This window comes from Sminthopsis crassicaudata, chromosome 2 (assembly GCF_048593235.1).
Source record: "Sminthopsis crassicaudata isolate SCR6 chromosome 2, ASM4859323v1, whole genome shotgun sequence".
Classification (NCBI taxonomy): domain Eukaryota; kingdom Metazoa; phylum Chordata; class Mammalia; order Dasyuromorphia; family Dasyuridae; genus Sminthopsis; species Sminthopsis crassicaudata.
The window spans coordinates 567,545,439-567,617,527 of NC_133618.1; the positions used below are offsets into that span (position 1 = coordinate 567,545,439).

The following is a 72,089-nucleotide window of genomic DNA, read 5'->3' on the forward strand; positions in this document are numbered from 1 at the left end:
TTATTTTCAAAACAGATGCATAGATAATTTTCAACATTTACCCTTGCAAAACTTTGTGGTCCAATTTATTTTCCCTCTCTTTACCCCAGCTTCTTCTCTAGATGGAAAGTAATCTAATATATGTTAAACATGTGCAATTCTTCTATAAATATTTTCACAGTCATTATGCTACACTAAAAAAAAAAAATCACATCAAAAAAGAAAAACTGGGGCAGCTAGGTGGCACAGGATAGAGTACCAGCCTTGAATTCAGGAGGACCGGAGTTCAAATCTGGTCTCAGACACTTAACAGTTCCTAGCTGTGTGACCCTGGGCAAGTCACTTAATCCCAACCTCAAAAAAAAAAAAAAAAAAAAAAAAAAAAGGAAAAACTGAGAAAGAGAATACAATGCATTCAAATAACTGTTCTTCATAGTTCTCTGGGTGCAGATGGCTCCCCTCATAACAAGATCATTGGAACTGGTCTGAATCATTTCCTTGTTGAAGAGAGCCACATCCATCAGAATTGATCATTATATAATCTTCTTGTTGCTGTGTATGATGATCTTCTGGTTCTGCTCACTTCACTTAGCATCAGCTCATATAAGTCTCTCTAGGCTTCTAGATCATCCCGCTGATCGTTTCTTATAGAACAATAATATCCCATAATATTCACATATCATAGCTTATTCAGCCATTCTCCGACTGATGGGCATCCACTCACTTTCCAGTTTCTTGCTACTACAAAAGGGCTGCCACAAACATTTTTGCACTTTTTTTTATGATCTCTATGGGATACAGGCCCAGTAGAGAAACTGCTGGATCCAAGGGTATACACAGTTTGATAGATCTTTGGGCATAGTTCCAAATTGTTCTACAGAATAGTTAAATCATTTCACAATTCCACTGACAATGCATTGATGTCCCAGTTTTCCCACATCCCCTCCAACAGTTGTCATTTTTTCCTGTCTTTTTTTTTTTTTTTTTTTTTTTTTTTTTTTTTTTTTTGGTGATGCAGTTGGGGTTAAGTGACTTGCTCAGGGTCACCCAGTTAGGAAGTGTTAAGTGTCTGAAATCAGATTTGAACTCAGGTCCTCCTGACTTCAGGGCTGGTGCTTTATTCACTGTGCCACCTACTTGCCCCCTTTTTCTGTCATCTTAGCCAATCTGAGAGGTGTAGTGGTAGTTCAGAGTTATTTTAATTTGTATTTTTCTGATCAATGACAACTTGTTTGCTCATTTATTTGAAGTGCTTATTTGTTGAAAGTGTTTTTCTTTTTTTGAAAGTAAGGAGGAAAGAAAATTAATGCTTGTTAGTTGAAAAAAAAAGTTGGGAAAAAAGAAGAAGGGATCTGCTTTTAATATAAAGAACCATACAGACCAAGCAATAAGAGGAGATGGAGAAGAGGAAACCTAAGCAGAACCATGAGCACTAAGGATCCAATATCAAACAGAAACATTGAAAGGATGATGATTATGAAGAGAAGACTCAAGAGACTATTGTAGCAGAGAACCTTATGCATGGAAGAGTAGCATGACCTTCCCTTCTCTCCAACTGTGAGGGTTGAGAAATACGTAGGTTCAAGAATGGAACTTAGCAGAGGGGAATGTTGCTTGGCACTTGGGAAAGAGAAAGAGTTTTCCTGATAGTGGAGTAACTTAGGTATGAGTAGTTTTTTTTCCTTTGTATTAATGAAAACTTGCTTTATAATTGATTAACCTGAATGCTTATATAACAGAGGAAATCCTATTTTGGGAGAGCAAAATAAGCCCAACACTGATATTCTCAGAGTTTCTCAAGGTTTTGAGAGAAACATAAACCAGATATTGATTGAGGTCCTTTGGGTTTCTGTAGCTAGGGATACAAGCCTGAGCAAATTTAGAAGGCTCAACTTCCACTCCAAATTATGCCAGGTCAGGTAAGAGTCCAGTGCTTAATTGACACATAGATTACAAATATGATAACAAATAGAGTATAATTATATGGGATAGACCTAAGAAAAATGTTCCCAAAGAAGAGAATAAGCACTTATAAAGCATCTGCTATATGCCAGGTATTATGTTACGCACTTTACAAATATTCTTATAGCAAAACCTGTGAGATAGATGTGATTATTATCTTCATTTTACAATTGAAAAAATTAAGGCACATAGATATTAAGTGATTTGCCAGGGTCTCACCGATATTAAGTATCTGAAATAAAAATTTGAACTCAGGTCATCCTGCCTCCTGGGCTGGGACACTGTCCACTTTACCACCTTGCTGCTTAAGAAATGATGTCTAGGACCAGGAAATTGTTGTATACTTCAACAACAAGACTATATGAGGATCAATTCTGATGGATGTGGCCATTTTCAATAATGAGATGAACCAAATCAGTTCCAATAGAGCAGTAATGAAACTGAACCAGCTACACCCAGCAAAAGAACTCTAGCAGATGATTATGAACCACTACATAGAATTCCCAATCCCTCTAATTTTGTCCGCCTGCATTTTGGATTTCCTTCACAGGCTAATTGTACACTATTTCAAAGTCTGATTCTTTTTGTACAGCAAAACAACCGTTTGGTATGTATACATATATTGTATTTAATTTATACTCTATCATATTTAACATGTAATGGTTAACCTGCCATGGGAGGGGGGGAAGGAGGGAAAAAATTAGAACAAAAGGTTTGGCAATTGTCAAAGTTGTAAAATTTACCCATGCATATATCTGGTAAATAAAAACTATTAAAATTAAAAAAAGAAATGATGTCTATTTATGGATAAGAGTTTCATAGGCTTCAATGAGGATTTGTATCCTGAAAAACAGTCAGGATTTTAGTCAGTGGAGTTGTGGTGAAATTCCAGACTTGCAGAACTATAATGAGCAAAAGTGGGAAAATTTAGAATACATTTGTTGGCTACCTAGCAACTTAGTTTGATTGAAGTGGAAAGTATGTGAATGGGCAATAATGTGTAAAGTTGCAAAGCCACTTTGAAGCTAGATTTGAGAGGGCTAAGGAGTTTGAACTTTATTCAGCATTAATGAAAATTTCTTATGAGAGTAAATTTTTTTTTTTTTTTTTTTTTGAGGCTGGGGTTAAGTGACTTGCCCAGGATCACACAGCTAGGAAGTGTTAAGTGTCTGAGATCAGATTTGAACTCGGATCCTCCTGAATTCAAAGCTGGTGCTCTATCCACTGTGCCACCTAGCTGCCCCTTTATGAAAGTAAATTTAAAAAAGCAGCTGGCAGGAAAAATAGGAAGCTGGTTTTGGAGCAAAAATCCTGTTTCTGTTAGATATTAGCTATGCCACCTTAGCCAAAATCAATTGTTTTTTCATTGCCCAGACAATTAAAACTAGAAGTCGTAGAACAGATGCTGATCTATATCGTAGCTTGTTGCTGGGAACTTTCTATATTGAAGAAAATTTAAATCTAGTTTAAAAAGAAAACAAACAGACAAGGGAAAGTCAGTAAAGATTTTTTTAAGTAGTGGAGTGATGTATTAAGAGCTTTTAAGAAAAATTATTGTGGTATATAATTAGATCTACGTTCCTAAAAAAATTCAAAAATAAGAAAATGACCCAAATGTAAGAAAATATTTATAATGCCTCTTTATTTAATAGCAAATAAATGGAAATGAAGAAGGTACCCATTGATGGGGAAGGGACTGAAAAAAGTCTTCCTTTTTTAGGGAAATTTCACAGTTTAACAATCACATGTTTTTCTTAATGTTTTAAAAGGCAAAACTTGGAACAATCTTTGTAGATTGTAGCTAGTCAATTAATAAACATTTATTAATCACCTACTCTATGTCAGGAACTGTGCTAAATGCTGGGGATACAGAGAAAGGTTAAAAGGCAGTCCCTGCTCTGAAGGAGTCTCAGAGTCATGTAAGCAACCTTGTACAATCTATATCTAGGATAAACAAGAAATAATCAACAGAGGGATGGCATTAATATTATTAAGGAAGATTTAGAAAGGATTCTTGCAAAAAGTGGAATAATAACTGAGACTTGAAGGAAACCAAGGAAGTCAGGAGGCAGAGATAGGGAAAGAGAACATTCTAAATATGGGGGACAGCCAATGAAAATGCCCAGAGTTTAAAGATGAGATTTTTGTTTAAGGAACTACAAGTAAGAAGCCAGTGTTACTAAATAGCTGAGTATTTGGTATGTATATGCATGTTAGTAAGGTATAAGAAAATTGGAAAGGTATGTTAGGGGGACTTAGTAGAGGGTGACATATAAATTAATATTATATAATTAATATATTTTATTAATATATTAACATATATTATTAATATAAATTAATAAAAAATTTGAATGTCGAGAATTTCATACTTGATACTTTAGGAGTTAGGGAACTCCTGGAATTTATTGAGTAAGAGATGACATGGTCAGACTTGAGCTTTAGTAAGTCACTTTATAGCTGATTGGAGGATGAAGATTTAGAAAATAGAGACAAATCATCAGCTTATTGCAATAGTCTGGTTGTGAAGTAAAGAGGGTAGTGATAGTGTCAGAAGATAAGAGGGCATATATGAGAAATACTTCAAAGGTAAAATGAACAAACTTTGGTGATACATTGGGTGGGGGTGGAGTTAAAGTGAAGGGAGATGAAGGATGACACTTAGATTGTGAACTTGAGTGACTGGAAGGATGTGGTGCCATCAACAACAATAAGAAAGATAGGAGGAAGCAAATTTTAGAAGGCAGTAAAAGGATAGGGTAGAGAGAAGTGAGAAAAATAAGTTCCATTTTGAACATTTTGAATTTCAGATGTCTACAGCCCATTGTATAGTTGGAGACATGAGTCTGGAGTTCAACCCAGGGGTTAGGGCTGAATAAGTAGATTTTAGTATCATCAGCATAGAGATGATAATTGAAATATTGGGAGCTGTTGATATTATCATATAAAAGGAGAAGAAAAATAGGCCCAGGACAGAGCCCTCTGGAATAATTTAGTGAATATGACTTAGATGAAGATCTAGCAGAGATCAAGAAGGAGTGATCAGATAAATAGGAGAGAATCATGCAAAACCAGAGTGAATCAAGGAGAATCAGTGTCAAAGGCTGCAGAAAGGTTAAGAAAAATGAGGTTTGAGAAAAGGCCTTGGATTTGATAATGGAGACATAATTTTGGAGAGAGAAGCTTTGGAAAAATGATGAAGTAAGAGAGTTAAGAGAGCAAGAAGAAAAGAAATGGAGAAAACATATTCTATTTGGCCTTAGGAGTTTTGACAACAAAAAAGAAGAGAGATACAGAATGCTTGCTAGCAGGGATCAATTGAGTTTTTTAAGGATGTAGGTATTTGAATATTTTGTAGGCAGTAGGGAATTATTCAGTAGACAAATAGAAATCTATGATTATTAAAAGTAAGGATAATAGAAGGAGCTACTGGAGAAAATAGGATGGAATGGGCTCACTTGTGCCTGTAAAGGAGTTTGCCTTAGAAAGAAAGAACATCTCATCATCTGAGACTGAGAATGAAGGAAGATATAGTGGCATATCTGAATGATATGAGATGAAGAGAGAAGAGAAACTTACAGTGCATATATATATATATATATATTTATTTATTTATTTTTTTCAGGAAACTGTGGAAGCAAGGTTCTCAGCTGAGAACATGGAGTGGAAGGGAAGTCATAGGCTTGAAGAATGAAAAGGCTTGGAAGAGCTAGTTATGGTAAGTGGGATAGTAAATTAATTAGGGAAGTGTAAAAAGGTTGTCTTTCAGGAAGACCCAAGTGATGTAATGTAACTTAAATTTATAGTGGGCCTAGTCAGCATGATTACATTATTTTCTCCAGCTTTGTTCAGCACTAAGTGTATAAGAAGACAGGTGGCACAGTGGATAGAACATCAGGCCTAGGAAGACCTGAGTTCAATTCTGCCCTCCGATATTAGCTGGGTGAACTTGGGCAAGTCACTTAACCATGTTTGCTTTAATTTCTTTATCTACAATATGAGCTATAGAGAAAGAAATGGCAAATTACCCTAGAATCTTTGCCAGGAAAACTCTAAACAGAATCATGAGTTGGACACAACTGAAATAACTCAATAAAAAATGTTCAAGAAACATAATAATGGCGGGACTCACCCAAGACTAATGTTTGGTAGGGAATGATTAAGTATTGTTTTGAATTGGTTCACCAAGGGTTAAAATGGGAAAAAGAGGGGAATGTGGCTATTAGAGGGGTAATAACCTGGGAAAGAACTGAAATGTTGAAGAATTGGAAGTCAATGTGTAGATGAAGAATAGGGTTTGAATCTTCAAGGAAGAGGGAGAGATGGAACGACAAGAAACTGTGATTAGTCAAGGAAATTTCATAGTTCATGAATATGGAAGTGGTCAATTTGTGGGTGATGGAAAGACCAAGAATATGACCATCTTTATGTGTGACTAAAATATGATAGAAGAATAGGTCATGTCAAATCAGCAAGCTGAAGAACTATGAGAATAGTGTTTGAGGAAACATTGACATATTTAAGAACCCTAGAATGACCACAGGAGTTGAGGAGGAGAGAAAAACTGGGTATCCATGACTGAAAGTCAAACTAGGAGACTAAAGGAAAAAAGCAGGAAGTACATTCTTGTAGCTTCCTTCTTTGCTCAATACCCATGGAACCCATATCCAGCTTAGTGCTTTATCAGCATACAGGAGAGGGAGGCTCTAATAGATTAAAAAATAATGTAATACAGTTAAGTTGTATTCATGTTTGGATCTTTTAAAAAATTTCTCCTTCCATCTCTGATGTTACATAGTCAGGAACTGTCAAAGTTCCAAGGAAATAGGGTGGTAGGGCCTCTGTAATGTTTTAGGATTGGTTTGGGATCAGGCCCTTTGCCTAGTGATTTACAGAACATTTTGGATTTTGGGGGGAAAATGGAAGCAATAGCAGCCGAAATCAGAGCTAGGAATGGTAATAATCAAAACCATCTCTTCTCCATTCCTAAACCCCATCATTAGTGATATTACAGAAGATGTTGCCAAGATCTGGATGCTGGTGTCATGGAAATTGGCAGTGCATAATGGGTAGGGGATTTCTAATGCTTTTTACCCAACCTCTTTTTGCTGTAGCTTCTCAGTAAATACTGTGCTTAGCCTTGTAGACCAAAAATCCAAGTTACTATCTCATTAAGACTGTTTTTATCCAAACTGTAACCTCATGATTTATTTCAGTAATGTTTAGAAATCTTTCAGGGCACAAAACATCTGTTCCAAATTACATAAAGAGTTTTTGATGATAGTTATTTCAAATACTGGTATATAAAGTATTTTTAACAAATATAACTTATAGAAAAAGATCAGAATGAATGAAACAAATTGTGAAACAAGTATCTTTATTCAGTTTATTTGTGTGCAATAGAATCTCAGACCCAATAAAATGACATTTTGGCTATGAATTCCTTGGTGTCATTGCTGTGATGCTTAGTAAGGCAAATGAAAATTATATGGGAAGAGTTCTGAAGAACTCTCTATAATGTTTCATTTTATCACATGCATCACCCTAATTTATAAATGAGGAAGTAAACAGCAAGAAGTTCTGAGGCCTGCTCAAAGGCAAGATGAATCAGTGGTCAGGTTTCCTCAATTTCATTTGAGTCAGATTTTACCTTTGATTCAAATTGACTCTAAACCAAAATGATTTAAAATCTAATGAGTATCTGTTGATCAAATGGATTTATATCAAAATATTTTTTTTAAAAATAGCAACTAGTATATGGCAAAAATAGATTTAAAAAATCATATATTGCTTTAAAATACATTTGATTTTTAAAAAGAGAAACTTGCTGTCAAAAGAATAAAAATTACCTGAGATTGAAATGGTCACCACAGTTTTGTGTGGTTTTCCATGTAAAAAAAGTGGTGCTTTTATTACCTCTTGACACACTTAAATGCTTGTGTGTCAAAATCCCTGGGGGCAGTTTGCTACCCAGTGACTATTTTATTGAAAGCTTTAATAGGCAAGGTAAGAAAAAGGATGAATTACTACTTGACTGCAGTGCTTAGATAGACATTACATGGATAGAAATGAGTTGAAAAACTTCCTATTCCACAAAGTTGACTTCCCTAAGAGTCTTTTCTCAGAAGGTCAAGAGACTTCACAGTCAACTTAAAACTCAGGGTTCATTCACTTAGGATATGTTCATTCATTTTCAAAATATGTTGTATTTCAGAACACACTTTTTTTTCCAATTTTGTCCATTCCTATATATTTGTAGGTCACATTTGTGGGATAGGATAAGATGCACAGTCGGCAAGACCACACATGTTCTTTCCACGCTCAATAAGGAAATACCTGGAATAATCAGAAGAGAAATGAGAATTAGAGAAGCTTCATATAATTAGGAGATCACAAGACTTAATTGTATTAAAAGCAATCATTTGACTCTCAAAAGAGGGATGTGTCCTAAAAATCAAAAAATCATGGAAAAGGAGATAACTGAGCATAAAACATCTGTCTGGGACAAGCAATGATTCCTGTAGATATTGGTGATGACTAATGAAAAGCAAAGGGGACCATAAAGTACTGGGTCCCTGGAATGTAGTGCTAGATTAAGGATTCCTAATCTTTGTGGAAATTTTTACTTTTCTTAAAAAAAGGGTCACAAAATTTTCAGAACAAAATATATTTTAACAGCCCTTCCTCCTGTTCTTGACTAAATCATGTAAAAGTTAAGAGAAATGGGAGATGTACTAAAATGATGTATATAATGTCACAAGTCTATATATTCTCAGGCTCCAATATTCATGTGTAAGTAAAATTTATTTTGAGTTTCCTATGTGACTAGAAAACTGTTGAACCTTAAGTTCTAGTGTGGCCTATCTACCAGAGAGCTTAGTTTAAATCTTTCTGCTTTTTTAAAATGAGGAACTCTTTGACTGCAAATCACAGATCTTTGGTTTTAGGAAAGTTCTTTAAATAAATATTCTTCAACCCAAGTCACTTGGGTAGATATATGACAGTTTCTTTCAGAGATAGGTTGAATGCTCTTGCCAACAAGGGATGGAATTTGCTAGAATTCATAAACACATAGAATCAAATGTACATATGCTGCACAAGGGAAGACTATGGTATCTTAAAACTATGGTGGAGAGGGTGGGCAAGAAGGAGAGGGGATGTCAAAACAGGGAAACTATCCCATTCTCTCTTCCTCTTACAAACTGTTCTTCATAGATATTTAACTTGTGGCTTTCTACTGGGAAACACTGGTATTTATGGGAATGGGAAGAGAAAATAACATTTTGGTGCATTATTGATCTCCTAACCATCACATTTTGCTATATTCCAAAAGTCATATATTTCCATCTTTCTCAAGGGCTTTTGTCTTTCAATTTTATTCATTAAAAGTACTAGGCTTTGAATATTGTAGTATCTAGGAAATCCCCTGTGCAAAGTACAGATGAGTCATTTTAATACGTTTAAGTTCTCTTCTGTTCCTTAACAGTGAAAGTTACTTTTCCTGATGAACCCATCCATAATCCCTTTTCTTATTTTTCCCAATAAGGAGTTATGAAGATACTAAATCATTAAATAATCTATTTTAGTTTTTTGGTATAATTTGTTTTGTGACTAAAACTAATCAACCAAGGACTGGAAGGAATAAAGGTGCTATATCCCTATAAATAACAATAAATTGGGTTATGTGTTTTGAGTTAAAACTGGACACTATTACTCAGATACAAGATCAGATACAAGAACTTTTATACTAAGCGGGCTTCTAAACACCATAATAATAAATACTGATGAAAATACTTAAATTTATTACTTAATAATTCATTGTAACTTTAGTTATATATATCATCTATGCTGCCCTTCTTTAGAAGAATGTAGCTAACTTTGGTGAATAGGTGTCTGAAAAAGGCTTTGAGTTCCTTATAAAAATAAATTTAAATTTAGTTCTGAAATGGAAAGTTATTCGAGAAAAATTTTTCAGAAATTTAGCGGCACAGTGGATAGACTCGTCCTGGAGTCAGCAGAACCTGACACTTATTAGCTCTGTGATCATGGGTAATCTGATTGCCTGGCAAAAAACAAACAAACAAACAAACAAACAAACAAAAAAACTTCCCCAAATACCAGAAAGTTACATCTTGACTAGGAAACAAAATCATATACTTCCCTATGTATATTTAGAAAATTATAAATTTATAGCAGTTTAATAAAAAAGGAAAAAGCTTCCTATTATGATCCTATTAAATAATTAGCTAAATTAGCAGTGCCACAGGAGGCAATTCTCAGTGAAAAAAGGATTAGGACTCAGAAAATGTTTCTGAGTTTCATTTCCACAGCCATAAAACAGCCATAGTACTATCTACTTTGCTACTCCCAAATGTTATTATAAAATTACGGATGGGTAACTTCTGTGAAAAGTTAAAGGTATTATATGCACATCACCAATAATACTCATTTTTTGGTTTGTTTGAGACCTGTAACTGAGAACCTTTATGATATACACTGTTTTCCTTCCTGCTTTTAATATTTTTATTTTATTTTCCAAAATAATTCACTTTTAAAAAATGACACTTTCTTTCCTTATTGGTTGTCCTTCATGGATGTTATGTCACGCAAAAACTAAAAGGCTTATTTGGGAATTGAATCTGTGATGACGGCCCTTCTTGTCCTAAGTACTAAAAGAGCTAACTTTACATAGGCACCAGGAACTGTCAGGAGCCTGAAAAATTTTAATTAATTATAGATAATTTAGTTAAATGATCTGGAGTTCCTTACCCATTATTCCCCCAGGATGTGCCCCAAGAATTTTTCACAATCCAGTAAGGTATTCCATTTTCTTTTCCATATCCAACTGCAAGTACTGCATGATTGACTTTATCTGGACTTTTAGAACACTTGGGGCTGAAAAATAAATCAAAGATAAAAAATATATAAAAGTTAGAGCTATTCATTTTTACTATTACTATCATATTAAAAGTCTTCAAGAATCTTTGGGAGTTTGCTATTCAAAAGGAACCTTGAGTTGAAGCGAATTCAATGCAATAAACTTTCATTTAGTGCTTTCCATATATCATACACTGTTAAACATTGGGGACATAAAAAAAAAATAATGCTTGTCCTCAAGGAATTTATATTCTGCCATCAAGAATCCTGCTTAAGGGATTCACGTTATCTTAATTACACAACTTATGAATCATATTTATTCTTAAAGATGGCTACAAGTATAGTGAAATTCCTAGAATTTAGAACTTGTTCACTGGTTTCCTTTTCTATCCTTAGGTTCCTTTTATGAGAGTATAGAGTTTGCCAAGTGAACTGGTAATGTGGTCACAGAATTCTCATTGCGATTTTTGGAGTTCTAAGTTTTATTTTTGCCTCAGGTCCTGCAAAAAAAAAAAAAAAAAAAAAAGTAGTATTTGTGGCTTTCTTTTAGGGATTCATAACAAAATATGACTTGAAAATGATTACTGAAAACTACTATTAGGTAATTTTTTTCTTTGTTCTTTTTTGTGAGGAAAAACTCACTTGGAATATATGCCTTTATGGTAGCTCAGAAAGTCATCAGTCACTTCAAAAGCAAAACTGACAGGGTTATGATGGGCCACGGCTTCAGTCATAGCTTCTTCATCATACTGAAGGGAAAAAATACTCTGAATTATACATTTTATTTTGGGCTTTCTCATTCCTTTTCCCCTTTGTTTATTGCTTAAAAATAATAGACCATCATTAGATGTACATCCCTGGTGAAAACACAACTCAAAATGAAAACTCCCAAAGGAAAAGATTAGCCTCTCCCTCATCTTAAAACAAGAGAAAAGAAACACACTAGACACTAGAGGGCATGTGTCTTTTTGCTTTGTTTCCAAGTACTAGTAGTTGAGTTATATCAGCTAAATATGCATCTGCTTTGTTAATTATATACTTTCCCCCCCCAGTGATGGGAAAATGTTATTCAATAGAAGTGTGACACTTATACAAAATCTGTCTTTAGATTACTGGATGTCATAGCTCAATCTAAAGAGAGTGACCATAAAGAGAGTGACGTGAGAAATGATATTTTGGATCTTCTCTGATACTAATTGATCATTGTAACTTGCAGCCATGTTGAAGTTAACTAGAAAAGAGGTGTGATGGAGTTAGAATAAAGATGCTACTTATTATTTCTTTTAATTGAAGAAAAAGTCAGAGCTCTGTCTTCCTGTTTCTTTAAAGCTTGTATGAGGTTCACAGGCTTAAACATAATATTTCTGACATTAGATATTACCTACTCCATAGGTTCTTAACCTTTTTTGTAGTATGGATCTCTTTGACAATGTGATCAAGTCTATGCACTGTTTCTCTGAATATTTGTTTTTAAATGCGTAAAAGAAAATATATAGGATTACAAAAGAAATAAAGTCATTAATTAAAGGAAATTTTAAAAAATATTAATATTTTTAAAAAAGTTCACAGACACTCTGACACATTATGGACCCCATACTATTGCAACATCTTCATTTACAGATAAGGAAACTGAGGAGCAGAAAGATGAAATGAATTCTTTAAGGTCACATGGGTAGCAAACAGGAGTTGAAAAATGATTTTCATGCAGATCATTTGACACCAAATCCCAAAAAAGCAATAGAAAGCAAAATTAACTGAAAACTACAATTAACACCTTTCATTTTACCAATGTACCAATCAACAAAGCTTTTATTAAATATAGTATTTATCCATGTGTAGCAATGTTTTTTATTATTCTATTGATTACTTATACCTGACAGATGATATCTCAGATTTGCCCAGGAGATCACTGATTTTCCCTAAGCAGATGACTTTTTATACAGCTATAATATACAATTCAGAATTTAGTTTGTATCATCAAAGTTTTCGTAAAATGGACATTATAAATATCCAATCAATTAATTTCATCTCCAAAATGGATTTTTTCTATTTATCCATACCAGCTGGTTAATTAGTATTTATGCCAGACAGAGGTTGAACCAATAAGGAAATATGGAGTTATACCATATTACAAACATGTCAGTTGATATGTCATTATAAGAAATACCACTATTATAAAACATTTTCATAACAAAAGTATTCAAGAACTATTACATCCTCACTAGAGCAAATTAATAATAGCTAGTATTTATTTATATATCACTTTAATATTTATAACATAATATTATAAATATAAGTATTAATGTGATATACAATTTATATCTTACTGGTTCTTATGACAACCCTGGAAAGCAGAAGTTATTACTATCTCTATTTTATAGGTGAGGAAACTGAGGCAGAATTTAAATGACTTGTTTAGTCTCAGACATTGAGTACCTGAGGACACATTTGAACTCAGGTTTTCCTTCCTCTTCGAGTTAGTATTGTAGCACTTTATCATCTACTTGCCTCTATTGTGAATACCTATACAATAAAATAAATTGGCACAACTGTTTTGTTGAAAAGAGATTTAGTCATAGAAACTTCTTTGAGCATCACTCCCATGGTACTGTTACCCTTTTGTACTCACAGCTGTTATGTTGGCCACATCTTTGACAAAAGCAATGGCTTTGTTTGGTTGGAATTTGCAAGTGCCATCCTGTTTAAAACAACAAAAAGATTGAGAATCAATTATATATAGTACAACTTTTTTTTAAACAATATTGTTTTAGATTAGATAGCAAGAATACCTTTCCTTCATAAGGATATGTGTCTTCTCCCATAATTCCTTTATTATACATTATATATTCAAAAGCTTGGCTTGGGAGACCCCTGTAAAACAATTCAATGACAAGCTTATAACCACAAAACAAATTTTGGATAATTGGTAATTTGGATAAATTAGTAATCACACATGTAGGAATTCATACAACAATTGATTTTTCCCTTAAATGAAAGTTATAGTATACTTAAATGAACTTTTCACATTTGCAATAATATATCCATCCAATAACAGCATTTGTGGATTGTGAAGCCCTTTGTCTCCTAACTTTTAAATTGAATGCTTTGCTGCTGCATATTAATATAAATGTAAGAATATTTACCTTTATTTTCTTGAAAACAGTAAACTTAATGGAACCAACTTGAACTAAAAAAATGAATATGAAAACTATCTTTACATGTAACTAGAAAAATAAAGCACTACATAAATGTTAGCTATATAGAGGAGACAAGTGAAGCATGGCTGGAACTTCCTGAAATTGGATTTTTACTGATTGACCAAATTCAAGTTGATGAGACTTGAATTTTGGCTAGCCAATTTTAGACAATTTTGTAGGCAACCAAGGGATACTGCTGATGTTTAAACTGAAGAGGGACATGGCAAAAGCAGTGTGTTTTTTAGAATTAAATCTCCAGTGACACAGAAGATGGGAGGTGAAGAAACAAAACAGAGTGAACAGACCAGTTACACAGCTCCTGTTATTCAACAAGTCAACAAACTAAATTGAGCTCCTACTATGCAGAAAATCTTCAATGATCTAGGCAGGAGTCTCTGATGGCTGAGGGAATAGAAAGAAAGCAAGAGGCAAGATGGAGAGACTTTTAAAAATATTTTATTTTTTCCTCAATTACATGTAAAAATAATTTTTAACATTTTTAAAAAAAAGTTTTGAGTTCTAAATTCTAGGCCTTCCTTCCTCTCCTCCCTTCTCCCTGACATGGTTAACAATATAATAAGGGTTATATATGTCCAATCATGTAAAACTTTTCTGTATTAGTCATTTTGTGCAAGAAAACTCAAATAAGAACAGAAAAGAAGGAAAGAAAACCATCACGAGTCCTTTGGAATTGTCTTGGATCATTGTATTGCTGAGAATTAGTAAGTTCTTCACAGTTCTTCATTGTACAATATTGTTTTTACCATGTGCAATGTTTTCCCAGTTCGGCTCACTTCATTTTGTATCAGTTCATGTATTTCCAGGTTTTCCTGAAATCATCCCTTTACAATCATATGCCACAAGTTGTTTAGCTATTCCTCAATTGACCATCCCCAAAATTTCCAAATCTTAACCATCACAATAAAACTGCTATAAATAATTTTTTGGTACAAATAGGTCCCCTTTTAAAGAAAATCTCTTTGTGATGCAGAATTCACAGTGGTATTTGTGGATCAGATGGTAAAAAGTTTTATAGCCTTTTAGGCATAGTTTCAAATTGTTTTACATAATGGTTGAATCAGCTTACAACTCTATTAACAGTGTATCAGTGTCTCAATTTTCCCTTATCTGTTCCAATATTTATAATTTTCCTTTTTTTTTTTTTCATATTAGCCAATCTGATAGATAATAGCCAATCAGAATTATTTTAAATTACATTTCTCTAATCAATAGTGATTTTGAACATTTTTTTCATATGATTTTAGATAGTTTTGATTTTTTTGTCTTAAAACTGCTTGTTCATATCTTCTAGCTATCAGTTGGGGGAATGACTCATATTTCTATAAATTTGACCCAATTCTGTATATATCTGATAAATGACACTTTTACCACAGATACTTGTTGCAAAATTCCTTTTTCCCCTGCCAGCCCCAGTTTTCTGCTTTCTTTATAATTTTGTTTGTGCAAACAACTTTAAAAAAAAAAAAAAAGATCTACTTTTTGATCCTAAATTTTTCTCTTATCTATAAATCCAAATTCCTTGTTCTCTTGCTTGTAGTATTACCCTTTATGTTTGAATCATGGATTCATTTTGACCTTAGTCAAAATATATAAGGTGTGAGATTTTGGTCTATACCTGTACTATTTTAAGGCTGGACTGCCCCAGGCTTGGAGCCTTGCTGCAGGCCCCTTGCTGTGAAATTGGCAGCTGCTTCTGCAGCTCTTGGATCTCTCCCCTCCTACCCAGTGAGGCAGACCTTTCCTGTAGTGTTAATAAATTGCTTCCTTGCTCCTAGACTAATTTTGAGGTAATTCTAAAATTGCTTGGAGGGAAATTTGGGGCAGGCTTCAGAGGGTTCTTTCCTTATAAAGTCTGGGTTAGCTCTCTGGTGGGCCTGGGGATCAGCCCAAGGTCTTGGGCTTAGTGGTGGAGTGAAGTGAAGGAGGCAGGAAAGCAGCCACGTGGCTGATCAAAGATGGGAGTCTGAAGTCTTCTCTGTGGCTGAGATTGTCACAACCTAGAGAGCCCTCTGTCTCTGGGACTCCCTTAAATATCCCAGCAGGACTACATTACCATACCACACTGGGCATGTGCAGCTGTAGAACATCACATCTCCATATTACCCTAAGTATATGCCAATTAGATTGACTACATCATTACATTACATCAAGTATGTGCTTAGAGAACCATCATCTCACACAGAGTAGGTACTTAACTGCAAGCACCCTGCTGTATTAGATTCAAGTACACCCCTTCAGAGTTCTGGCCCACTATACTTCCTCACTCTACTATCTTGGCCCTAGAAATCCCCTTAAAAAAAATTAATCAATGGCTTATCTATTTTATTGTCTTTTTCACCCCTTGAAAACCAATTCAGTGGTTGGTTTTCTTGCTTTCAAAAGATAATTTCTCTTTCCATTTTCAGGATTTCCAATATGCTGTTTAATTGGATATTTAAAATTTGTTCTCTTTCTAGTTTTTAGTTCCAACCCCTTTCATTGATTTGCCCTTTATTTTACTGACATAAATGTTTAGAAATATAACTTCTCCCCTAAGTACTGCTGTGGCTGTATCCCATAAATTTTGGTATGTTATGTCATTGCCACTATTCTTTTTAATGTAATTTTTGTATGATTTGCTCTTTGACTCACTTTTTCTTTAGAATTAAATTATTTAGTTACCAATTAATTTTTAATCTCTTTCCATTGTCCTGAAAAAATGCATTTAATACTTTTGTTTTTCTGTATTTGGTGGGGGTTTTTGCCTGAATATATGGACAATTTTTGTGTAGGTAGCCTGGACTGCTGAATATATTCTTTTTTATTCCCATTCAATTTTTTATTATTTTAACAATATGTCTGTCAATGATTTCAAGTCTTCTGACCTTAACATAGTGCTACAAACATTACTGTCTGCTATTCAGTGATAACCAAATTCTGGAGACCACTCTTTGGTTTTACTTCTAGGCCATAAAATTGGCATATCAATGGCATGAATTAGATAAATGTGTCTCCTTCTGTTTCTTTGCTAAATTCTCTTGGAATTTAGACTGCTTCAATTGGCATTACAATTACAATAAACTTCCCCTTGATTTGGAAATGAATTCAAGCCTGAAAATTCTTTTGAGACACTTCATGACACCAGTCTGTGATCCCAACCTTTTGGGGTCCCTTCCCAATCTCAACATTATCTATTTCCCTCCAAACCATTTTCCCCTTATCTTTTTCTCTCTCTTACCTTTTACTCTATTCCTCTTTATAAGTGTTTTATTTCTGATCACTACCTTCCCCAAACCAGCCTTCCTTTAATCAGGTCTCTCCCCACCCCCTGTCCTTTTTTATTCCTGTCCTTTTTATATCCCTATAAAGATTTCTATGAGTAGGTATGTTATTCCCTCTTTGCACCAATTTCAAGTATTGCTTGCCATTCCCCTACCCCTGTCTTTCCCTAAACTGTATTAGCTCTTTCACACTTCTTTTATGTGAGATAATTTATCCCATTTTATCTCCCTCTTCTTTCTTCTTCAATCTTCTTTCTCACTTCATAATTTTGTTTTTTGATACCAACTCATTATAGTCATCTCACACCTGTACCTTCTGTCTATGTATTTTTCTTTTAATTTCTGAAAAAGTTACAAATATTATTTTACCATGTAGGAATATAGAGATATTCAAAAGCATCTTTTGAAAGAAGGGTTTTGAGGACCTGGTAACTGATTGGATATGTATAGAAGGGAAGAGAAGAATTAGTTTAAAAAAAAAAAAGATTATGAGTTTTATGACATTGCTTGAATGATGTTGCTACTGATAAAAATAAACATGTTACAGAGATAGGTATGGTATTTTTTTTGGGGGGGGATTGTTTGAGTAATATAGAAAGTAGTAGGATAATCAATGTGGAAATTTCCTGTAGGCATCTATAAATAACCTGGTGATCAGAACTCAAGAGAGGTCAGGACTAGAAATACGTTGTGAAAACCTCTGCAAATTATTATTTTTGTATTTTTATTTTGAAAAAATATCTAAGGATAATGGATAGAATATCACCTTTAGAGTCAGAAAGACAAAGGTTAAGGTCTTGCCTCTCATATTTAATTTCTTGTAGGCAAATTGCTTAACCTAGGTACCACATAAGATTATAAATATCAGATGATATGTCAACCGGTAATCCATGGGGTAAGTTTCTATACTTTATTCCCCACTAGAAAGTACCTAGGGTTTCCTGAAGAGCTCCAAGAATTCCCACATTGGCAGTACCTTGTTCCCCTGTGTCGTTCCCTCTGCATGGATGGATATTCTCAGACACACTAATTAAGAAGGGGATCTGGATCAGCCAAGTCCCATTTCTCTTTAGCCCATCAAATTTCCTTTATCCTCTATTTTCTTCTTCCTCTTTCTTTTAGGCCTAATCTTGTCTTATTAGAATGAAATCTCCTTTAGAGCAAGCAGAGTCTGCCTTTCTTTATATTTAAGTTGTATTTTCAAAGTTCAACACATTGCTTGGTTCATTTATTGTTGTTCAATTGTGTCTGACTCATCTATTGACCATAGGATTATAGGTCTTTCTATCCACCACTATCTGTCAAAGTCTGTTGAAGTTCATGTTCATTGTTTCCATGATACTACCTATCTACCTTTATTGTCTCTCTTTTTGCCTTCCATCTTTACCATCATCAGGTCTTGTTTTGTTTTGTTTTGTTTTTTCCAGTGATTTTGGCATATAGTAAGCACTTAAAAATTCTAATTGATGGACTGGTCAATGAAATTATAAATCAGTATCCAAAACAAAGAAAATTTTTTAAAAAACCTATAAAAACTCAAATAAAATCCAAACTTCTTTGTATGCTCTATAAAATGATTTCACAAATCTTAATCTTATCAAATAATCATAACAGCCTGTGAGGTTGGTTACATATAAGTATTATTGTTATTTTATTGAGGAGGTAACTAATATTCTGCAGTGTTAAGTGTTTTGGCCAAGTCATCCATATGACCTTGACAGAAGTGAGAAACAAGGCTTAGTTTTCAGTACTGTGCTTTTACCTTTTTTTAATTAATAAAAGTTTATTTTCTTTCTTCCCTTTCTAGAAAAGGAACATAAGACTCTTATAACAAATGTTCATTATCAAGCAAACAAATCTCTGTATAGACCATGCACAAAAATATATTTTATAATCTTTCTTACCTGCTTCTGGGCATAGCATAGGAAGAAACACTTCACTATTATAATTTAATGTTAGTTTGTATGAATGCTTTTAGGTTTATAAAAAAATATATTACAAGACTTTAACTTGGTACTGATAAAAATCAATGCTAGTAAACATTTAAAACAGCAACAGAAATCAACATATACTTAGAAGACAATTTATTATAGATTTCTTGGGCTGGGTCATTCTCTAGCTGGTGCTACAGACTGGTTTCCAGCAAAACATTCATAAGTCATGGAGGATAAGTACAACTAAATCCAAAATGAGAAATGCTGAATTCAAAAGCAGTTGAGATTGATGTGTAATCCAGGCTTTTGAATATGGTCAGTTTGTCTAAAATAGAGTCCATTTCATTCCACACCACATGAGTGGTGTAGCATAAGGCTTAAGGGAATCGAGAAGTTAGGGAAAGTAGTTAACTGTGGGAATTGGGTGAGCCACACTGACTCCATATTGAGACTTGAATTAGTCCAGTTTCCTTTCTATAAATTATAGGTCTTGTTCAGTTTCTGTCTTGTAAGAAAACTTATTTCAATTGTGGGAATTGGAGAAAATCTTATTATACTGTTTGAACATAGCCCTGAATGATTTGGAAGGGACTACCTCTCTTTGCAGTTTAGATACTCTAACTGATAATCTAGGTTATGGCAATCAGAAACCTGGTCAGATCCAAAGGCTGATGCAAAGAGTTTTCTCACAATTATATATCTCAAGCAACCTATATCTTATATTAAAACTGACACAGTACAAATCAATAAGTTGTTTTTTTTCCATGTTCCTTTGATTGTTTACAGACATTTGGATGAAGTAGGATACTTCTTTTTTCTAATTTTAAGGAATTGCACTTGTTTGCTCTCCCTTCCCAACTTGTAAAGTCCCTAATCTTTCTTCTAACTAGAAATCAGATTATCTAATTTTGTATTGTTTCCTTTAGTTAGTTTGTCTTATTCAATGAATATTTTTAAATGTATAAAAGTCTTTTTCCTCTTGCATTTGGAGAAGTGGCAGGCCCTGCTTAATAAATCAATATATGCAGAAGCTTGAACCTTTGTTTCCTCAGTCATTTCATCTTTTACCCACTATAGACTTCATGTTAGAAAAACTGGACATGTTCATAAGTTTGAGCAACACTAAAGTATTTTAAGAAGTCTTGTCTATCTAGGAACTGCTGATTCAGGGGTGACTTACCCATTGCATCCATGATTGTTAAAATCTTGAGCACAGTCCACTAGTTGTTGTTCTGCCTAATGAAATAAAAATGAATTCCAGTGAATTTGATTCAGACTCAAAATAATTTAGAATAAAATATATACTATACTTATATATACTAGGTATGCTGATCAGATATATAATAATAATAAAAATAATTTTAGCTAGCATTTATCTAGTATATTGAGGAAAGTACCTTATATGTCATCTCAATTCATCCTTACAACAACTTTAGGAAGTAGATGCTATTTTAATTTACATTTTTAAGATGAGTGTAAGTGTGAATTGCCCAGCATCCCAAATATAGTTAAATGTCTACTATAAGATTTGATATCAGATCTTTTTAACTCCTTATTTAAAGCTCTATTCCAGTACCCACAGTTTCATATTGTTGGCAGAAAAAATGAGTAGGCCCAAACCAGATTATTATCTAATTGGAAAATGTTTAACTAAATAAATAAAAATACAAGAGAGATAATGTTAATTTATGGTTTCCTAAGTCAATATGCAGGCAGGGATCCAGTTCCATTTGAGTTGGACATAATCACCATTATGCCACTTAACTGTCTACTATACAGCCAGATGAATAGCAGGTAAACTGATGGAAATGTTTCAAATATTTATATTGACTTAAACATATAATTAAGTAGGTTTCATTTATAAATGGAATATCTTACACATGGGTTTAGATAAGGGCAAAATAAGTTGGTGAATCCCTAACTTCTCTACATAAATGTCGAAATACAAGAATCTTATTAAATGAAGAGCCTTTGAATTTGTAATCTTTAAAAAGACAAATCATACCACATTAACTTAATTAATTTTTATATACCCATTTTTTAAAAAGGCAAAATATATTTACTTTTCTACTTTCTACCATTCTGGTGTTAAATACAGGGTGTTTTTTTTTTCTTTTTTCTTTCTTCCTTCCTCCCCCCCCCCTTTGTTTTTAGATTCTTTCTAAAATATAAATCAGAAGTTTAGTGGCCTCAATCCTTAAGCATAGACTTATTATCACCTTCCAAGTTGGGTTGAGTTTACTTCAGTCCTAAGTCAATATTATTATGTTATTCTTTTTATTTGTTTTTTAAATAAATTAAACCATCAAGAAATAAAATTATTAAAATGCTCAAACAATAATAAAATGACATACACAGAAGCTTAAGCTTAAAACTCTCTGCTTCCTTTAAAGCTCAACATAAATACCAACTGCTACAAGAGGCCTTTCCTGGTCCCCCAGCTACCGATGCCTCTTCTTCCCTACCACAAAATTATTTATTTGTATAGATATAGAATTTACATGTTGTAATAAGTTAGTTGATGTTAAGTAAGTATGTTAGGCTCCTAGAAAGCCAGGACTATTTTGTTTTTGTTCTTGTATTGACCAAAGCCTGGCACTCATAGGTGCTGAACTGATTGCTGTGGGTATCCATACTGATTACTGAATTGTTGGAACATTAAAGCAGTGGTGGTGTCAAGATCTTTTTTTTTTTTTTTTTTGGTATAGGAAACTCCTAAAGTATAGAGAATTTACTAATTTTGCATTTCTTTGGCATAGGAAACTCCTAAAGTATAAAGAATTTATTAATTTTGCAAACTCCTTTGGCCAATAAATGAATTTACTAAACTCTTACTGTTTGCTAAGCACAGTGGATACAAAGATAAAAACAAAGGAAGTCTCTGACCTTAAGGAGCTTATGTTTTAAAGGGGAGAATAATCAAAAAGTGGTGGCCAGGCAGAAGCACTTTGGCCCAGAAAGTTAAAGGAATGAAGATTGGGACCAAAGTGAGAGTAGATTAAGAAAGCTTATTTAAGAATACCAAGAACAAAGCAAGCAAAGTTAATTAAGATCATGAATCATTGCACTAGAACTGGAGGGGTGAGAAAGGCTGAAGAAAATATCTATTGATTAGGTGGGGCTAGGTGGTTGGTGAAGAGGGGAGAAGTATGGAATAAGTATAATAGTGACTTGTTGGAGAAGCAGTCATTAATCTGGAGAGTGGGGTACCAGGGCAGATGGATAGCTATTCTGCAACTTCTAGTATTAAAGAGTTGTCTGGAATACCAAGCAGTTAAATGTCTTGTCCAGGGTCAAGCTAATAACAACAACAACATAATAATAATTAGGTAGCATTTATATAATGTTTTAATATTTGCAAAGTATTTACCATTTTATCCTCACAACAACCCTGGGAAATAGGTATTATCATTATCTTTATTTTATACATGAAAAGATTGAGTCAGACAGAGGAGAGACTAAGTGATTTAGGATTACACATTTAGTGTTTAAGGCCATATTTAAATTCAGATCTTCTAAAATTAAAGTCATCTCCAATCAGATGAAAAATGCTCTAAATCACTATTGATTAGAGAAATGCAAAGTAAGACAACTCTGAGGTACCATTTCATACCTCTAAGATTGGCTAAGATGACAGAAACAAATAATGATAAATGTTGGAGGGAATGCGGGCAAACTGGAATACTGACGCATTGTTGGTGGAGTTGTATAATGATCCAGTCATTCTGGACAGCAATTTGGAGCTATGCCCAAAGAGTATATACTATGTCGTTTGCTTGCTTTTTTTTTCTTTCTCATAATTTTTCCCCTTTGATTTGATTTTTCTTGTGCAACATGACAAATATGGAAATATGCTTAGAAGAATTATACATATTTAACCTTTAAGACTGCTTGTAGTCTAAGAGAGAGGAGGAAGAAGAAAGTGGGAGAAAAATTTGGAACACAAGGTTTTGCAAAAGTGAATGTTGAAAACTATCTTTGCATGTGTTTGGGAAAATAAAAAAAAGTATTTAAAAAATAAATTCAGATCTTCTTGACTCCAAGTCTAGAATTTCATAATAAATGAATGAGTGAATGAAACGAGTGAATAATAGAGATACCTAATATTTATATAAAATTTACTTTGTGCCAGGCACTGTATTAAAACTTTATAACTGTATTACCCTAAAAACAACTCTAGGAGGTAAATACTATTGTTATCCCCATTTTACAGATGAGGGAACTGAGGCAAGCTTTCAGCAGTTAAATAACTTGCCCTAGATCACCAGTATCTGGCTGGATGTGAATTCAGGGTTTCTTGACTCTAAGCTCAGAATTCTATTCACTGCAACACCTTGTCTTATGGTAAGTCTTATGAAGACCTGAGCCCAGATTTTGAACATGAGTTTCCTAGTCTTGTTTCCTCTCCCATATTATCTACCCAGATTGTACACTGTTATTTTTGTTCTGCTTTCTTGATTATGTATCATTTCTCATACATTTCCCCCCAGTTCTTTGTATCCTTCATATTTGTTACTTCTTATATATTCCAATATATTAATATACTACAATTTTGTATATCTATTCCCCATTTTGCTGATTGTTGGCAGTTTTTTTTTTGTTATTACAAATAATTTTGCTAGTAATATCTTAGAGAAAGTTTTTTTTTTTTTTTTCCCTCCCTTGTCAATAACATTCTTTAGTTATCCAGTTTGGAAAAGAAATCAGCCTTGGGATAAATTTTCAATGTTCATAGAACTGGAACATAGTTTTATTCTTTTTGTCTAAAAATGTATTAGTGCCAAAAAGATGAAAAAACTTTCTCCTAAAAGGGCATTTTGCATCCAATTCCCAAGAATAGATTTCAGAGAAGGATGATTATAATGTTTGTATTAAAAGGCTTCCATTAAGTCCCAAATAAAATCCTTTTTTATAGGAAATCTTCCTTCTCCCTCCTAATTCCAGTGCCTTCTCTCTTTTAATTATTTCATATATATTTTGTATAAAACTTGCTTTTGTATATATGTTTGCATGTTATCTCCTTGTAAATTCCTTGAGTCAGGGCCTGTCTTTTGCTTCTTTTTATTTCTCCAACACTTAGCACAGTGTCTGGTATATAGTAGGCACTTAAAATAAATTTTTATTGAATTGAATTAATGAAGTCATAAGTTAATAATTACACTGTCATACAATTTCATATAAATAGAATAGAAATAGAATAATTCAATTAACATTAAGTGCTTGCTGTGTACTAGGTTTTTTCTAGAATCACAAATTAGTCACTGCCCACAGGATCCTTATATTCTACTTAATGTATATAATAATATACTGTAATGTGAGAAGGGAAAAAACATCAAGATTTCATGGAGGAAATGGCACCTTGGAGGAGGATAAGGATTATGAGAGGGGATGATAAGGAAGGAGATCATTGAGGGGGCAGACATGATGGGTGGGAGATGAACATAGATTTAAAGCTGAGTGAACTTGTGGAGGAAGAATTCTGGGGAATAACTAGTAGTTTAGTTTGGCTCAAATGCAGAGTGTGTAGAAGGGAATATGAAATAAACAAATTACATTGTACATTCCAGGAAATAAAAATGATGTTAGCATATGGATGGTTTTCTTCAGCATTCCTAAAGTCATATTTCTTACCAAAGAGAATAGTTTTCCAGTTGCTATGGCAACAGCAGACTCTAGTCCCCCAGTAGTAGAAAAAGTCCAGCAACTGCCACATCCACCCTAAAGAAGAAAGGAAAATAAAGTTTGTCAGTTTTTTTAAACTTAACACACACACACACATACATACAGGTATCACTCTTAAATCTCCAGTATGGCTCCTCAAACCTAATATAATCACTGCTTACAGTGATAATAAGTTGTTAAAAAACAACAACAACAACAACAAAACAAAATAAAACTCATTTCTCAAGAGCTGACAGTTTGCCAGGCATTGTGCTAAGCATGAGAATACAAAGAGAATTAAAAAGAGTCCCTGGCATCAAGGAGATCACAGCCTAATGGAGAAGAGAGTTTACATAAATACCTGGGTACATAAAATATACAGAGTGGATGAAAGACAGTTTCATAGGAGAAGTAGCTGAGGAGACCAGGAAAAGCCTCTTGTAAATTATGGGAGTTGAACTGAGTCTTGAAGGGAGCCAAGGAAATTAGAAGGCAGCACATTGCAGGCATAGAGATGAGAGATGGAGGAGCATGTTATGGAGAAAGCCAAGCAAGCTAGTGAAACTGGATCATGCAATGGATGTAAGAGAGAGGTCAAGTATAAGAAAAGCCCAGAAAATAAGACAGGCCAGATTTTGAATGCCAAGTAGGATTTTATATGTAATCATGAAATATTAAAGAACCACTGGTTTACTGAACAGGTCATATCTGTGCTTTAAGAAAACCATTTTGGTGGCTAGATGGAAGATACAATGAAATGGAGAAGATTAAAGGTGGTCAGAAAGAAACTGAACTTGCTTGCTTACAATAGTATATTCAAAGGTCGCTGGGGTTTTCTTGTTCTCTATTAATGCTCTAGAGCATTGTAAAATGCTCTAGCTCCCTTTGCTAGGACACAAAGGAGTTACAAATTTTAGTGAGTTGTTATTAATTTTGTTACTAATTTAGTTGTTACTAATTTTATTAACTCTTTATGTATAAGTTATATTAACCACAAATAAATGAATAGCCTTGTGTAAATAAAAGTAAAAGAGCTTTACATAAATTATTTCATGAGTTTATCATAACATCACTATGAGTTAGGTATCATAGGCATTGCTATCCTTATTTTTTCGGCCAAGAAAGCTAAAGAGGTTATATTATTATTTGCTCATGTGAACATAAGTATATTAAATTCTAGAGGTGGGTTTGTTAGGCTAAAGTGACTCCTTTGTAACTAGCCTTCCATTTTGTGATTTTAAGTTTCATTAGGCTTTGACTTTTGTATCCTTTAAATGTTTTCTGTAAAATCCCTCACTCATGAGGAACCAGCTCATCCCTTGATGTAATAGATCAGCTCCTGTTATAATCCAATCATAATTTTATTCCCCTCCAGTGCTATGTAAAAATCATATAAATGCCCCAAAGCCAAAAGCTTTGTGGTCCTTGCTTTGGCTGAAAGCTTTGCTCCTGATTTGTTTCAGCAACATATGTCTTGCTAAATATATTGTTATCTAGATGTAACTCAGTATCTTTATTCTCTAGACCACAACTTTATCACTCTTTCCAATGTGACCAATCTGCTTCTCTAAAATAGTCAGGTATTCATTTCTTGAGTTTTCCTTTTTTACTTAACTCCTATTTCCCATGGGAATGAGTGATTCTCAGTTCCATCAGCCTTCTCCTAGAAAGAAGACGGGGCAGTCTCCTCTATCTTGTTTCCCCTAGAATTGGTCTCCTCTCCTTGAATTTCTCTACATTTTATCCTATGCAAGATACAAGACAGGAGGATACTATATTGCCACTTTTGCTTCATCTAATCATATGATATGTAAAAACATTTTTTCTTAGGGAGGACATTGTAGGCTGTTTTAGTGTTGGAATAATGTTATGCATTTTTGATGAATGGAGCCACAGTTCAGTGTGCAGGAAGCTGAGGCTAGGGACTACTTCAGATATAAGGAACGAATTTTGGGGCTGCTCATTTCCATCTGACTCTATCTTCCAGTAAATATCTCTAGCTTGAAATTCTCTCTTTCATCTTGTAATTTAAACTCAAGTATTAGAAAAACTAATATACTACAAGCTTCTTAAACGGTGGATTGTGACCCTATATGGATTCATGAAATTATGATTTTATTACCAGAAAATGTTTAATTTGTATAACTATTTTATATACCCGGAGTCACATAAAAATTTCTCAGGCAAAAAGGATAATGAATGGAAAAAATTTAAGAAATCTTGCACTACACTACTACACTGGTTCTCCTCCTGCAACTTCTATTTTCTCTTGTTTGACTTCCTCTTCCTACTCTTGAGATGTGGAAAATTTTCAAAGGCAGACTATATTTTTGCTTCTCTTCAGCCACTCTGATCTTTTCAACTATGATCTCCAGTGTTGGTAATTTCCATATCTAACATTTTCAGCACTATGTATGTTCCAGTTTTATAGTTCTAGTACCTGGCTAGAATTTTCCATTTGGAAGTTCTATTATCATTTTTAAAAAAATGTCTAAAATGGAACTTCCTCATGAATCGATCCCCTTCCCCACCACATTCTCCTCTCATTATTTTGACTTTTTAAATTTCCATCATTTTGCATGATTATCCTATTAACCCAATTCAATCACCAAGTCCCCAAGTCCAATTGATTCTCTTCCTACTTCCTTCCCTTCTCCACCTTGTACTTATTATTGGTAGTAATACTTTGATATACCTATGTCTTATCTCCACAACTAGATTCTACCTCTAATAGTTAACACATCCTTCTTGGCCCATAAAAGTTGCTCAATAAATAATTTTTATTGACTCATTCATACATCCTTATGTAAATGGCTTTATGTGTTCATGTTCTATTATTTTCTTGTACTGTTTCCTAAGGAGACTCAATGTTAACTACACTGAGTAGGCAGATTGTAACAAATAACAGAACAAGTAACTCCTTTGATTGGAATGCTCCCTTAATTTTAAGTTATGAGTAAGTGACCATGCTATGTGAGCAAGAAATGACTCAATAGGATGAGTAGAAATCTGTAAACAAAGTTTAGGCTCAAAGCTCAGGAGAAATCAGTTACACCAATAGCCCAGTTCTTATCTTAGATAGTTTTCAGAGAGGCAAAACTTGTGGGATTATATTTATCTGAAAGGCTAATAGATCTCTTATTGATTAATTCAGAAGAATAAATAAGTAGTGGGAGAAGAGGCAGAAGGGGAATTAATATAGTTATTAGAAAAAACACTTTGGAGTCAGTTTTGGGGGATGTCAAAGATAGGCAGAGTTAAAAACATTGAGATTCTTTTGGGTTAACCAGTTTGCCACCACAAAAAGGGTTGCTACAAACATTTTTGCAGATGTGGGTCCTTTTCTCTTTCTCATTTTTATGATGATCTTTGGGATACAGACCCAGTAGACACACTGCTGGATAAAAGGGTATACCTGTAGGAGGATTAAGCATGCATGGGATAGATTTTAGTCATTTATTCTTTAGTGTAAACAATTTTACAACTTGCTTTCTTCCCAACTTCCCAAAGACATGGAAGGTGGAAAAAGAGGATTAATCAAAGTAGTTTTGATATACGTGGGAGCCAGTGAAGAAAGGAACAATTTTGGACATGAAGACAGGGGAAGGTTCAGAATGACTGCTATAGTGAGGGCATTGGAAAATCAGCTTTGGGTTATTGTATATCTGTGAGTAGAAAGAAAGGTGAGTGATAGAAGGTAGAAGAGGACATGGGGAGGAGATGGAGAGAATTTGTAGAAGGGATAGACAGCTTTTTTTTCCTCTTATATTAATAAGGTCTAGAATCTAGACTCTGGGTACCAGGCCAATAACAAACAGTTGAAAACAAGCATCTAAAATAGCTGATTTTGCAAGGATTAATGTTGAAAACTATCTTTGCATGTATTTTGAAAATAAAAAGCTATTATTAAAAAAAAAGAAACATAGATATGAAGAACATACTCCTAGAAGGTCAGATATTTATAGTTGGAAGGGGCCTTAGAGGCCATATGTGCCAGTATTTTACAAGAGGAAACTGAAGCCCATAAAGTTTAGGATACTACTAGGGTACATAGGTAGGTAGTTAAAGTTGGGTAGCAGAATTGAGGTTTGAAAAATCCAGGTTTTTCAGACTTTGACTCCATTTCAAATATACTGTTTGATCCATTAAGCACCTATTTTTGATATTGTAAGGAAGAGTCAAAACAGTTATCAAATGCAAGACAATTAGACTTATATATAGTACATACAGTTATTAGACAAATTTTGGATCATCATATTTAGTTTTAGATAGGTTTTTCCTCTTGGTCCAAAGCTTAAACTACCATTCATACATTAACTTGACCAGAACTCTGAAGTATCTCTTCTCTTTTATCTTTCTTCATACATTGTTTCATCAGATATCAAAAGGTATCAAACAGTTAGGAAAGAATGTATTTTTAATAATCATCCATGTTATCTTTAAATGATCATATATTTAGCACTGGTAAGTCCTTAGAAGGTATGAAATCCATCCCTCTCATTTTACAGATGCATAAATTGAGATCCAAAATGGTTAAGTGACTTCCTGGGATCACACAGCTAGTAAGTATCTGAGGCAGGTCTCACAGTTCCTATATTGTAACATGCTGCTCTTTTTTTCCTTATGGACAAGAGGGAAATGTGATTAGACCTTTCAGTCAGGAGGGTTTAGAACTTATTGTGAGTGGCTGAAACCAAAGAGCTCTATCATTTGTGTTTTAACTTAAAGGGAAGTCTCTCAGAGTCTCCAGAAATCTAGGCTTGTTCTTATGTATTTAACATTTTTACCAATGACCTAGATAGATGAAATGCTTTATCAAATTTACATATGATCTAAGAGGGACAGTTAACAGCTGGAAAGAAATGCAGGATCCCAAAAGACTTGGGGAAGATAATTTCAACTCTAAAATTTGAAGATTCTATGAATTTGGTTAGGGAGGAAAAAATAGTCATTGTGATTAGTTAGGGGAAGAGAGTAGAATTATGAGTTGAAGTAGAGGAGGGGAAAAGGTGTTTATGGATTTTCTTCCTACAAGTCTTATATATTTTTTTTCTGTTATTTAAGATTGGTAAACTGCTTATGGATGAGACTATTTCACAGAAATTATTGGGAAATTCATTGAATATTTGTCCTTACCTGGTTTTTCACTGGTGAGACAAAATTTCCTTTCTTTCTCCAGTCCACAAATTCTGGGTATGGACCAAGCCGTCGAACATGGCTGCCTTTAGTAGCTGAACAATTCTGAAATTACAAAATATCTTTGTTAGAAAAAAATGCTTAATTTTTTTTTTTTTAAAAGGAAAGAGTTAAACTAGAATATATAGTACAGAGATTACATAAGTGGAAAATGTTTTCCCTCTGCCTCTGTAATGATATTCAGCATAAAAACAGATATTTCCAAGATGAAATTGGGGTCAACTAGCAGCTGAATCATTGTCTTTCAGGCTTTAAGATTTTCAGCTATGTACTCTCCCAACTCTACCCCTTTTCTGAGCAAACATATAGCCTTTTTTTTTTTAAAGTATTTGGAGGATTTTTATTGTTAGCAATCAAAAGGGGATATAACAAATGAAAATGAACAAATACAGGCAAGTGAGAAGCAATTAAAGTCTTAAAGAATTATAGTTATCAGTGGAATGTTAATATAGTTATTTAGGGCTGAATATAGAGTTATTAGTTCCCAATATGGAATACCAAAAAGACTACTAGTCCTGTAATTAGATGATTTGGGCCAAAATCCCAGTCCTGCCATTTACTTTCTAGTTTTATTTAACTAGTTCATATAAAAATATCTGGGCTCCAGTAATTTCATTTATAAAATGATAAATTAGTCTAGATGATCTTGAAGATCTCTTGCACAGATCTGAATCCAGGATGTTATTCTCTAACACAATTTTTCTCTTTAGAATTAACTATATGTAAAACATCTTCTGACATCTGGTCTTATCCCTACTTCCATTTCTCTCTAGTATTAGGAATACAGAAATAGATAGTTAATTGGCACAATGTATACAATGCTGGACCTGGAGTAGGAAAGACTTGAATTCAAATCTTGTCTCAGACATTTACTATCTGTGTGATTTTGAGCAATTTCTATATCTTACAAGAATTTCTAGATTAATCTTTATCTCAATTTCTTCTTCATGATACAGAGTGATCTATGTTTCTTACAAGTTAAAGCTTAGAGTGTGAGTTTTTAAAACAAATATTTACATACAAAACTTGAGGTTAGGTCTTGTAAGTTGTCTCAAATCTCCCTCTGATAGTCATTAAGTATCTGCTGTGTACCTATTGTGTACTGTACCTAAAAATAGTTATAATTCACTCCTTTCATGCTACTCTAGCTCATTTGAAAATTCAACAGTGTTATGGCATTTTGGTAACATGACTGTCATGATTATTTAGAGTTGATGTTGTGGGGATGACCAAAGAGATGGTAAACATGTTTCCAACCTACAATCATAGATTTTCAGGATATATGATTTCACCAATTTGCATATGTTGCTGAATGACGCAGATTGTAGCCCATAATGTATCTCTTGTTCACATGCTCCCAAATATCCTTAACAGTGCATGATTACCAAAGAAGAACATGGACTGACCATTCTTTATGCCTGGCTTATCAACTTTTCTGAACATGCACGACTCTGTTGACATTAAAGAAAAACTTCTAAGAAATTCCTCATTTGTAATGTGTATTAGTCTGCTCATACCCACAAAGTGCCTCTTCATTATTCTTTAGGTGAAGCTTAGATTCAATTCTTTGGAGACTGGTTTTCCATCATTCATCAAAAGATAAATATTCTTGTTAAAAATATTTGTTTCAGGGATGAGCTTGAAATCATTTAGAGTGATGAAGTCTCAAAGGCAATCCAGCCTATATACCTCCTCCTTAATTCTGGACTCACCTGATAGTCCATTTTCAGGTTTTGTTCCAGATAGATGAATTAAAAGATGAGAGAGAGCTATAGATTGTCCAAGTGCATATCATATTCTAGACAACAGACATTCTTTAATCATCGAGGTTTTTTTGTATGAATAGTGGATGGAATAGTGTATGAATAGTGGATGGAATTATGCTATAATTCATGAGGCTTTATAATCTTCCAGAACTTGCTGTGTTTAAAACAATACCATTGAAAACAGGAATACTTTACTCTTGTTTACTCAAACGTTTTAAAAAAAATTATTTTTGAATTTAACAAATATCACAGAGAACATTTGCATATCTCTGTTAGAATGGAAAAAGAGAGGATTATATGTGAAACAGTGCCTATTTTGTACAACTTTAAAAATACTAAATTCAGTGTTATATTAACAGCTATCTTGCTTCTGCTTATATGGATAATAGATGAACTTCCTTCTCTTTTCTTTTGTACATTTTAAAATATGTCAATGGTCTTTGCTTCCTTTTCCCTTTTGCTTTTTAAATGATCAGCAATAAGTGAAGTGGGATCTTGAAATCTCTATACTTTCTAGTTAGTTGCTTGACTGTAACAATATCTATTACATATTGTGTCTTCTCATACTGTGATCAAGTATATTTTTGACGTGTAGATTATTCTCCTAAAAATGAGGAGAAGTAGGAAATTTAGGACATAAGTAAATAGTTAAATGATATTCTCAAACAAAATAGACACTTTGAAGAAATATCTCCTCTTTAAATCACATTGGGTATTTTATAGAATTTCCCCCTTTTTCAACAAAAATAAGTTATATAATTAGGGGGTATCAGAGAAATTAAGGACAGAGCTGATTAGGAAGTAACAGCTGTTAGGAAAAAGAATCAAAGGGTAATTATTTCATTCATGTTTTGATTATTGTTCAATCATTCTAGACTCTTTGTGACCCCATTTGAAATTTTCTTGGCAAAGATACTGAAGTGGGTTACCATTTTCTTTTCCAGCTCATTTAATAGATGAGGAAATGGAGGCAAATAGGGTTAAATGACTTGCTCAGGATCACATAGTGTGTGTCTGAGGCTGAATTTAAACTCAAAATGATGACTCTTCCTGGCTTGGGTTCAACACTCTATTCATTTTGCCATATATTTGTTAGAAAACAAATAATGGAGATAATAATATCTATCCTTTCTACTTCAGAATTGTTTCAAGGATCTGCTATGATGAGGAAAACTGAAAGTAGAATTAACACTGGATTTGACACTAGAACTAAGAAGAACTAAGTTCAAGCCCTAGTTCTGATGTGTAATCTCAGTTAAATCATGTAACTTTGCTGGTCTCATTGATTCATAGGATACAGTAAATCATTGTAGTATGGTACCACTAGCTTTTAGAGGCCAATTTTAGTTCAAATTCCAGCTCTGCCATTCACTAGCTCTCAGGCTAATTACAGCATCTCTTGAGATTTGTTTTCTGATTTTTAAAAGAGAGAAGTTGGACCAGCTAAGCTTTGAGGTCCTTTCCAGCTTGAACTCCAGCATGTATTAAGCTCTTACTGTATGCAATGTGCTACGTGCTGAAGATACACAATTCCTGCTTTGAAGAATGAGGGAAGACATAAATAAATATGATATAGAAGCAGACTGGGTTTTAAGAAATTTGAAAACAGGAAATTCACTGCAACTTAAGAAAAGGCCACTGATAGATGCCATGGAGGATGGGAAAGGGTAGAACTAAACCAGTGAATTCAAATTTACTGCTATAACAATTAAGAGTGGAGAGTATGAGCCAAAGGTGGAAGAATCAATTGAAGATGATATCACCAACAGAAATATAGAAAGTGGTGATGGTGGTGGTGGTGTGGGGTAGAAGTTAATGAATTTAATTTGAATGCATTAAGAAAATTCACCCAGAATCACATAGCCAATATGTGTCTGAAGTATCCTTAGTCCTGTCTCCAGGTTTTGCACTCTATACACTTTGTCACCTAGTTGCCTTATTTAAATCTTAGCATTATTAGTATTACTAACAGTTTCAATCAGATGACCTCTGACATTCCTTCCCAACTCTGAGCTTCTATGCTTCTAGGAAACTTCTCTTCCTCATAACAAGGTAAATTATCTGACTAGAAAGTCAAGACCAGGTAAACAACTTTCAAGGTAGTTATATATATCCAAAGCCTGTCTTTTCAGATCCTGAAAAAGATTTCCTCTGCCAGTGGAACTCCATACCTTGTCCTGCTCTCTTATCGTAAAGGACAGGTCAGCCTCATGCTACTCTGCTCTAATTCTCAAATAAAAATATCTCAGAAAAATAGTAATAATATTAAACATTTTATAGTTTATAAAGTTCTTTCATATACATTCCCCTTATTTGATCTCCATACCACTATGAAACAAGATTCACTTCTATTGTATAAATGAACAAACTGAGATTAAATGACTTGCCCAAATTCACACAAAAGTATCAAGATTAGAATCCAAGACTTCTGATAACTATTCCGGTACTGCTCCCAGAGCTACTTCATTTTGGGGACCTTACAGGTAAGAATCCTCTTGAAGTATACCACTGAGGCAATATGAATGAAAACAGGTTGGAGTGATCATATTGCTATATTGTTTCACTAACAATTGCTAAATATAAAAAGATCTAAAGGAAAGTTTCAGATATGTTTGTTGGAAATCCCTTGTGGAGTATCCATGGAAGAACATGCAAAAGAAACACAAAGAATGAGAGGACACAGGTAGGTTACAACTTATACTAATGGAAGCATTCCTACAGCAATAAGATCACAGACCCACTAAAACTGAGTAAATTACATTTTATATTGGATGATTCATCAATTCACTTCACCTTTTAAGACTTTCTCACTGTTAGGGATACTTTGGACATACTTTGGAAATACTCTCACACTTGTACTTAAACTGGCAAGTCAGATCCCCAAAGAGAGGCTTCTCCATATCTCCTCAGGGATCTATATGGGGTGGAAACTATTCTTTAATGTTATTTATAGTTCATGAGCTCTCATCTATGTGATTACTAGTTGACAACAATTAGACCTAATTAGTTTTTGGAAAAGGCATTTACTGATTGATTATTGACACTTTTTTTTTGAGTTTATTTTTAATATACATTCTTTTAGAATTATATTGGGAGAGAAAAATCAGAACAAATGATTTTTTTCTTTTCTCCCAACCATGGGAGAGAGAAAAAAGAAAAAGAAAAAAAGAAGTGAACATAGCATGTGTTGATTTACATTGTCTCTTTAGTTCTTTTTTCTGGATGCAGATGGCATTTTTTTTGTCCAAAGTCTATTGAGATTGCTTTGAATCAACGAACTACTGAGAAGAACCAAGCCTTTCATAGTTGAACATTGCTCATTCTTGTTGTTATTGTGTACAATGTATTCCTGGTTCTGCTTGTTTCACTCAGCATCAGTTCGTGGAATTCTTTCCAAGCCTTCCTATAATCAGCTTGTTCATCATTTTTTAATAGAATAATAATATTTCATTACCTTCATGTACCACAACTTGTTCAGCATTCCCCAATTGATGGGCTTTCACTTCTTTTCCAATTCTTTGTTACCACAAAAAGAGCTGCTACAATTTTTTTTTCTTTTTTTTTTTTTGCACATGTGGGTCCTTTCCCCTCCTTTTTGATTTCTTTGGGATATAGACTCAGTAGTGGCATTGCTGGGTCAAAGGGTATGCACAATTTGATAGTCCTTTGGACATAGTTCCAAATTGCTCTCCAAAATGGTTGGATCATTTTACAACTCTACCAGCATGCTGCATTAGTGTCCTGGTTTTCCCATATCCCTTCCAACATTTATCATTATCCTTTCCTGTCACCTTAGCCAATTTGAAAGGTATAAGGCCGTACCACAGGGCTGTTTTAATTTGCAATTCTCAAATCAATAGTGATTTAGAGCATTTTTTCATGTAACTATAAATGGCTTTAATTTCATCATCTGAAAATTGTCTGTTCATATCCTTTGACCATTTATCAATTCAGGAATGATGTGTATTCTTATAAATTTGACACAGTTCTTTATATATTTTAGAAATGAGACTTTTATCAGAAATACTAGCTGTAAAGATTTTTTCCCAGCTTTGTACTTTCCTTTTAATCTTATTTCTGTTGGTTTTATTTGTGCAAACCTTTTTAAATTTAATGTAATCAATTTTGTCAATTTTGCCTTTCATAATGGTTCTCTAGTTATTCTTTGGTCATAAATTCCTCCCTTCTCCAAGGATCTGATAGGTAAATTACCCCTTGTTCTCTTAATTTGTTTATGGTATCATCCTTCATGCCCAAATCATGTATCCATTTCAACCTTATTTTTGTATGAGATATGACATGTAGGTCTATGCCAAGTTTCTGACATATTATTTTCCAGTTTTTCCAGAAATTTTTGTCAAATCATGAGTTCTTATTCCAGAAACTGGATTTTTAGATGTCTTGCTTGTTATGTTGTGTATATCTAATTTATTTCACTGATCCATCACTCTATTTCTTAGTTAGTACCACATGGTTTTGATGACTGCTGCTTTATAATATAGTTTTAGGTTTGGTATTGCTAAGTGATGGCCTTCACTCTTGAAGAAGACCAAAATGACATCACTACCTTTCATTCAAGTTCCAGTGTGTCTGACTGGCTGACCAGACCAATACAGATTTGGAATGCTTTAACACAAATTGGGCACAAATAGGCCAAGTGAACATATGGTTTGGATTTTCTAAATCTGTACACCTCATGTTTCTTCTTAGTTACCTTAGCTACTGTGTTTTCTTGATGTTAATTGTTAGGTCAAAATTAGCATAAGCAGCAGAGAATCAATCCATACATTGTTGCATGTCAGTTTCAGAAGTTGCAGGGGTACACATTCATCTGCAAACAAAAAAACCACGCACCTATTTGCCCTCCACTTTAATTAGTTTGTAGTAGCCTTTCAAGTTGAATAACTTACCATCAGTATAGTAGCTGACCTTGATATCACTCTTGTCCTCATTGAAAAGGCCTGACAACATTGCTGAAAGTACTATGCTAAAAAGTATGGGAGCAAGCACACAATTCTGTTTCATGGTGATTGGGAAAGTGCAAGAGCATCCTCCATTGACTAGAATACAGGAAAATATGACATCATGAAACTGATGTACAATTTTGATGAACTCCAGGCAACCAAATTTTGATGTATTTTTGGCACAATTTTCCATAATCCTTTACAACTGACAATATCAAAGGCCTTGGTCAGGTTCACAAATGTGCAGACCTCTGTTCTGCTCCTGGCATTTATTCTGTTCTCATGTAGCAAGCACCATACTGACCATTTCTTGGCCCTTTCTGAAGCCATATTGGCTCTCAGGTAGATGATTATCTTCCAGAGGAAGCCTATTAAGGAGGACTCTAGCAAGAATCTTGCAGCAATGATATGAGAGAGATTCCTGCCCTGTGATTGTCCCAGGACAATTTATTTCATTTTCCTTTACAGATCTGGACAATGGAGGAATAGAGGTATCCTTGAACTCTTGGGAGATAATCTCCTCTTGCCATGTAACCTGAAAATTTTTAGTCTAGCTTTTGTATGAGCAATGGACCCCCTTATTTTATAAACATCAACTAAAATAGAATCAGCACCAGGTGCTTTGCCACAGGAGAGGAGTCTAATGGCATTCAAAAACTTTCAGTTGGAAATTTGGCTACAGAGGGATTGACTTTAACCTGAGGGAAAAGGTCAATGGCTTCAGCATTGATTGATGACAGTCTGTTGAGGATGGAAATGTTCAATCCATCTCTTCAGGATCATGTCCATATCATTAATCAATGCTGCATAGCTGAGATACCTCAAAGGTCTTTGGCCTATAAATAGCCTTCAAGGTATCATAAAAACACTTTAGGTGGTTACTAACTGTAAAACTGAATTTTATTGCCTTTTTACTGAGCCAAGAATTCTACATCTCTCCAAGCTTTTTTACTTGTGATACAGTTATTAGAGACAGATGAACTATCTTGCTGGTAAACCCTGTTCTTGTTTTTTCAATTGGCAGCTTTTCAATTTCTCCATCAATTCTGTTAAATCAGTCCTGATATTTGTGAATGTTTGATCCAGAACAACAAATACAGTGCTATACACCAAATCTCTGAAAGCTGCCCACTTCTTTTCTGCTCCATTGTGGCCAACTGTGTTGGTTCAACTTTTCTTTCAAGTTAGCTACAAACTGTTCTAGCCAGAGTAGCATTCTAATCTGTTGACATTAAATCTTCTAGTAGTCATCTTGCCACTTTTGTTGAATGCAAATACTTAGGTTGGAGAGGATGTCTATTATTATTGTAGTATTCTGTGCCACACATCTCTATCATGCTCACATCCTGTCTTTTCTAACAATGAAATAGTCTTATGACATGCCAAATGTTTACTGTGAGGGTGCTCCCATGAAACTGTATTTATTTATTGCAGTTAGGTAAATGGAAGATGATGTTGGAGATATGAAGATCACGAGACGCACAAGTCTTCAGTAGTAAATACATTGTTGTTGCTGTTTACAACTCCATTCTTCCCAAGGACTGGTCCAGTTGTCTATGACTCCATGTCTGATAGTCTGTACTTACTCTAGCATTCAAGTCACCAGACTTATAAACTTATCCATTGATGATGAGAGTCTCCAGAGCCTCATAAAATTTTTGCCTCATTGGGTAGGGTTCATCATAGTAGAAGCATAGGCACTAATGAAAGTGATATAATACTTTGCTGCAAATGGCAATCGCATTATTATGAGCCTCCCATTCACTCCTTTTAGTAGGCATACTAGCTTGTTGATTAGATTAATTTTGACTATAAAACTGGTGTTAGCTTTATGGTGCTCATCTTCATTGAAAAATGCATATTCAGCTCTTGTAGGCCTTCATTTGCTGGGGTTATTTTCATGCAAGGCTGCTATTCAGATGTGACAACTGCTGGATTTTCTTGAAATAAGAATTGTTCTTCTTTCAGTTCTGCTGTATTTTGTGTTGTCCATAAGTCTGTGCATATTCCATGTACTTGATGGTGAGTGGAATCATCTTTGTAAAAGTTTTTGTACATTTTTTGTTTCAACTGAAGGTTGGAATCCCTACCTGCCATGGTAAACAGTCCAGAATTGGATAAATGGATAATTTTTAGGGTGCCTTTTCTAGCCATTTCTTCTCACCAGGAGATGAGCAGTGCAGTTCTTAAAACACTACTCAGATACTCAGGGGGCTGCTGAATCCCATTGCTGCTTCCAGTAAGAAGACACCCTTGTGGCCTAGGCCATTTTGTGCAGGGTTGTGATTAAAATTCCCAGTGTATTCCTATCTATTATCATTTGTCATATCATTTGTCAGTCACCACAAGACTTCAAGATAGGTTAAAAATGGTAAAATGGGATGGGTAATGTCTTTTGCAGTGATAGGACAATCAAGATGACTGATGATGGTTAGAGTTGGAGTGGATGACATTGTTGTCTTTAATGTCTAACAAGCTCTTAAATGCTCCACAGTGCCTGTTTCAGCTGCCTTCATAGCATTTGGAACAAATTGGTCTCATCCACCCACTCCTCCAGGTAAAATCTTTACATGCTTGGAGAAGACGCCTCTTTTCCCAACTCACCAAAAGGGCTAAGACTTTTTGATTACTCTTAACCTGGTTTATTCCATCTATAGAAATGATTTATTGGAGTGTGGCCACTATTCAAGTCCATAAGTTTTGAAGCCACAGGTGAGAGGTAGATTAGGTAGATTAGACATCAAAGATAGAAAGCAGCTTTCACGCTGGAGGTACTACTCTTCCCTGAACACACTCTACATCCCATTGCACTGCACTATTGAGGTATAAATATCTCCCCACAAGTTTGTGATACCTTTTCCTACTAGTACATATGCAGTCCAAAGAAAAGTGGTCTCCAGCTTAGAGTACATGTTGCAAAGTAGTAACACAGCTTTCTTACAGTGCTCACAATATTTGTGGGCCTAGCATAGCTTCTGTAAACCTTTGTAAAGATTTGAAGCTGGTCTCCTTAGTACCTGACACCAACACTGAATCAACTTTCTGAGCATAAAGCTAGGAAGAAGGATCTAATGGGAAGTCCAAAATCCTCTGGCCCTCACAAGGTCCTCCTCTGATCAAAGGGAGGGAGAAGCCAAGGTGCTCTCCTGTCTTCAAAGTAATTCTTTTTCAGAAGTTTGGCTAAAGATTTGGCTTCCACCACTGAATTGCCAAATACTTGAATGCCAAGGCTCCAAATTTGCTTGCTATTTTATAGATGACCCACTAGATGTGAACAAGTTTCCTCAGTCAATGTTTATCTTTTCCTGTTTAACACTCCACTCTTTCATTCAATAGCTTTCAAGGACTTCTAAATTGATCACGGACTTGTTAAATGTAGTCTAAAGCATACTGTAGATTCAGAGACATCTTGACCTTGATCCAACCTACTTATTAATTACTCTCACTGACAAAAGCATAGTTTTTTCTCATTTTAAATGAGGTGAGAACTGATCTAATCCACCCCCATTCTTACATTTCTATTTCCTAACTGTCAATTTTGGTGCTAGTCTTTTCTTTCCTAGAGTTTCACATTTCTCTCAAGCTATGAAATAAAATAGCTTTGGTGTCATGTGAACTAGAAGTTTAAAACACAAGGTTCTAGATTTCCAGTTATCAGCCAAATTCCCTTGAGATAAGGATGGGTTCCAACTTTTCTGGCTCCCAAGAATGATTCTGAACAGAAGTCCATTTGAAGAGAGAGAAAATGGAAGGTAAATAAAGGAAGACAGATCACACTGTAAAATAATTTAAATGGTTTACATTTTTAAAATACTGATTTAGTCAAAATGAACAACACTTACCTGAGGTAGTCTCATAAGATAAGTCTTTTTGAATTCATCAAAGGACATATCTGAAAACTGATTCAGTCTCCCTGAAAGAAAATAAAAAAAATAAATAAACTAACAGTGGAAAAGGGACAATAAATGTTTTATTCAAATGACCTTTGTTTATTTCTCTCATAATTTTTTTATTTTTCTGAACTTTTGAACCCTTAACATTTTCTGTGTTACTCATGCACGGAATTCTTTTAATTAGCATAAGAGTAACTTTGCTGCAGGTCTTGCTAACATTCCCTAAGTCCCCTGGTCCCAAGCTATAGTAACTCAGGCATATGACTTCTGATATCCCTTTGGGCTAGTAGTTAAACAGCCTAAACCTGGAGAGAATCTTGGCCCTCACCCTAGGGGAACTCATTCCAAAAGACTTGGACTGATTGTTGCAAATGCCCAGATAGTCTATGGGCTTAGGAACATCTTAAATTTGATTAAAAGACCCTTTATTACTCCAATTCCAGATGTCCCAATACACTATTACTACAATTCCTCTAGGCTGGTCACACCAGGATCCTGTATCTGGCTATTTGATCACCCAAGTCCCCTCCTTTTGTACATTACTCTTTTCTTCAACAATGAATTTAACCTCAGATATCATTACAAAATACTCCCTTCTCCTCCAACTAATACTAAATATTTGGGGCCAGGTCCAGTTTAGACCAGTCCACTGATTTAGGTTTGGTATTAGAATGCAATAATGAATTTGTGGATGATAGAATAATAATAAAAATGCTTTAATAGATAAAATAAGATTTAAAAAGATAAAATTCCTATTTTTTATTTTTAAAATTCCTAATTAAATTCAAATAAAACACCTCACTTTCATATTAACCATATCAGTTAGCAAGGATTAATCAGGAAGGCATAATTTTGCTAACACCCCCCAAGTCACCAGTTTCCCATAGACTGGGTTTTTATGCCATAGGGGCCAATGAAGGCAACTAAAAATTCAAAAGCCAACTGGGCAATTAAATCCCAAGGATGATCACTCTGACTTTTTAGAGAAAAAATTGCGTAGTTTATAAATAGTAGGAATTACAGTAGTAATAGAACGTTAGTAGTTCCTAATAAAAGGAGAAACAATGTAGATGCATATAAAGAGACACCATATATAGATTCATTCCTTCTGAGTCACATATCATTATGATCATACTTTTTTTATTTAGTTGATTTCACTAATATAAATTTATGTGTTCATCCTACATTATCCAGAATTCTGAATTTCCACTCCTTTGACCACAAGCTCCTAATATATCTTTGTCTCTACTTCATTCCTCCTAAACTTATTTTTATTCCTCATCCCAATCTTCAAACTTTAAAAATCTACTTGTTCTGGTTTCACTTCCATTCTTTTGTAGTCTTGTCCACAGAGAAAGTCAGTCAATAAACATTCATTAAGTATATTACTATGTGTCATGCTGAGAAATGGGGACACAAAGGGCAAGTCACTATGCACTTCCCTCAGTCTTGAGTCCCTTGTATCTTTCTCCTATCATTTCCCATGCTTTGCCAATTTTCTCTTCCTCCCCCCACCCCAACCCCTTTCCCCACTGATTTCTGTGCTCTTTGTCATATGCTTCTGCGCATTATTGGAAGAAGTCATACAACTGTACCAACTGAATCTACTATAAGTATATAAACTTGGCTGGTTCCTCACTGCTGTTGGGTAAACCTTATTCTTCTTTCGTTGATATTCCCCATAGATATTCTGCAAATCTTCTCCTCTTAACCTTCCCATCCCACCCACTCCAGTCCCTTTCAGCATAGGACCTCTTGTTCACACTTTACTGACACAACAAATGCCTTTGATCAAGAATTCCTTCTCCTTCCCTATGCTACATCTCAGAAAATCTAGGTCACCCACCATTCTTCCTTAGTTCTGGTCTCAGATTGCTTTACTGAGATCAAATCCTCTCATTGTGCTCCTGATTACCTTTCTCTCTTCTTCAGTCCCTCCTTACCTACTGGCTCTTTCCCTGCAGCTGAGAGGCATGCTGAGGTTTCTCCAGAGGTACATAGTCCCCAATCAATATGCCATTTCACAGCCAAATACCCCCCAAGAGCTGCCCATATCTGCTTTCTCCACTTCTTAACTTTTCATTCCCTTCTTTTAAGTTTCCTTTAGGAATCACCACTGGGAAACTTTTCTGTCCAGGGCTAACCATGGTCTCAGTGATTCAATTGAATTGCCTTTTCCCATTCTTCAACATTTTCAATCTCTTGGCAGTTTTTAATTTTGTTGACTCCTCCCTCACTTAGCTTTGCTGATATTATTCTCTCTTGATTCTCCTTTTCAGTCTTTTTGATGGATTCATCATTCATGCCCTGCTTCCTTAACTGGGGGTTTCTCACAAGGCTTTGTAAGTATTCTCATCAGTTTCTTTTTGCTCCATCATCATTTCTATCTGGATTATTCTCTTATCTATATATTCAGTACTAGTCTCTCTTGAACTCTAGGTCTCTATCATTAACTGTCTGATGGACATTTTTCTTCACCTGAATATCCCATTATAACTGAAAATGTCTGAAATGGAATTCATTATCTGCCCCACATAAACATGATTTTCCTTCAATCTCCTTCTAGACAACCAAGTTTTCTGTTCTCAGAATCACTCTTGACTCTTCACTTTCCCTTCTATCCAATCAGTCACCAAGTTCTGTCAACTAATAATAATAATGGCTAACACTTATATAGTGCTTAGAATGTGCCAGACACTGTCCTAAGTGCTTTTTGATTATTAAGCAATTATTAGTATCTCATTTGATCCTCACAACAACTCTGGGAGGTAGGTGTGATTATTCCCATTTTAAAGATGAGATAATAAGGTTAAGGGACTTGCTAGAAATCACCCAGGTATTAAGTACCTGAGAACAGATTTGAACTCAGCCTTCTTGCCTTCAAGGCCCAGAGCTCTATCCACTACACCAACTAGCTAAATACAGCCTCTATACCATTTCTTATATTTGTTTCCTTTCCACATACAAAGTCCTCATCACCTCTTTTCTGGACTTTTAAAATAGCTTTCTAATTTACATTTCTGATTTTTGGTTCATTGTTCCCTTCTCAGTTCAGCCTCCACACAGTTACCAAAATAATCTTCCTAAAACACAGGTCTGATCCTGTCACACACTTGCTCAGGACATTTCAGTGGCATTCTATTGTCTCTAGGATGAAATACAAAATTCTCACCTTGGCATCTCAGGACCTTCAGCTTACTCTTCCAGTTTGAATCATTTTAATTGGATCCCTTTCACTGAGTCAACATTCCAGCTCCTCCTACCACCAGCCAAATTGTCCCATTTTTTGTTTTCTGAATTCAGCATTCCATCTCTTCCTTCTTTTCATAGGTTATTACTAATGCCAGAAATGTACCCAGTCCTTTCTCAGAATCTTTAGATTGCTACAAAACCCAAATCAAATTAGCTTCTCCAAAAGCATTTGTTCCCTCTGGTTGCTAGTAAATGTTATATACCTTGACAGTAACACAAACTTCCTGAAGGCAGGAACTGTGATTCCTTTTGTTTTTATATCACAAGCAATGAGAACAATGCCCAGTACACAAATAAGTACTTACTACCACTTATTATGTCTGCTGTCCCCTCAACCTACTTCACCATTTAGCCTATGGCCTTATTGGTTTGCCAAGTGAAACAACTACCCACAAACCAATATTTCTCTTGTCCCCAAGGGACCTCTCACTGTGATACCTTCTTTCAGGATTTAACTTCCTTCCATTCATACTGTCTAGGGGAAAAGCCAGTCCCTATCTCAGAGGCATCAATCTTCTTTAACTGGTTCAGCTAACTCTGCAACTCTGAAAAGTGAATTTGCTTCATGCATAAAAATTCCTAGTTGTATCTCACTTCCATTCTATGGTAACATACTATCATTTCACATACCCATATATCTTCCCTTCTCTCTTCCCCACTCCGCCCACACATTGTATTATATTCCCTGTGTTCCATACATAGTTAAGTAGTAACTTAATAAATACTGGTTGATTGATTGGGTGATGATTCATGTAAAGATAGAAGAAACCATTTCCTGGTTAATTGATTAATATCCTTTACCTTTTTTTTTTTTTTGTGGCTATTTCCTAACATTATTTTATCCACCCCAGTTCCCAAAGAAGTATTAAGGATAATTTTACTGCAGTACTTGTGAATGAGTGGTTCCCAGCATTGTGCTTATCAATCATTCTCTTATTTTCAAGAAAAATGTGTAGTCTGTGATGATACTCTGATGGATGATATTTCTTGTTGTTCTAAAAAAGAAGCAGCATAAAAAAGCATTAAATTAATAAAGCAGCAATAAGTTAACAAAATAAAGACTATATTTTTGTAGGATAAAAAGGGAAAACCTTTCCTACTAACTTATTTTATTGAGCTAACAAACTTAAGCAATCTGAATACTGAGGTTTTTTTTTTTTTTTTAAATGAATGTCTAATGCCTTAAATAGAGATGTTCACATAGGAGATCTAAGAGAGCTTAGATCTAAATGCAATATAAGTGAAACTAAATTTTTTGCCACATTCAAACACATTTTCTTTTGCTTATGGGCACTACTGGCAGACCTGGAAGATAGAATGTTTTATTCAGAGCAAGCAAATCATAAGCCCAAAGGACCTTAATAAACATGTTAAATTTTCATTTCTTATGTAGATGCCAGCTATTAGAAAATAGTGCATTGTCCTCTATGATAAATGTCCATATGGTTGATCAGAAGAGTCTAGTAAACTAAAAGGACAAGGAAATTATTTGGGACTTTTGATTATATCACCCCCATCTGTAGTTCAGATGGGATTTTGATCACAAATCTGAGATTCTGATAATATTTGGACTATGACAGAGTTGGGGATGGATTTTATCAATCAATTTGTTTTGGTTGTTAGAGTCAGGCTACTTGTAAACTTGGTCTATAGGATAGACTTGCAATAATTTGTTTCAAGTCAGAAGATCAACAATGGATCAAAAAATCATTAAAAAAAATTACAGCAAAGTGGAATATTGCAAAATGATCAACTGTGAGTGATTTAACTATTCTTAGCAATACATCCACTTAAGACAATTCTAAAGGACTTAGATGAAAAATGTATCTATCCCTCAAAGAACTGATGGTGTCTGAATATAGATTGAAGCATACTTAAAAAAAAAAAACAACTTTGTTTTCTTGAAGGTTCTTTTTTTTTTAAGTCTGTTTTCTTTCACAACAGACTAATTTGGAAATGTTTTGCATGACTGTACATGTATAATCTATATTGAACTGCTTGCTTTCTCAATGATGGGGAAGGAAGAAATGAGAGTATTTGGAATATCAAGTATTAAAAAGATGTTAAAATTATTTTTACCTGTAATTGAGGGAAAATGAAGTCCTAAGAGACTTTTTTCAAAAAAAGCTGAATTTGCAGAAACTAGTGATACATTTAAAACATTCCCTCCCCAATAATCTGCATGAAAATCATTTTTCAACTCCTGTTTGCTACCCATGTGACCTTAAAGAACTCATTTAGTTTCTCTGCCCCTCAGTTTCCATATCTGTAAATGAAGATGTTGCAATAGTATAGGGTCCATAACGTGTCAGAGTGTCTGTGAACTTTTTTTAAAATATCAGTATTTTTTAAAATTTCCTTTAATTAATGACTTTATTTCTTTTGTAATCCTATATATTTTCTTTTACGCATTTAAAAACAATATTCTGAGAAACAGTGCATAGACTTGATCACATTGTCAAAGAGATCCATACTACAGAAAAGATTAAGAACCTATGGAGTAGGTAATATCTAATGTCAGAAATGTTATGTTTGAGCCTATGAACTTCATACAAGCTTTAAAGAAACAGGAGGACAGAGCTCTGACTTTTTTGTACTGCCCCCATTTAAAACATTTTTAAATGGTTTTATGACTTTGTTCTATTTAAACATACTCTGAAACTTAAAACAGGCAGAATATTTACTAATATATAATAGGGAATCTCTTAAAGAGAAAGGGTGACTAATCTATAAGAGTGATAGTGATGGGGGTTGAGTCCCTTTAAGATTCCTTTCTGATTCCACAACCCCCATGGCTGACCTTTGATTCACAAATCCTGGTCAAAAAGCACCCTTTTGAATTCCAATAATATCTGGACTTTCCCCAGCCCCTACCAGATCTGAGCTAACTGAAAGCCCGCCAGGAGCCTGGGACTCCACCCACCTTCAACATCACCAAGAGTCCCCATTATAAAAGGGCAACACTAGACGCTATGCTTTTGCAGAAGTTCTAAGTATGGCATCTTTATCCCAAGGATTTCTGCCCACCCGACCTAATCCAGTGCTCTTCTATCTCTACCCTCAACTTTACTAACTCAACTTTACTTCTAAAATCCCTACAATAACCTTTTTATCAATCTAGGTTTTCGGGCCTGTAATTCATTTACAGGGGACACTCATGGGACTATCTTTGTGCCGACAAAAAGGGGTAGCCCCCTTCCTATCTCTCATCAACAGTAGTTTAAGCATTCAAAGCAGACTGTAGGCCCATATACTCTCACAATAACAATTAGTTGCTTAGTTTTCATTAATTGACATTTTATTTGATAAATATTGTAGAAAGACTCTGGGATTAGTTGAAAAATTTCATTTGTTACCACAACTGACTTAATTTATTAGCAGGAAATTTGCGAGATTTAAAAAGCTCAAAAAAGAAGAAGTAATCACTGACCTGTTTCATCCATGACTGAAACAGAACCTTCTCTGTGGAGGCAAAAGCACATTTTAGAATTTGGCACAATCAGACATATTGGGTATACATTCAAGTAAATTAGTTAATAAATTATATATTTTTTATTTCTCAGGGCCAATCACTGCTGTAGTTATTTAGTAAACTTTATAGCACTTTACAAAATGGAAATTTTTAAGAATGATACTGTTTCAAATTTCTAATTTTTCAAAACTTCACATGTAAGAACCACTGAATTGAGTGCTGTCACTTGCAATAGGATGTAATAGTTGTAATTTAATAATAATTGCAATAGTTGTAATTTGTATATTAATTAAGCAGCTCAATGGATGGAATTGAACATGGAATTGGGAAGAATTGAGTTCAAATTTGACAGACACCTTGAGGCTGTGTGATCCTGGGCAAAACTGTTTGCCTTGATCCATTGGAGAAACAAATAACAAACCACTGGAGTATCTTTGCCAGGAAAACCCCATGGACAGTATTGGCTTGTTATAGACATGGTTACCACTAAATAAAACTAAACATTAATTATCTATTGCATTCATTTAATGATCTGGAGATAAAATCTAGAAAAGGTAGGGTTCCAGATTAAAAAGAGAGCAGAGAGGAAACATTAATTAGTTCTTAGCTACTTATAAGGAATGAAGGGGAAAAAAAACTCTTTAACATCAGACCCTTTCTTAGCCTCCAAGATGTGGGACCAAGGCTTTACTTGAAGTCAGTTAGAGGTAGGAGGTAGGTATTTAGGTCATATTTATCTCTTGGAAAAAAATGCATCAGTTCTCTGGGTTACATTTGCAATTTCAAAATTCTTGACTGTCTACAGCCAAATTACCTTTAGTATGATTTATTTTATTTTTATTCTAAAAGCCCTGCAGAAGTCTTGGCAAGTCTGGTGTGGTAAAAAGGAGTTCTAGTTGGGAAGTCAAAGGGTTTGGATTTATTTACATTGCCTTTAGCAAAGTCACTGATTTCTGTCTAGAGATAGCCAGAAGACCTAAGGTCTAGACCAGCCCGGCTCTGACTGCTAGACTGCTTCTGTGACTATGGGCAAGACTTTTCACCTTTCTGACCTCAGCTGCCTTCCGTTTTGTAAAAGGAAAAGATTTGAAATAAGTCTCTAGCGGTCCCTTCCAGCTCAAAACACCCAAGAGTTATATGGTTTTAATGTTTACCTAATTTTGTTTTACTTATTGCATGCACACAACAGAGCTGGCTAATTTTAGAACCAGGCATCAAATTACAGTCTAGATGTCTGCAGGGACTTGGTTTCATCACCCAGGAATTTCCACAACTTCCTTATAAATTATTGAACTGCTCGGTATTTGATAATTCCCTCTGGATGGAGGGGTCAGAGGCAGGACTTAAGTGATCGACCCATATTACAGATGGCGAGAGAAAACACTGTTAGCATTAAAGGGTAAATATAAAACACCTTGAGCATTTCGGGGTGGAACTAGGGAAAGATGCTATTATCACAGCGCATGGAATTGTCTCGGTTCTGGAGAACAAGCTGTTGGGTCCCGGGACGTTCTCTTTTCTTACTTCGTTTTTTTTTTTTTTTTTTTCCTATCAAGAGTTGCGTGGGTGAATTAGTTTCAGAATCAACTTTCATTTTCCACTTTTTCCAGAAAGGAACTAGATGTCAGTGAGAGTGTGTGTGTGTGTGTGTGTGTGTGTGTGTGTGTGTGCGCGCGCGCGCGTCTCCCTCCCTCCTCTCTCCCTTCCCCCTCTATCTCTGGCTCTCTCTCTCTCAGCATGTGGGACCCTACTTGGAGGGACCGTCTAGGTCTACTGGCCCTTGAACCAAGCTCCGTCCACGCCGACTCCGTTTTGCTGTAGCTACTTGGAGTAGTCAAGATTCGGATCTCGGTTTCCTTTCCAAGAATTTTCCATTCCATCTGCCTTACCTTGTGCAGAAACAGTGGGCACGCTGGAAACCCGGGGGGCGAGAAAAAAAGCCCCCGCTGCGAGAAGCAGCAGCAGCTCACAGCGCATCTTCACCGATACGGGGCCCGGAAACTAGACACTATCTTGCCCTGTGCCCTGGCAATGACGACGAGGCGGCCGCCGCTGCTTTTGCGGCTTCGGTTGCTTGGCCAGTGCTTTTAAGTCTCTAGGTCAGAGAGCTGCTGGGAGGAGGGGCAGCTGATTGGTGCGGAGCCTCTGCAGATTTCACAACTCCACCTTAGGTGGGTCTAAAAGGCCAGCTTCTCTTGCAGTGATTTCTGGGTGAATGAGGCAATAGCACCAGATTGAAGTTGTCTTGGGATAGGCACGGGACCTGGCTGGGTGCAAACATTTACCCGGAGGCTACTTTTCTTGGTATCCAAGTTGCAAACGAAATGGCTCTGCGAGGCTAATGAATGCAAAAATAGTTATTAAAATTTTACTATGTATAAAGCTGAGTGCACTTGAATTTGGGTTGTGGGGCAAGAAAAAGTCAAATTCTGGATGTGAGTAGATCAGAAGGGATATGATTGGCATAAGGTCACGGCACTACTTACTGTACAAGCTCTCTCAAAGAGTCTTGTTGAAATTTTAAACTACTAAAATTTAAAACAAATAGCTTAAAACTCTTATTTACTAGGATTTTGGAGACACAAGGAACTATTAAAGCTTTTGGGACACAAAAGTAAAATTTTAAGGAACTAATACCTTAAAATGCACTAAGACTTTTGGGACACAAAAACTTGAGTGCAGTAGAACTGCACTAAGACTTTTGGGGTAGCTATATACAACTTTTTCTCTTCTCCTGTGACCTGGAATGAGAATCAGACCCTACTTTGAATTTTTCTTGGCAAAATGAATCATCACTTTATTGGTTCCATTGTAAGATTGTTTCTAAAATTTTTCTAGACTTTTTGACTTAAAGATAAGCAGGTAAAGGTAAAGTTCATCAAGGAGAGCTGATCATTACATTTTCAGCATCAGTATTTCCACTTCCAAAAATGTTAAATACTACAAATCAGATTTTGGATGGAAAGAAAAGGATGTTTGGAGGGAGATAATTCTGCTTTGTGCTCCTAGCCTGTAACTCAATCCTTGGCTATATAAATGTAGACATGTTAAAAATGTCCAAATTCCCTTTTTTTAATCTATAAAATAGCATATATTATTAAAACTTGTACTTGTGAGAAAAGTATATTATATAGTTTTCAAAACTTTGTATTCTTATTCTTTCCTCTTATTCTCATTTTACCAGGTGGAATGAAGTTGTTTAGCCCTCAATATCCTATTACATTTTTAAAATTAAGAAATATTTACTAAATTAACTAATCAGAGACATTTTCAAGTACAAAGAGAAAGCATTTACTTAATCCCTGCGGGATTAATCCAGACACACACCTGGGAACCATCCCAACTCTGCCTAGTGCTGCTGGAACCTGGCCAGCTTTTGGTTTGTCTGTAACTTAAAAAGCAAAAGACCTGAGCCTTTTCACTGGATAGACTAAAAGGATGTAACTATCCTTGACCAATGGTCATCAATGTTGTCTGATTCCTATGGGTCACGTCACTTCCTGTAACTTCACTAATTTCCTGCATCCCAAGGTTCAAGGTTAGGAATAGGGATGATTTGACTTCCTGAAACCTGAAGCCCAAGGTCTCATCTTCCCACTCTGGGTAAAGGGATTATGTGACATTTTCAATACTGAGAAATACTTCATCCCATCAGTTCCATTCACTTCCAAACTCCACTTCTCCTTATAACTAACTCTTTTAGGATGCTAAGTTCTTTTCAGGATTTAGCCTGCTAGGTAAAGACATACCCCAATCTCATGAAGTGCTCCCTCCTGGATAATCGTGAATTCCAGTGAAGAACTTCTCTTTCATATGCTCTCCCACTTTATTTCGTATTTACCATTCCTTGTGTTTGTTGTATTCCTTTATTTTATCTGTAACCTATTCCCTTAAATAAATCTACCTTTTGCTAACGAGAATGGCCATTGGGAATTCTTCACATGACTGAACCCCAGCCTACCATCATCTGGTGTCTATATCACCTACATCAGGGAGGGTCAGTGATTGAAAGAGGGATATATCAGTATCTTATGGTAGACTAGAAATGGAATCCAAAATTTTTGACTCTCATATTGGAAATTGTTCTGCTACATATTGTTGGTTCTCAATGGAGCAGTTACTTTTCAACTATAGGTACCAGACCAAGCCCTACTTAGTCATTGTTTGGATCCTGATTGACTCAGAGTGAATGTAAATAGCAATTGTTTCTGTTTTGGCCCAAAACTCTGAGGGTTTTCTCTTCCTAGATTTACATATACTTTGGCTAAGTAAAAGAGGCCATTTTCTGCATCATTTCATACCTTTGACCACTGATGGGTATTGCTTCAGTCAAACAGATCTGTTAAACATCCATCTCTAGTTATCCTGTTCTAAATCTTGCTGGATATAGACTGGACCCAGATGCCACTGTGTTATGCCACAGTCTCCTTGAGCTGTTCTACCTCAGTCTCCCTGCACTAGTTTCCCTCATTGTCCTGACTGAGTTTCCCTGAATTATTCTATCTTAGTTTCCTTAATTGTTCTGCCTCAGTCGGTTAAGTTGTAAAACCCACCCTGTTCATTAAGACGGAGGACCATTTGCTCTAAGTTTATAAATTGTCAATGGGAGATGAGAAGCAGATCAGACTTCCTGGCTCCTAGCTTCTTCTGCCCTCAAGAATTTATGACACTGCCCCTCTAAAATATTCCAAAAGATAAGACTATCTCAAATACTTCACTGACATCTTTACTTCTGTTATTCAAACATTCTGACTCTGGCTTTTAGTAAGAATTTACACACCCCCCCCCCCCCATCCTGACAAAACCAAGCAACTCTAACTTTTCTCGCTCTTCTTCTTTTCTTTGTCTGAAAAACTATAAAACGGTTTATCATTCCCCCATTCATTACTGGATACTTTGAGACGAGAGTCCTGTCCAGTCAATTAAACTCTCCAATTAATAAAATATTAAAAAACTCTTTAATCTCTATCTTGCCTCAGTTTCTCTGGCATTACAACTGGAGGAGAAAATGAGACTGGTGGCTTTGCATAGTCTTCCTCATTTAATTCCATTTTATCTTCATGTCATGGTATCACCTGCCCGATGTTGTTGAGGTTGGGAAGAGACCCTAAATATGCACAAACTGATGTCCTCAAAATAATTTGCAGGCTTGAACCTATTTCCAAGGCAAGGGGCAAAGTGTTTTGTAATTGTAACACTAATCAGAATGATCTAAATTCCAAGAGAATTTAGCAAAAAAACAGAAGCAAGGAGATACATTTATTTAGTTCTTCATGTTATAGATATGCTAATTTTATAGCCCAGAGATAGAACTGAGGAGTTGTTTTTGGTATTTGGCTATCACTGACCAACAGATTATTTTAGGCCAGAGGACTTTTATAATCATTGGCAGAACAATAGCATTCTTAGATCAAAGGACCTCAGGATCATGGATTCCAAAGTCAAAAAATTTAGAGTCACTGACTTATTGTTAGAAAAGAAGCCCCCTAAAGTGAGGGGACCTTAAAATTATTGCTGTCTCCCCTAGAAGCTGTATCACATCAATGCCCCTCTCAAGCAGTTGCACCTCAAATTCATTTGGGACAAAGGGATGGACATCTCATCTTCTGGAGCTGTTTCATGTTGATAAGGGGTATAGAGCTGTTCCTGCTTAATGGGGTCCAGACTGAGAAGGGAAGGCATGCAACTTGAAGACGGTGGCAGCATCGTATAGAGGGGGCTGAGTGTCAGAATCAGTTAGCTGATGGTATTCAGGGTGAACAAATAGTTGGAATTTCATACTTGGAGTTTGGAAGAAACAAATCTAACAATAGGAATGTTAGTTCTTTAGAGGTTATGAAGAAGCTTCAAAAAAGGTGGTGTAGAAGCATTATGAGTGAGTTTGCCAGAATAATTTTGGAATGGATATCCTACAATTATGATGTGGGTAAGAGATCCTTTCTGGCAAGAAAAGAGAGGATAATCATGTTAAAGGTATTCCCCTGGGGTGGTAACTAGTACAAATGGGGTAACCAGTACAAATGGAGATGGTGACTTTGGGAGTGGAGTCTTTGCAAATAATGCATCAAGTCACATATGTGGGTTGCCTTAAGGATGCTGATGGCACACCCAGCAACTCTGAATGCCCCCACTGCCCACAGAGTTCCCTAGCCTGACTAAAAACTAAGGAGTTATCTTCCCACTGGTGGGGGCCCATAGAATGACACCAAGAGAGCTGAAGAAAAAATACTGAGAACAAAGTTCTCATCCTCATAGTATTGTTAAAGATACTTTAATTTCTCATTACTTAGAAATATTTCATCCCATCAGTTCCATTCACTTCTAAATTCCACTTCTCCTTATAGCTAACTTTTTTAGGATGCTATGTTCTTTTCAGGATTTAGCGTGCTAGCTAAAGACATGCCCCAGTTTCATGAGGTGCTCCCTTTCTACTGGGTAATCATGAATTTCACCAAAGAATGAATATTTTCCACTTTTTCCAGGTGGAAAATAATAAGAAAGAAAGAAAACTAGAGCGAGGGAAAGGACACAGACAATTTCACCCTTCTCTATGCAGTGTATTTCCAGTGTTTCCAGGAGTCCTGTGGAAGAGTAGTTTCAGATCCTCTGTTGGTTCACAGGAATATCAGGAATGTCTGAAGAAGAAGAAGTAATAGGAGTGGCACTTTTAATTCTACAAACATGAGTCCAGCTAGGGGAACCTTTGAGCATGCACTCAATTCTCTAGTCTCCAGGCACAGTTTAGTAAGGACTAGATTGAGAGTGTGATTCATTTCTTCCACCTTACCGGAAGACTGAGCCACCAGCAGGGTGGAGTTGATAAGTGTCCTTTGAGTTATTTGAGAAGTGAAGACTGGGTCATTGTTGCTCTGCAAAGAGCTGGGCAGGCCAAAAAGAAGTTCCCACTGACTGGCCTCTGGGATTAGAAGCTGGCCTAAGGGTGTTTAAAATTCCATAGAGGAGGAAAACATGTACCCCTTTCTGAGATATATGAAGGTATAAGAGTCAGGGAGCTGGAGAATTAAAGGTGTCATGGTCAGGGGCAAAAGGCCAGCAGCATGGGCAGCTGAATCTGCAAACCTGTTTCCCTTGGCCTGAAGTTCCTTTCTGGTGTCCTTTACAAAACATAACAGAAGCCTCTCTAGGTTTGTGGACACTGCAATAGCTATAGAATTTCCTTGCATATTTAATAGGAAAATTTTTTGCTGTCAAAAGTTCCCTTTCTTTCCATATAGCTCCACGAATGTGCAAAATATGAAAAGCATATTTGGAGTTTGTATAGATGTTCATTCTCATTCCTTTCCCTAGTTCCAAAGCCCTTGTAAGAGCAATAGGTTCAGCCTTCTGGGCAGAAGGCTCAGGAGAGAGTGGCTTAGACTCTAAGGTGCTATTGAAAGTCACCACAGAATAACTTACCCTCCTTTCCCCACTTCCAAGAAAACTGGACTATCTGTAAGCTATTCATCATTTAGGTTGTCAAGAGGAATGTCCCTCAAATCAGGTCGCCTGTAGTAGACACATTCTAAAGCAGGGGTTCTCAAACTAAGGCCTACAGGCCAGATGGTGCTGAGGATGTTTATGCAGCCCGCCAAGTTATGGCAAAATCAAACTGGAAGTGAAGTTTGACTTAAACTTGCTTTAGCAATGCACACTTCCAGCACTGGGCTGAGGTTCATAGTTTTTGTTTTTACTATAGTCCGGCCCTCCAACAGTCTGAGGGACAGCTAACTGGCCCCCTATTTAAAAAGTTTGAGGACCACTGGTCTAAAGCTTCCTCACAATTATGAATAATGTCAAGGAACAGAGTGGCAGGGTTAAAGATATGGCACACTAGGATAGTCCAATTGGGAGTATCTAGAAGGAGAGCCTGATGTCTGGCAAACCTCCCACAAGCAAGCCACTGATGATCTTTGGCTTCCAAAATGTTCTGAACCCAGGGAGGGTGGGTGGGGTGTTATATTTCCTTGGATTTGCCTCTTCATAGGCAAAAAGAAATTGTGAATCTTTATACAATTGTATGCAAAAGAAAGCATCTTTAAGATTTAAGGTAGAAAACCATTGTGTTCCTTGAGATACTTGGATTGGCTTCTACTGACCATTTGCTCTGATTATAGAAATCTGCTATAAGATGTAATATTCTTCTCTAAAATGTAATGTTCTCTAGGAGCAGGTTTCTTTTCAGTTCAATAATTCAGTTCAGATTCAATAATCACCTCAAATGCAGCCAGGAGTTAAAGTCCAAATCCTTTATTGTTTCCTTCTAAGTCTTGTCTCTTTTCCTGGGGCCCTATTAACTTTAATAGGAGCCTATCTCTCTCCTTGGTTCCGAGAGCTCCTGCCACTAGTCCTTTGCCTCTGCCAGCTTCTGCCTCTAGCTTCCTCCGAATGAGCTTCTAGTGGGCTTGTCCTCCCTGGCCCTGAGACCTCCTCCTTATATGCCCCACACTGAGTATACACCAATCATTTCATCACTAGGAAACCATTATTTGTTGTAGGATTAAATTAATGCTAAACTAGATTTAACCAGTCTTCTCAATTCCATTTAGTACCTTGATTTCAAGTTCTGACCCATAACATCTCCTTATAGAATCAGATCAATCATACTGAACCATGCTAAATTAGATAATTATTGTCTTTATCAATTTCACTGTCTTAGTACCTTGTAAAAATCCTAACAATAAGAGGAAAAAAACAGGGCATGATTATAATAGCATCAAAAGAGGTCCTTCAGGCCTCTGCCTGAAAGCACACATAGGATCCTTAGATCTCTTTGATGCTGATCTTGCAGTAAAAGTTCCACCTCATAGTCAGTTTCAGGAATAATCAGGTGAGAAACAAAGAAACAGAACTGGGAAACTGAGTCAGAAGGATCCCCCCTTAAGCAGAGGCCAACTCTTGCCCAAATAAGACATCTAGGAACGTATTCCTCTGAGTAATTTATGGCTTTTCTCTGGAATGGTGGGCTACTAATTTAATGATCTGGCAATCAAATTCTAAACTCAAAAGATTATCAATTATAGTCCTAAGAGATTTTATCTCTAGTAGCAAATTCTACCAATCTCAGCTTAGGACTAGATACATTATTTTTAAAGTTTTAAAGTTTACACATGTAAGAAATTTTGTTTAATGTGTTTTATATGTTTAAACTTATTCTCTTGCAAAGAATCAATTATTATACAGACTTATAAATTGTTAGTACACTATAAATCCTAAACAGGTTCATTTCTCAGGGATGATGACCTTTCTTACCCTAATGGTTTCAAGAAAACTGACAAGAAAACAAATTAAGGGGAGTTGACAGAGATCCCAGGAAAGGGGCTGAGCTTGCTGTTGCCTATCCTAACTATTCTTAGTGTTTTCATGGCCTGTGCTGTTTGATATCTCCCTCCACTTTGTGAAGGGGGAAAAGGTGCTGCACACCTCATACTTGGAGGTGAACTGATAAAGCCTTCTTGTTCTACACACAGTAATTACCAATTTTAGGTTTAGCATGATGATAATAACTCCAAATAACTTAGTTAATTTTAGATTTTTCCTAATAGCCAAATAGTCTTAGCTATAATTTCTATTTCCTTAAATAAGTTTCCCTTATGTTTTAGGGAGAAAACAAAACAATTCTTAAAATTCAAACAGAACAGATTTTAAAACTGACTTAACTTTGGTTAATGAGATTCCCTAGATTCTGATTAAATATTCTAGACAAACTGAATTGCCATTTCATTATTTTCCAATTTATGCAAATCATTTCTCTTTTTGTGAGTCAGGAGAAGAGTTAAAGTGCCAGTTTTTGCTCTCAGGACTCTCAGAAGTCTGACTCTAGATAACTGGAGTTTTAAAAGTAGTAGCAAATTGTTTTTCTGTTTTCCTACAGTTCCCAAAGTCTTTAGTGAAAATAGTGCAAATAGATCCAAGTATTAAATCAGTGCAAATAGATTACAATTTACATATCCCTTTAGCGAGCTTTAATTAGAGCTCCTTTAAAATGGTTTTTACTGTCATATCTCAAAGTTCCAAATTACCTTACACACACACAGAAATCATTTATTTGTTGGTAACATCTAAAAAAATCCATAAAGTTTTCAAATATGAAGCAATTATATCCAATAAAGCAGTTAGCATTCATACAGCATGCTTTATGCTAAGCATTTTTGCAATCATGTGATCTTCACAACAATAATTTTTTTTTTCACAAATCAGAAAACTGGGCAGAGATAAAATAATTTCCCATACATTATATAGCTAATACATATCCATAATTAAACCAGAGAATGGTGGTCTTACTAAATGCAGAGGCTGACTAGCTTTCTCACTTCATATTGCCATGCTGGGTGGTGCCAGGGGTACCCTAATTCTTCCCAGGCAGTTACTGGATAGAACTTGCTGAAATCTGGGGTGACTGGTGCCAGGATATCCCTTTGATGGTAGTTTCATGTGACAGGGCTCAGGGAATGCTACCCATGGAACCTGTGTCCTACTCTATCCCCATTCCCCCAATTGGGGCCTGTTTGGACAAGGTTGTGTGGGGTCTCCATGGTTTTGCTGCTTCCCTTATTTCTACAGGCAGAATTTTTTTTGCAATTTTAAAATTACTAATTGTCAAACTTCTTAATCATTGCTCTCAAAACTTTGAAAATCTACTAAAATGTTATTTTAATTATAATTAACTAACTTTTTTGTATAGCCCCTATCTTGGCCAAAGCTGAATTCTACAGGAAAAAAAAAATGAGGCTCTTAAAGAAAATTTCCCAGCATTCTAACTATAACATAGAGGTTTTTTCTTTTTGGTTGTTTTTTAAATCTTTCCAGATAACAAAATGTAGCTCACAGAACAAACATGACATAGACATTCTGCATAGAAATGCATACGACAAAATGACATGAAAGAGGACTGTTCCATTTTTGCCAAAAGTCATAAAATTTTGCCAAAAGCTATTATCTAGCATTTCATCTTCTCTGGCATCCCTGAGAAGTTAAAAGGATACCAAAGGTTAACTTTGCCAAAAATTGCAAGAATTTCCCAGTCTGGGCATCCCATTCAAGGAAAACTTGCTGAGCATGGAGTTTACAAAGACCCAGACAAGCCTTCTCCTAGTGGCTTGGGGTGTCCCAGCTACAGGATTGAGGGAGAAAAAATATTGGGGGGCTTACCTTGACAAGGAGGGAATCAAGCTGGGAAAGGCAGACTCTTCCTGTATGGGACACCAAATGTTGAGATTAGGAAGGGACCACAAAACATTGGGGTCATGGACCAGTGTTGCAAGTTGTCAAAAGAATTTGCAGACTTGAACCCACTTTCAAGTCAAGGGGACAAAGTGTATTGTAATTGTAACACCAATTGGAAGGGTCTAGATTCCAAAAGAATTTGGCAAAGAAACAGAAGCAAGGAGATACATTTATCTAGTTCTTCATGCTATAAATATGTTAATTTTATGACCCAGATGTAGAACCTAGGAGTGGTCTCTAGTGGTATTCTAGGCCAGAAGACTTATAATTATTGACAGAATAATAACATTCTTAGATCAGAGGGCCTCAAGATCATATATTCCAAAGCCAGGAGATTTAGAATCATTGACTATAGATCATTTTTAGAACAGAAGTCCTGTAAGGTCAGGGAACTTTGAAATGATTGCTGCCTCCCCTAGAAGCTATATTATTATATATTATTATATTATATTATTATTATTTATTATTATATTATTATATTATATCATTGTCTTCTTTGAGAACAAGGGCCAAACAACATCAACAATATATATTATATGAATCACCAAAAGTATATTTTGTTTCTACTTCTGGGATTTTTATATGGTTTTATGGTTGCAAAGGATCTTGTTTCTATATGTAGGAATAGATTATTGAAGTTTCCTGCTCTGGGTGAAGAGTACTTAGGTAAGAGAATATAGATTAACTCCATTTTCTAATTCTTTCACCACATATCATTAATATTCTTTATGCTACTAATAGTATGGTTTAGAACCTAAAATACTCCTAAAGACATGGGATGCAGCGAAATGACATATGAGAAGGATAGCTGGATTTGCAATCTTGGAATCTTGTATTTAAATCCTTTTTTTTTTTTTTTTTGGCTGGAGCAATTGGGGTTAAGTGACTTGCTCAGGGTCATACAACTACGAAGTGTTAAGTGTCTGAGGTCAGATTTGAACTCATGTGCTCCTGATTTCAGGGCTGGTGCTCTATCCACTGTACCACCTAGTTGTCTCTTGTGTCTAAATCTTAAATCTATCACTGCTGCATAAGTAATACTGAATAATTCCCTGAAGACAGTCAAATTCATAGACAAGTCAAATCACATGAAGATGACTCTGCTCAGAAATTCCCCTTCTTTTTGCTAAAAGGCTAGAGTAAAGAACTTTGTAAGGGGATTGGTTGAAAGATAACCTCAAAGCTAATATTGCTCAGAAAATCTCCCTCTGAAAGTGGAATTTAGGAACTTGTTCTCCTTGGTCAAAAAATTTCCCTTTTTACGTCATTTCTCTCTTAGATTGAGTGATTATGCCACTCCCTATAAAACTGAGATGAAGAAATCTTTCTTCTAACTCTGAGAACATGAAAATCCCGGCTACTTTATATTCAAGATTGTCAGCTCCTGAGTGAGGGAAACCCTGCCCATAACTCATACCTGTTTTTAGTTAAGCTGATTTCTGAATGAAAGGGAACTAATTATATTAAAATATATATTTCTTCAAAATGTTTTTAAAAAGCAAGTTTGATTGTCCCAGATTAAGAGCTCATAATCTATAATGAGAAATAATTACCTTACTTATATTAATAAAGTTACTAAACTGGGACCAAGTTTTTTTTCTTCATTTTGCTCATTGAGCTCTTGTCTCTAAAGAACATGACTGATTAAATAAATTACTCCTATCCTCAAGGAACATGCTCTTCAAGTTTGGACAAGACCCCACTTAAATAGGAGACCTAATATCTGTTGAGAGTATGAATAGAATCCATTCTTGAATTCTTGGAAAAAGAAGCTCCTCTCCTTGTGCTTCTCCATTATAGTTTAGAATGACCCAATTTATGAAGAAGAAAACCAGCCAGTGTGATCTTCTTGGAGGTAGGGTCCCATGTCCAGATTGCTGGAGATGACTAACTCTTAGGATGAAACCATTTTTTTAGAAGAGGGAGCTGAAGATTTCTAGCCTACTTTTTCATAAAATATTCACCAATCAAGGTTGCTTTTCCACAGGAACATTCCCTTTCAAAAAGTATTTAAGTCTTTCAGGTTCTCTATTGGTCATGTTTGGTTACTTTGAGAAACTACTAACCATGGATTTGTTGACTGCTGACTCACCTAATTAATTATGTATTAATTACCTAGAAACTCTGTCTTTTGGGATTTTTCATTCATTTCAATGATGTACTACTGAAAATCTGCACTCTAATGAAGTGATACATTTCCAATTGGAAAATATTTCAAATAATTATTTTTACAAAAGATTGAGGAAACAAAAAATGAATCTAAGTATTAAATCCTAATTGAAGCTGGAAAGGTATTGTTTAACTTTCCAAACACAGGGAAATGCAGTGTGTACAAGGAAAAGAGCACTGAAATTGACATTCAAGATCCTATATTCAAGTCCTGGCCTTTCTGTTTGTCAACTTGAGTGGCTGGGCAAGTCTGTCCAACTCTGGGATGTTTGCTCATCTGTAAAGTGAAGGAGGGTGGAGTAGATAATCTCGGAAGTTTCTTCCAGCTTCAAATATTATGATTTAAAAATTCTCCTTGGGCAATTTCCATACCGCCATGGCTATGGTGTTTTCGGCAGGGAAGATGTCATTTTGCTGACCGTGTTGATGCCTACCAGGGGAGGAAGTATTTACTTCTAAGCAAATTAACTAGGTCAGTTGGAGGGGGCACTGCCCATAAAACTGTTCAGTTGCTTGAGCTGACCCAGTCAATTGTCAAATAGATCACTTATCAACCATATAATTATGACCCCAACATATGATTAAGGTCGATTTAGGATCTAGGTGTAGATACTTCCTTTGACAAATGTCTTGTTGCACCATGGTGGAAAAGAAACTCATCACCAGAGCTGTAAAGTGAAGCAACAAGAATGTCTTCAGAAACTTTATGTGGCAAATCTGTACATCGCTGTATAACAAGGAGCTCTGTGAGCACTCTGAGCATGAAGACAAGTTAGACTAGTTTTTTTGTAATCTAGAGCATCTGTCTGTTTCCCTGTCTCTGCCTTTCTCTGTGTGTCTTCTTTCATCCCTTCCTCCCTCTCTTTGTCTCTTCACACCCACACATGATATTCACATGTGTGTGTGCGTGTTTGTGTTTTTTTGTGTATATATATGTATATATACATATACATATATATATATACATACATACATATATATGTATACTATGAGTTCAATTGTCACCTCTAGCCACAAATGGCTAAGTAATTTCTGGGCCAATAAACTCATACTCTCAACTCTTTAAGCAAATAAGTTGGAGAATAGTTGGGAATACTACTTGGGACATATCTTCAATGAAAAATTTCTGAATAAAATGAGAATATCAGGGCATAAGTTATAAACATTTACTCTTTTTCTCTTACCTGGAAATATTTTTAGCTATTTTCATTAGAACTGCAGGTGAACAGTAGACAATGAGATTGTTTTGAACTAACATAGTTTTAAATATGTGACAGAGGGTAGTTTAGCAGACAAAGATGATATTTGATTTGTAGACAAATATTGTTTTAAAGAAAAGTTAATATGGTAAAGAAATCATGAAAGTAGTCAACTAGAAAAATTTTATCCTAAATTCTCTAGCCAATACATAATAATTGGTTTCATGAGTTTGGAAAAACCCATGATTTTTAATATTTTAATGTTACCCTCATAATATAGTGTTTTTAAACATTATTACATCTCAAATGTACCATCAGCTTAAAATTCTGGTTTATTATTGAGATTCTCTAGTCTACAATTCTCTCACTTGAAATAATAGAATTGTAACTTAGATAGAGGCTTGTGTCACTGGGTTTTTAAAAAAAGGATGCAGAGATTCTGGAACCCTCATTACAAGGATATATTTAAATAGATAAGATCTGGGACCTAGAAAACCCCATTCCACATTTCTGAGGCAGACTCTGATTTACACCTTTGGACAAGGTACAAGTAAGAAGGGATAGAATTTCAGGCATGGGAGGACAGCTCAAGTAAGGAATTATATTTTAGAATATCATGTTTGAGGAAAAGAAAGGAGGTGACTTTCACTTGAAAAAAAAAAGTATGTTACAGGGAGTATTCAAAGGACTAGGGAGACTGGAAGTTCAATCAAAGTCCTTAGAGAAGTCTTACCAACAATTAGAACTGGTGACAGCACAGTAAAGAAAAAGTATAGTAGCCAAATGATCTCCAAAGAAGTAACCCAGCCAAGCAGTGGAAGCATCTTTGAATGGGTGGGTGGAGCTCTATGGAAGGAAGAAGGACACCTAAGATGAAAATTCTCAACATATCTCTAGACCCCATAGGTGTACCTCACTACCTTTGTAAGCTAAGTTTGAGCTTACACTTTATGTGTATAATGAGAAAGTACATTTCCCCCTCTTCCCCTACCAGCTTTTAGGGGACAGTTTTGTAATTTCTATTGTTAACTATTCCTTTTCAATAAATATGTAGCCTATTAAGATTACATTTTTTTTCCTGTTCCTCCTACTTTCTCCTTCTCATTGAAAAAGAAAGTAAGGCAATCTTTTCTTCTTTCTTGGGAGGTAATTGGGGTTAATTGACTTGCCCAAAGTCACCCAACTAGTAAGTTTAGGTGTCTGAGGTAGAATTTGAACTGAGGTCCTACTGACTTTAGGATCATTGCCCAAACCACTGCACCATTTAGATGCCTCCAAACAGAATTTATGCATAAGCAAGCAAAATCCATTTCTGCATTGATTGTATCAGAAAAAAGTTATCTTTCATTATCTATTCTGAGACAATCAGTTGTCAGGGAGGAGGTGGGTAACTTATTTTATTGAGTTTTTTGAAATCTTGGTTATATTTAATAGAATTCTTAAGATTTTCAAAGTTGTCTTCATAATGCAATTGTTTAAATAACTTGTTGTAAAAGCTAATTTATGTTAATTCATCAATTTATATCAGAGAGCACGGATTCACAATATCTGATCTTTTCAGGGTTATCCCTAGAATCCTAAGAGGATAGGTAATCACATTCTATCTGCAGACCACAATTTACCAGGTTTGTAGGAGCTGGGGAAGTAGCCTTGGTAGAGTGTTATTTTCTTTAAAGTAGCCATATGGGAAGCTTGCTGGGCTCTGCAGCAGCAATTTTCTCCTTTGTAGGGTTTTTGTTTTTTTGATTTTTTTCTTTTGCAAAAAGATAAAAAAATAATTTTAGTCTCCAAATTAGGATTTGTACAATCTATAGGTTATGTAAATATCAGATTCACTGTCTTTTTGATTTGTTATAGGTTCCCCCTCCCCAATTTGCAATGAGGAAAAACACCTTCCATTCTTTAAACAAATGGGAGTCCTCTACATCTCAATTCAACAACCAGTTCACTGGGCCAAGTTCAGTGGGCCAATATGTCTGTGTGGTATTTTTTATTTTTTTTTAAACAATGACTGATTAAATAGAAGAAGCATATAATTAAACAGGGAAATCAAAATTTTCAGAACTAATTACAGCATTAGGGAAAGGAAAATGGCAAAACTGAAAGTGAAGAGATTGATTGAAACAGGAAACTTGTCACCTTTCTAGAGGCACAAAAGAAGGGTAAGGGAGCTAGTGTCTGTCTTGCTTTCTATCTATTGTCCTTCATCTTTGTTCTAATGCTCCTTCAGGTGAAAGTCACAGGAAATTCTAGAATGCTATCATTAACTTGGATTCCTCAAAGCTTCTATGTCTCTGGCTGAGGCGAACCTTGGCTTATACATGAGCAGCATGGAGCTAAGGGATCCAAATAATTAGACTTTACCAGCATCTCAGGAATGTTTTCATCTGAAGTAAAAAATAGGAGAAAGTATTTCCAATTTCATCTTAATCCCTATCCCAGCTGGAGTCCGAGAGAATAGTTGAGGTGGGGAAGATGGTAGCAGAAGATGAGGTGGACGTAATTTCATAGACCTAGACAGTCTGTGGATTGTACCTACTACTGAGCTGGAGAAGGAAAGGGCCTGCTACTGGGAGTAGGCCCGTTAAAAGTAAGCTGTAATGCTTTGGGAGCTTCCCTCAGAGGAACTACATTTTCAGGTTCAGGCCTTCAGGGAATAGATCCTGGGATTCTTTGGGGTTGAGTATATGTTTGTTGACTTTTTCCTTACTAAGAAGAAGTTCTTGAAAAGATTACCAGATAATTCTAACATCAGAAGTCACACTTCCCCAGGAAGGAGGAATTACTTCTCTTTTTTGACCAAGGATACTAATTTTTTAGGTACCTGAGAACTCCGGGGAATGAGGCACTCATTGATCCTGGGAAGCCAGGGAAGCTTCAACTGACCAGGAGGAATAGAATCTCAGGCAACTGTGTCATCACTTGCTTCATGTCTCCTGGGGCAGTTGTACTAGGAGAGGGGGAAGCCTCCCCCACCTTAATTTTCCCTCTGATAATCTGTGACTGTTCTCTTCCAAGGTTTGGCTTCCTAATATAAAAGGATATAGCCATTAAAGAATCATGATGTTCAAGGCATATAGACACTGGTCTTCATAATTCTGAGGGCCTGATCAAAGTATTCCTCCTCCCCCCCTCCATGTTGGAACCTGGAGTAAAAACTCAGGAATACGACCCTGAGACTGCTCTCCATTTTTAACTTCAAACACCAGATTAAACTCTGTCATCTCTGCTCCTAGATGTGTCTCTGGATCAAGTGGAACAGGATTCAAAGTTCTGAGCATCAACCATATTTCTCCATGTAAACATATAAGTCAACAAGTTTTTGGTTTTTTTTCCCTAGCATAACAAGGAGCAAAAAATATGTTAGAGGAAGAGCAAAGCAACTTGTTTCCAACATTTGAAATGTTTTGCTTGATAGTAAATGTTTTATATTCTTTTTAGATAAGAGCTTTGATCATAAAAACTTCTGTTATCACATGGGTTTAAGTAACTTAGAAAAATTATTAAAAAGTATATATCATTTGGTTACTTATACTTTTGTAAAAAGTTCATTGTGTACACAATTCTCTTTTGAAAAATAATGCCTATTTTTTCTGTTTGCAATTAATTATGTCTAATAAATCAAGCACTAATTAAATGCTTACTATATGCCAGATGGGGCAGTGAGATAGTTTAGTGGATTGAAGGCTGGGCTGGGGTCAAGACTCCCTTAGTTCAAATTGGGCCTCAGACACTTACTATCTATATAATAACTCTGTTTGCTTCAGTTTCTTTATCTGTAAAAAAATCTGGACAAGAAAAAGGCAATTACTTCATTATCTTTGTTCAGAAAACCTAAATGCCTCAAGTTTCTCTGTTAGGCATTTAAAGTGCTTCTCAGTATAACTCAATTTTATCTTCTCAAGTGGTTGACACATTGCTCCCTTTCATTCACTTTATATTCCAGCTAAAAAGGCCTCTTCATGCCATGTATGGGAATTTTTTCTCTCATCTCCTTATCTTTGCACATGTCTGTCCCCTTCCTGAAATGCTTTCTCTTTTTACCTCTGACTTTCAGAAGCCTCATCTCCTCTTAAAACATCTCTTATAAGAGTCCTTGCCAGATTTTCCTACTTGTTCTCTATCCTGCAGAGATTACTTTGTATTTATTTCCTGTACACACTGTGTCCCCAAAAGTCTTAGGAAGTTTTAAGCTTTTAAAGGCAGAAATCCACACTAAGACTTTTGGAAAATCCTGCATTTTGCATACATGTCTTGATTTCCCTCAGTAGGATGTTCTATAGAACATACAGTAGAATACTCCTTGAGGGCAACAACTGGTTATCTTTGATTTTGCAGCTCCAGCACTAGGCATAGTGCCAAGGCACAAGGTAATTTCTTACTAAATATTTGCTCCATCAAATTCAATCGGTCTGTGCCATCATTTTTGGTAGCATTACGCATATGCATTAGTATTGCCACATGTGGGCTCTGATAATTTTTTTGCTTCAGAGACCCTGGAGTGTTTGATGATACGTTGTTGAAATGTTCAGGCTGTCCATTTCTTTAATGGTTTTTAAGTGTAGTTCCAAACTTTTCTATTTACTCTGAAGCCAACACTTCCTTAAGGGGTTTACATTCAAATATATTACCTTAGTCATATAGATCCTGGAAGAGAAGCCACAGAGAAATGCATCTTCCTCAATAACACACCAATTCTAAAAGTTTTTGGATCCTGGTTGAGTATACTTGTACATATCAAGTGAAATGATCAGTCACAATTAGAAATGACACTTATTGAAACAAATGAAGAGCAGCTGACCCAGATCAATTATACATAAAGAAGGCCCATGCTAGTGGTAACACAGTCTTGAGAACAAAAAAGGATCAGTTCCTAAGCTGTGTGAAAAGAGGAGAGAAATACAAAATGTTTGATTAAGAAAAATCATAGCCTTCATTATAAGATATCAACAACTACTAAGCTATATACTTACATTATCATCTCTATAAAATAATTATGGAAAATATTTACACATATATTGAGAGAATCTTTGATAAAGGCAGAAGAAAAAACATTAACTGAGTTTACCAGTATATTCAATATTTTGCCTGTGCAGAGAAGCATGGAGTAAGGTAGGGTGAGAGGTGTCCATTTTCTTAATTTCCCTTGTGTTGGGCACTGGATATGTTGGAGTCATAGGTCCCCCTGAAGGATAGAAAAGAAAAACAATATCCAGGGTACCACCACTCTAACTCTATCCTTATTTAAAATTACCCTGGGAATAAATTATGTTATCTCGTTTCAAAATCAAAGTTATGCCCTTGTTATAGCCTGCCTCTATAAAAGAGTGGTCCTCCTCCCTTGTCTGATAGGGTCTGAACCACAATCCCCCAAATTATAAATACCAAGTTAACTCCTCTCTCCCTGTCTCTCTCTGAAGTAAAGATAACAATAGCTGCAAAATGTTAGACTAATTGCATTCTCAGCTTCTGTATCCTGCTTGCAAACCCTAGTTATCTAAAATCCTATATAAGTTCCCTGCCTCAGTTTATCTGGGCCAAATGCTTTGGACAAGAGACCCATTTTGGTCAGCTAGCCTAAGCTCTCCACGTTAAAGATTAAAAACCAATCTTGGTCTGCCTCAGTTTCTTTGGTATTACACTAGGATCAAGTTTGGTAATTATATAATTACTCTTTTTTTTTTTTTTTTTTTTTGTTCTATTTGCTTTTTTATGCTGCTTTTGTGAATTGTTTTCCTGGTCCTGTTAACTTTATTTCCCATGCTTCTCTGAATTCTTCATATTCACTGTGTCTCATAGCCCAATAATTCTCCATTGTATTCCTGTAATACAATTAGTTTATTCATTTTTCAGTTGAGGGGCATCTACTTTTTTGTCAGCTCTTCACTATATACAAAATAGCATACATTTTTTTCTAAAGTTTTTTCAACATTAATTGGATTATAGAATCATTCTTTGCAATCCTCATTACAATAATTTCAAATAATTTTCCAAGTTCCTTAAAATGTAGGTCTTGTTTTTTTTTTTTTTTTTTTTTTTTTTTAAATCACCAAATCCTAGAATAGGACTATGTACAAAGTAGACACTTAACACACATTGAACTGAATGCCATTGATTCTTCCTTGCCCTTTCCTCTTAATCCATTTTCTTAATTCTCCCCAAGACCAAATCTTCAGATATTTGAAGAAAACCATTCCCCATCCCTACCTCACAAAGTCTTCCCTTCTCTAGGCTAACCACCCCCAATTCATTAAGCCAATTCTCAAATAAGATGATTTCAAATTCTTTCATTATCCTGTTGCCTTCTTCTAAATATAACCTTCAAAATGCTCTTTCTAAAATGTGATGTCCATATAAAACTGTGCATATCCTTTAATACAGCACTGTCTCTTCTGGGTCTGTATCCCAAAGAAATCATAAAGGAGAGAAAATAACCAACATGTGCAGAAATGTTTGTAGCAGCTCTTTTTGTAGTGTCAAGGAACCTGGAAATTGTGTGAAATTGAGTGAATGCCTATCAGCTGGGGAATGGCTGAACAAGTTATTGTATATAAATTTAAGGGAATAGTACTGTTCTATAAGAAATTATGAGCAGGCTGATTTAGAAAAGCCTGAAAAATGTACATGAACTGATGCTAAGTGAAGTGAGCAGAACCAAGAGAACACCGTACACAGTAACAACAAAATTATGTGATGATCACCTAGGATGGACTTAGCTCTTTTCAACAATGAAGCGATTCAAGGTAATTCCAATGTACTTGTGATGGAAAAAGCCATCCACATCCAGAGAACTATGGAGACTGAATAAAAAGCAGAGTATTTTCACTTTTGTTGTGATTTGCTTCTTTTTTCTTTCTTATGTTTTGTTCCCTTTTGATTTGATTTTTTTTGTATAGCATGACAAATATAGAAATATGTTTAGAAGAATTGCACATGTCTAGCTTGTTAAAGATTGCTGTCTTGGGGAGGGGTGAAGAGAGGAAAAAGGGAGAAAAATTTGGAACACAAGGTTTTACAAGGTGAATGTTGAAAACTATCTTTGGATGTATTTTGGAAAATAAAATACTATAAAAATAAATAAAATGTGATGCCCAGAATTGAATACAGAGAAGAGAAGAAATAACACTTTCTTCATTTTAGACTCTAATTCTTTTAATGCAGTCTGGGATCTCATTAAATCTTGACTTCTATAACATATCACTAACTAACATAGTTATCATTAATTATTTTTTTGCATCTGGGACAAATTAAGGAGAGCAGAACAGAGAACATAGGCTCATTTAGGTTGCAGCTACTCATGGGAGGAAATATTGGCACAGTATTTCTAAATTATTAAGAGAAAAGATGCATACTCAAGGATAAAGAGAGACAAGAAAAAGAGGAAATATACCTTAAGAGGATACTGTCCATGGTCTCAAAATTTTCTACCCTGAGCAAAGGCTCAATTACCTCACTTTAATTTCTGCTTTATGGAGTTATATTGAACTTTCTCTTTGCTGTAACTTCTAGATATTTTTCACAAGAGCTGCTTTCTGATACTTATGTCAAGCCTTAACCTTCTAGATCCAAGTCTTAAAGAGCCATGATTTTTTTCTGTATGAAAACATTTCCATCATTTATACATGTCCTTTTAAAATATGAGCTCATTGATGAGCTCCCTAAACAGCCACAAATGTCTCTTAGATACCACACCTTTTTCTTCTCCCTCTAAGCCAACTGTGACCTTGTCACCAGTTTTGTTGTTTTTCTTATGACTTCTTATCTATTCTAAGACAACTTCCTTTATAGTCTCAGTCCATGAAATCCTACAGATCCTATCTTTGGATCTGACGTAGTAAATATACATCAAACTATGCTCAGCAATCTCTTCTTTCTTCATTAATCTCAAGGTAGAATTGTCACTGACTGCCCAGATTTTCAGCATTGCTTCCACCAACCAGTTTTGATGTCATATTAGCCAGATTGTTTACATTTCAGTTGTGTCTAATTCTTTGTGACCCCATTGAGGGTTTTCTAGGCAAAAATCCAATATTTATTAAACATGGTAGAAAATATGTTAAATCCAATATATATATACATATTTATACAATTATCTTTCTACACAAAAAATCAAATCAAACAGGAGAAAAATGAAAAAGAAAATAAAATGCAAACAAACAGCAACAAAAAGAGTGAAAAAATATTGTGAACCACACTCAGTTACCACACTCCTCTTTCTGGGTAGATGGCTCTCTTCATCACATGATCATTGGAACTGATCTGAACCATATAATTGTTGAACAGACACGAAGAGACACGACCATCAGAAATGATCATCGTATGATCTTGTTGCCAAGTACAATGATGATCTGGTTCTGCTCACTTCACTTAGTATCAGTTCATGTAAGTCTCTCCAGGCCTCTTTGAAATCATCCTGCTGATCATTTCTTTCAGAACAATAATATCCCATAGCATTCATTTACCATAACTTATTCAGCCATTCTTCAACTGATGGGCATCCACTCAGTTTCCAGTTTCTTGCACTACAAAAAGGGCTGCCACAAACATTTTTGCACATGTGGGCTCCTTTCCCTCCTTTAATATCTCTTTGGGATATAAGCCCAGTAGTGACACTGCTAGATCTTAACCTTTTTGTACCATGAACTCCTTTGACATGAAACCTCTTCTGAGAATTATATTTTAAATATATAAATTACATAGGTTTACAAAGAAAGCCAATTGATTGAAATACAACTATGAAAATATTTTCAGAAATTTGTGATGCAGTAGTATATACAGTTTTAAAAAATTAACATTGTGATAAGATTTAAAATAGAGGCAGATTAAAGTTCAATTTTATTTTTGCATAGACATTATTATAGCCTATAATTTATCCATGTTACAAAAGGCTACATCATTTTATAATTTGTAGAATTATATAATTTATACAATTTTATGTAAATGGCCCAGTTTTGCAAAAATTTGACAAAATAATTAAAATAACTCACTTTATTCTCACATACTGAGCAAACTCTGCCCCCCCAACACCAAATGATTGTAGATAGGGAATCTTGAAAAGTGATATGTATTTTTTTATTTTTCCTGAGGTAATTGGGATTAAGTGACTTGCCCAGGGTCACATAGCTAGGAAATATTATGCGTCTGAGGCTGGACTTGAACTCAGGTTCTCCTGACTTGAGGGCTGGCATGCTATGCACTGCACCATCTAGCTGCCCCTTAGATATTGATATTTCTAGGAATACATGACTTCTCCATTTGGCTGAATGAGTTGCCTCATGGTAGGCTACATATAATGCAGAGTATCCATTAACAGGGCAACTGTTATCATGTATAATCTATTAGTCTAGTTAATAAATGCAATCATTTTGAAGAAGTTATGAGCATAAATTATATTTACCACAACTGTAACATGATACAAAAATATTTGGTTTCCACATGTGACTGATAGGTTTTGCTAATATTTCTATGACTTCTTGATTACATTTATAATTGAAAGAAAGGTTAAATTTTAATCTGAAGTTAGTGAAATAAAGATGTATTTTTTTTTCCTCATTCAAGTTCACAGATCCCCTGAAATCTATTCATGGACATATTCAAGATCTGTGGACCCTAGGTCAAGACAAGAACCACTATTCTAGCAGATATCTAGATAAATTATATTATTGTCATAATTATATCTTGCTTCCATGCTTGATTGGTAAACTGTATCAAGAAGTTATTTTCTCCAATTGTGCTGGAAAACTGTGATAATTACAATACCCCTCCTGTTTTCCCTCCTTTGACCTTCATCCAAATGTTATTTATTATGCTTTCTAGCTCAGGCTCTAAGATTTCCAAACAGAAATACTAGACCTTGATTGTGTTTGTTTATCCTGACCTGATATATCCATTTCATACTTTTGGGTGAGTGATATAGTTAGTTTAGCAACACTGCTGTTTCTCACTCTCAATTTTATTTATAATTGGTTAATTTAGCTCTTATCTTCTTGATTCTGAATTCTCTTCTGTGAACATTCAACATCTATCTACTAATAATGATTGGCATTTGGAGACATCTATTGTTAGGA

General features: G+C 35.3%; 1 protein-coding gene across 1 annotated transcript; it reads right to left on the reverse strand.

The window, feature by feature from the left end:
• Positions 1-7,298: 7,298 nt before the first annotated feature.
• Positions 7,299-49,529, reverse strand: CTSH (cathepsin H). Its single transcript, XM_074295210.1, has 12 exons — positions 49,321-49,529; positions 47,390-47,421; positions 44,849-44,954; positions 40,657-40,727; positions 30,025-30,129; positions 24,859-24,945; positions 20,408-20,463; positions 13,605-13,686; positions 13,445-13,513; positions 11,458-11,564; positions 10,708-10,833; positions 7,299-8,274 (listed from the first exon to the last, which is right to left on the reverse strand). Exons 1-12 carry the CDS (start codon positions 49,406-49,408, stop codon positions 8,199-8,201), a joined length of 1,005 nt encoding a protein of 334 aa, XP_074151311.1. The 5' UTR covers positions 49,409-49,529; the 3' UTR covers positions 7,299-8,198.
• Between the last annotated feature and the right edge of the window lie 22,560 nt (positions 49,530-72,089).

What these genes read in the sequence shown, in the direction of transcription:
- CTSH (XM_074295210.1), bottom strand. Translation starts at nt 49,408, where the DNA reads ATGCGCTGTGAGCTGCTGCTGCTTCTCGCAGCGGGGGCTTTTTTTCTC. An exon ending in TTCAGTCATGGATGAAACAG is followed by an intron (nt 44,955 to 47,389) that starts GTCAGTGATTAC and finishes CTTCTTTTTTAG; the next exon opens with AACAACAAGAAATATCATCC. An exon ending in CTGGAAAACTATTCTCTTTG is followed by an intron (nt 20,464 to 24,858) that starts GTAAGAAATATG and finishes TTATTTCATTAG; the next exon opens with GCAGAACAACAACTAGTGGA.